This window comes from Nothobranchius furzeri, chromosome 4 (assembly GCF_043380555.1).
Source record: "Nothobranchius furzeri strain GRZ-AD chromosome 4, NfurGRZ-RIMD1, whole genome shotgun sequence".
NCBI lineage: Eukaryota > Metazoa > Chordata > Actinopteri > Cyprinodontiformes > Nothobranchiidae > Nothobranchius > Nothobranchius furzeri.
The window spans coordinates 17775964-17848052 of record NC_091744.1 but is presented as its reverse complement, the minus strand read 5'-3'; the positions used below and the strand labels follow the sequence as shown (position 1 = coordinate 17848052).

Sequence of the window (72089 nt, the reverse complement as noted above, 5' to 3'; positions counted from 1 at the left end):
GAAAATGTCGGACTTTTGAAACGCATGCAAGATAAAGTGACAGAAATCGATGCAGATCAAAAATTGGTGTTTTTACATTGTATTATACACCAACATGTGTTGTGCAAGTCAGTGCTAAAAATCAACCATGTTACTGATGTTGTTACTAAAATAATAAACTTCATCAGGGCACGGTCAATGAATCACAGACAGTTTGTAGCTCTTTTGGAGGACTCCACACAGCTGTCAGATGGCTCAGCCTTGGGAAAGTGCTGAAGAGGGTTTGGGACTTGAAAGCAGAGATTCGAGAGTTTTGCGAGAGGAAAGGCAAAGACATTCCAGAGCTCTCAGATGAGGACTGTGTTGTAATTATTGGGCAAATAATTATTTGTAAGCTTTTACTTACTATCTTGGATTCATCAATAAATTCGTAAATATGGAAATATTTACCGATTTATTAACTAATTGGGATATTAGGATATCCACGGGGCACCACCCCTTTAACAGGGGAACAATGAATCCACACCTCTTATCAATCTTGTCTAAACTTTCCGTGCAATCGTAACAAGCTGCAGTTAATTTTTATATCAACACAAACAAATCACCTGAGACAAAATCTTAATTGGCAATGACCTTTATTAACTAATATATTCACTTCAGCTCCTTCTAAAGTGTTAAGCCAATCAACATCAACCAACTTATTTTATCAAATGAATAACAAGTAATTAAACAATGGAACGATAATGTGAAATACTAATCTGATAGGTGGGGTGACCAAAATGGAGGTAGTTGAAACAAAATGGCTGACTCCCTTTTGTCTGAGGGAGCAAGGGCCCGACAAGTTATGTGGGATGTGTGTGTCCTCCCAACCACTGAAAACCAAAATGTGTGTGTGTGTGTGTCCCCCTAAACACGGAAAACCAAAATGTGTGTGTGCGTGCGTGGGCAACTTTCACTTTAAACTTCCGAAGCACATTCAATCACAGTAAAACTTAACAAACTTCAAAACCGCTTCAGTTTAAAGTCAATAAACAAAACAAAAATCAATCATAAATGAAACATCTAATAGGTTGTCAGCCTGGCCACAGCATAAAACTTAAGATATTACAATGAAAGAAACAAACGGCTTACTCTTAAGATGATCCGATGGCGTTTTTGTTACAGAAGACAGAGAAAGCCGTTGGTACTTTAAAGCAAATCGCGCAGTTTGATTGCTTATTCGGAACTTATTAGAGAGAAACGGAAGGAAGAGAAAGAGGAGAGAAAAACTCTTGTTTATCGAACCCGAAGCGTCCCCTGGAGTTCAAACGAACCAGATGACGGTTCCGTTGCTTTTCAGCGACTCGTTGTTCCGTCCACTTCAGTAGCCAGGCCCGTGCACGTGCCGTCCGGAGCGGCAGCAAACGAGCGCGTCCTCACGCCAGTTGAACTGGAACAAAAGACGAGTTAAGTTTCGTTTTGCTGGCTTTTCATAGCTTTCCAGCAGGCGGGCTGGACTCTGCGTGGGCCAGCACATGCGCAGAACCCGTGCTCCCGGTTTTGGCTCCGCTTTGGTGACGTCATCACGCTGCTTCCGGGTGCAAAGGCTTATGGGACATGAAGTTGTAGCTGGCGCTGATGTTTAATACGCCTTATTTCTTTACACTTCAGGGCATTTTTGGCACAGTCTTTTGGAGAAAATACTGAGTAGCAATTTCTCATGAGGGCAGACCCTCAACAACTGGATGGCAGATTTTGCATTTGCTGTTGATGTGACTGCACTGATGAATGAACTGAACACCAAACTGCAAGGCAAGGGCCTTTTTGTTCATGAAATGCACAGCCTCGTGAAGGCCTTCATTAGAAAGCTGCAGTTTCTTTCAAGTCAACTGGAGAGCAACACTCTCACTCACATGCAAACCCTGAACAAAGTCACACCATCAGCTGATCACCTCAGCAGGTACCCATCCATGTTAGGAGCATTACATGGTGAGTTTTCAAGGCGTTTTGAAGATCTCAGAACAATGGAGGATGAAATGCACATGATTTCCTCTCCCTTTACCTGCAGTGTGGATAATGCAGCTGGAACTCACTGACCTGCAGTCTGATGCAGCACTGGCAGAGCACTTTAAGTCAGGATCTCTGCTGGATTTCTACTCTTCTCTTAAGGAGAACTTTCCAAACCTGAGGAGACATGCTCAGAAGATGTTGGTTCTCTTCGGCTCTACCTACATTTGTGAATAAACATTTTCAATGATGAAGTTTACAAAATCCAGGTATAGATCCTCTCTCACTGATGATCATTTGTCAGCTGTGCTTCGCATCTCCACTTCAGACATTCAACCTGACTTTGATGCACTCGTTAAAGCCCAGCAGAGACTAGATTTCTCTCACTGACTAAGAAAAAAAATCGCTTAAAAACACGAAATAAGGTGTTTGGACCACAAATGTAGGCAACTAGCAGTGAACTGGGACACTTTTTTTTAAACCTCTTTCTCAAGATCACAGTTCAGTGATTTTATTTTACAGACAACACTGTGTGTCTGTAGAATGCCAAGAACCTCTTTCCAACAAAATTTGAAACTCAAAATGTGTTTTGGAGTGAATGTGACTGAAACTGTTAACTAATATAAGTCACAAATTGTAAGGTTTTGGCCCAGACAGAGCCTCTGCCTTGTCACTCACTCAGGATGTTACCAGCGGTTTGTCCACAGAAGAAAAAACAAGAGTCCAGGATGTTGCAGAGCTCTGACTTTTTATCCTTTTTTTGATTGCAAACAATCCATGACATTGGGGCATGGATTCCCCTTAACAAGCAATCAACCACCCCAACAGTACTGAATCCACCCTTTTTAAAGCTAACTTGGGACCAGCCATTATGACATGGGCAGGGGAAACAATTAGCTTGAAATCCTGCAATCAATAAAGTACATCTCAACATCAACATCAACAAAATATGTCAAACAATCTATTTACATATTTACCACCTTAACTCAAAATAACAAAACCAAGAACAACTACACTTAAACAAACACAAGATAACCTCCTCTCCCCCCTTTTCTTCAGTCAGTTAGTTTCTCCCTCAGTAGAGCTGATTAAGCACACCAGGAACTGATCATGGCTGCCTATGGGCGCGCTTCCATGGCAACACTTAAACAAATGACCTCAGAAAGAAGGGAGTGATGAACACCAGTAGATCAACTTAACTTAAAGTAATTTATAGATTACCAAGTGTATTTGACCTAAAACACACAAAAATACAGGAGTAAACAGAAACAAGACATAACTATTAGTGAGGAGATAAATCCCTCACACAAATGTTCAACAAAAACCAAATGCGCACACTTTGTTTACCATTGCCTTGGGAAATTTGAATAAATCACATTTTTGTAAGCCAACCTCACTTTTTCCTTTTTGCTCATTTATAACATAGTCTACTCTTACCAGCTTGAAAAAACAATGGTATTTACTGCTTTTTATAAAGAAATACCATTAATATTATGCATAATTGACTTCAGCCTTTTGGCCTGGCCTTCCACAATATTTTCTGTTTCTCATGTGGCCCCATGGAAAAAATAATTGCCCACCCCTGAATTAGAGAATAGGGAAAATAATGCAGGCAAATGCACAAATGCAGTAGGCTGTTGTTGTAACTTTCAGCAAAAAAATGAATAAAAATAGAAAATTGAGTTTCCAAGAAGAAACGGCATAAAGGGCACAGACAGTTATCTTATTGCAGTGAAGGACCTACGGTAGCATTCTGTTCTACATCTGGGATGTCTCAGTCTGCCACTGAAGGAGCTGTCCATGGCCTCCACAGTGGAGAATAGAGTGGGTGGGAGGGCTTTACCAAGATGGAGGTTTGCTTCACCAACATCGTCCTTTCACATGTCTCCTCAACAGAATCCAGTGGGCAGCACTGAACCAACCTAGCAATCTTAACTAGCTCGTCCAATCTATTCCTGTCATGGTCAGAGCTGCCTGAACCCTAACAGACCACAGCAGAGTGGATAACAGAGCCAACCACAGAGTGATAAAAGGAATTTATCAGTTGGGAATTTACTCCGAAGGACCTCAGCCTCCTCAGGAGGTGGAGGTGGCTTAGGCCCTTCTTTTAAAGAGCATCTGTGTTGTTGGAACAGTTCAGTTTACTGCTGAGGTGAACACCCAGGTACTTAAATGTATTCACCACCTCAATGTCTGCTCCCTGAATGTTTAGTGAGTGGGGAGGAGTTTTTCTCTGGAAGTCAATCACCATTTCCTTTGTCTTACTGGTGTTCAAGGGATGATGGTTATGCTGACACCAGTCCACAAAGTCCATGATGACTGGCTGTTACAGTCCTGGGCCTTTTATTTTCTGTATTTTAAATTTCTCCTCTGTTTCCCTGTTGTGTGAGTGAGAGGAGGGGAGATGCAACACCTAGCTCACTCTCACTGATTTACCTCCTTTTGGACTCTGCCAGCTGTCCCAAATCACAATCAGCCACATACTGCATAAAAGTAAGCCAGCCCTCAGTTTCGAGGAGCGGCAGGACAGACTTTTTCTCTGTTCTGTTATCTCATCTTATCATTCCCTCAGACACACAGCCGACAATGGCTGAGTCATCTGAGAAATTTTGGAGGTGACACCTGCTGGTGTAGGTGAACTCTGAGGTGTAAAAGGTGAAGAGAAAGGGTGAGAGCACCGTACCCTGCGGATCTCCAGTATTGCACACAACCACCTCAGAAGTGTAATGGTGCAACCTCACATATTGTGGCCTGTTGGTGAGGTAGTTGAAGGTCAATGCAGTCAGATGTCCATCCACTCCAGCACCTTCATCGTCTGCTGCAGTAAAAATGGTTGGATGGGGTTGAAAGCACTTGAGAAATAAAAAACATGACTCTCACTCTGCTTTTTTGTGTCTTGGGGTGAGTCAGCGCCCGGTGCAGCAGGTAGGTGCTGGCATCGTGCCCCCCCCCCCCCGTGTTTGTTTTATATGCAAACTGCAGTGGGTTCATCTCTGGGCTCACCATAGAGCGTAGGTGGATGAGGATGAGTCTCTCCATGGTATTCGACAGGTGGAAGTCAAGGCAGCTGGTCTGTAGATGTTTGGTTCTCTGGGATATGATGTTTTGGGAACTGGAACCACACAGGATGTCTTCCACATAATGGGGACCTAAAGTGCTGAAATCTGTCAAAAGAGCTAGTATATTTTCCACAGCGTACTAGTCATACATAGTAAAGTCAATATTGTTCTATTTATGTTTTCATAAATCTCACTTTTGTTGTTAACTTTGCATTGTGCAACAATGGAAAACTGGAACTGTAAAATTGATCAATGCTAACAATATACATGCAGAAAACGACAAGACAGTAAAATAAACACTACAGTGGAAAAAAGACAAAGTCAGCAACATGCCGCCTTGGTATACAGTACCAAGGCATTAAGTGGCGGTGAGGACAGAAGAATGTGCAGTCCCTTTTACAATGTGAGAGTAACACTAACTGTCATGTCCTGATATGTAATGAAAGATTGTATGGAGAAGTACAGAAATGCACTTTGACTCTGTTTTTTTTTTTTTTTTTTTTTTTTACATTAACCAGGACTGTGCAGCACTTACTGCCCCAATGGGCTCTGGAAGCAGAAACAGAAGGTTTTGGGATTACGGAAAGAGTGGTCCAGCAGGTGAATTCCATCTATCGTAGAAACTGACATGTCAAGGAAAAAAATTAACTGGCAGGACTCAGGAAGAATAAAGATCACTGCACACAGCTTGAGTGCAGCTTTACCAAGTCTTCCTAAATCAATGTCTGCTGACATCTCATAATACTCTTCAGGGTGATCTCTGCTGACAGATATCAGTGAAATGAGGCTCATAAAATAATGACAGCACTTTTGTACTTTTTCAGAGGTTCATAAACAGTTATAAAATAAACCTTTACATTGTCAGTAATGTTGTATTACATGATCATTTACATATATTAAATGTTTAATTACAGGCATAAATGTCACTATAGCAGCAGGACAATAAAGCAGTGCCACTGCATCCAGGGGCCAAGTCTGATTAGAATGCTCTAATGATGTATCAACCAAAATAACATTGTAGGTTTAAAAATAACATTTTAAAGACCTATATGATTTTGGAGATCTGAAAGTGAGGTTATAGAAGTCCATTACATCCTCCTCCGCCGCCATGTTTGTTTACATTAAAGTCATGTTTTTTTCTTGCAAGATTTTCCTTCAGTGAGTGAAGCGGTTTGTGTGAGTCAAAGCCCCCTTCAGACAGGCCATGAAAAACGGAAATGTTCCGGAATCTGTCCGTAAGACCTTTCTGTCTGAATGCAAACATCCGGATAACGTGTTCCGGAATTTATTCGGACGAAGCCCCTAGTAACAGGTCCGGACTTGTTACGGACAGGGTGGCTGCTTCAGACTGGTGAGGTAAAGTTACGGACAAGAGGGAGGGGGAGGAGGAGGGGACCGGGGGACGCTGTGCGCACCTATATAGCCCGCTGCTGTAGCATGCGGCGAACCACGGCAGCTCGCCTCCTACGGTACCGTCTAGACGCACAACGGAGCGCTTCACACCGCTTCAGTGATTCCTTTAACCATTGAGGTTCATCATCCAGGTCTCTTATGCGTCTTCGTGTGCGCAGAATTATGCTTAAGCGCCTCGTGATTTTTATCTTGAGAGGCGCTATAGAAATGATATTTTCTTCTTCTTCTTCTTAACATAAGTCCGATCCCCCCCCACCCCACCCCCCGCCGCCGTCAGACATCTGGAACTTTTCCCTGCTGTGTGAACGCAGCCGAAAGGACAAGTTCCGGTACAAAAGTGGTGTGTCTGAAAACACAGTTCCGGTTAAAAACCGGATTGAATTGTCCGCAAATGTTCCAGAATGTCTGTCTGAAAAGGGCTACATTTTGGAGGGGGTCTGGTGCCTATCTCCAGCTGTCATTGGGCAAATAAGCAGAGTACACCCTGGGCAAGTCACCAGTCCGTCGCAGGGCAGCACAAAGACACAGGACAAAATCCAACATGACTGCGCTTATGAATAAAAAGTTTAGTATTTTGCTTCTTGCATCTTACCCCTACTTTACAGTGGAAGCATCAGTGGCATGGAACGGCAGCCGAACGTGGCTGCTTCAAATATAATCCATTATATTATATTGCAATGTTCAGGCACGTTCTAGAGGTGGCACACAGTGCAAATAAAGATAGGGTTCTATTTTTGCTGCAAGCAGCTTCTGGGACACATCAATTTCTGCAGTTAACATAGAGCTAGACAGGAAATCACACATGGTTTCAGCGTAAAATGTCAGGTAATTTTCTAAATAAAAGTCTATTGCAGCAACATGATATAGCTATGAAGATTACATCTATACATGTGAGCTCACGACTCCTTTACTCGCTGTGTCGTTCAAGAAGTGCAGCGGTGCGTTTTTCATGGATTTAACCCTGGCAGTGGAGAAGAACATTACATTTATATAGGGATGGGTACCTTTGACATTTGAATCGATTCGGTACTAATTCCCGGTACCTACGAATCGATACTGGTACTTAACGGTACCAATTTTCGATACTTTTGAGTGTTTAATATTTTTAATTCTCTTTTATAATTAAATATATATTTTTCTCAATATATAACAATATTTGATAAATATCACGATAAATAACATACAACTGTTTGTATTTTAACATTGTCCTTGTAGTTTTATAAGCTGATAATTAAACTGAAGCAAACATCTTTACTGTGAACTAAATTTACCGTGCATCTTCATTCCTTTTACCATCCTTTTTCAATTGATTTTTCCTACTGGGAAGTTAGAATTTCCGAGGGGAAAACGAACGCACCATTAGATGATAACAATGGTGGCATAGGAAGCTAACATATCAAGCTACGTTATCTTAAACAGTTTATTTAGCTGCTGGAGCAAATTAAAACGATGATGCCTCACACTTAGATCGTTGTCACTGGTTTCATCTTCACCCAATCACCCGTCGCATTTAGTAAAGTGAAGCCAAACTTTAGAGCGCGTTCATGTTCTTCTAGTCGGAATTTCGGAGTTCCGAGGAGAAAGCGAACGCACCATTAGTGAAACGGAAGCTAACAAATCAAGCTAACGTTATCTTAAACATTTTATTTACCTACCGGAGCAGATTAAGATGAGGATGTCTCACTTAGATCGTTGTCGTGTTTCATCATCACCCAGTTACCCATCACATTTAGTGAGGTGGACCCAAGCTTTAGCTTTCGTTCTTTCTACCCAGGCTGCTCTGTTTACAACTGGCTCGCAGCGACCGATGACATAACGCTCTTGCACATGCGCAGCTGTCTAGGCAAGTTCTCGTTGTGAAGGACGGGTACCGAAACGAGGCACCGTTTCAAATGAAGTGAATCTGTGCTCGGTTGGTACTATGGAATTCGGTCGGTACCTTAAAAAGTACAGAATTCGGTACCCATCCCTACATATATATATATGACATCACGCAACAATATCAAACGTGATTGACTTCTTTTTGGTTTAATGACAGATGGCATAAAGAAATGGTGACCTTTGAAGTCTCGAGAGATCTTATGGTCTCACAAGTCAAGAGATGAGTAAGGCGGAAGTCTTGAGGGATTTTGTGATCTTGCGAGTCCAGCGAGGAGCCTGGCAGAGAAGCTGCTTTGTGGCTCAGACTCTCTTGGTGTGTACTAGCACGCAGTAAAACTTGCAAGCAGAGCCGGATTAAATAAATGGACTACACTAGGCAGGCTGCATGTTTTGCATGGGGTGTTCTAAAACTTTTGACCAGTAGTGTATAATTAAGTTGCTCTTCTGAAAAATTGTAGGCACACTGTAGAAAAATTAGAAACTATTAAACTGACAGTATCAAGTCAGTTGAGGCAATGTATTTTCTTCATAATTGTAACAAATCATTCAAATTGAAGAAGCCTTCAAAAAAAGGGAAAAAATGTCTACTTGCCTATCCATTTCTTAAAAGATGAAAGAATCCGTTTTAAATGAGTGCTTTTGAGCCTAAATTGTGCACCCTGTGCATAACAAATTACAGCGAGTAATTGTGAGGTCTTTTCACACATTTCCAGCCCGAGCCTAATCCACCTTCATCACACATCAACATCATGTGTGAAAACATGGAGCAGATACACCTCTGTGCCAGCAGCAGAGGTATTCAGAGAGGAATTGTCTCTTGTATGTGCTAAGTGGGAGGTGGGGTGACAGAACTCCACTGAGCTGATTCTGTAAAACCAGCAGACTAACACAATGTCAAACTGCTTGTGTTTGTCCTGTGTGGATTATCAAAGTGGGAAATGCTTAATTTTGTGCCAATGAAGCACACTGTGTGAAAAGGAATATATAGTTACAGTGGTGTTGTATGTAGGTAGTTTGTGATTAGAAGTTAGGTGATTTCCTTAGTTTACATTCAAACGGCATGACACTAAATGTGCAAGCCCGCAGGGATATAAGGGCGAATGGGAAGTGGAAAGATGGGGACTTATTCTCTTTGTAAACAACATACGGTGTCATCCTGTAGATGCAACGGTGAAATAAAGTATTGTTCGCCCGGATATTGAATGCTTGTTTGTCTTTCTTAGACTGTATTATGCTGCAAGGAAGATCTCTTATGTTGTTTACGCCCCACCATGGGCTTGAGCAGATGCAATGTCATTCACAAGACTGTTGTGAGGCTCCAGTCTCAACATCCTGGTGTATGTATCTTGATAATTAGACTTTTTTTTTCTTTTTTCTTCTTTTTTAATGCTTGGTAATTCCGACCAGACACGGAGACAGAGGTGAAAGAGAAAGGAAAAGAAAAGGTGGGGGGGGGGGGGGGTCCACAAAAATAAACAATGAACAAGAGTCTGCTTCTAGACCTGCAAAAAAAGACAAAAAAAGCAAAAGGACAAAAAAAGGGACACAACAACAATACAACAAGATCTAGCTATCACTGCGTCAACTTGACAACATTGCTTAACTGAAAAATGACGATAATAAATCACAGTGCATTAAGTGCCCACCATAGTCTTAAGACCTGTGTTTAACGTGCCCAAGCCCATACTTTTGAGAGCACCATGTGAGCACCTGAGTGTGTACAGTACACGCGCTTGTTTATTTAAGGTTTCTCTATAGGAGCGTCCAACAGAGAGTGTGAGGGACCACAGATCCGCCACCCAAAGATGCGCAGGAGACGGGGGGAGCTCCAAGTCCCAGAGATCCAGGCGCTACCCCAGAACACAGGAACCCCAAGGAGACTGCAACCAGAAAGGCCCCCGCCCCCCTCGAGAGGCACAGAGGATCGCCCCGGGGGGCCACAACCCGCAGCCGGCAGAGTCCCGGGAGATATCAGCGGCAAGCCCACAGGCCCGCCCGCAGCCTCCCACCCCCTAGCCGGCCGAGCCCGGGACCCAGCGACCCGGGACCCAGGGGCGACCACCCCCGCCGGGGACCCAGCAGAGCCCAGCAAGGGCGTCAGTTTGTTTTCAGAATTGCTGGGGACAATAACCATACACTTGAGTGGGGTTTAAAAATTGCTGGGGACAATAGCTGGGGCTAGCACAGGGGTTGGCGGCTCTGTAGCCGCGTGCGGCTCTTCCATCCATCTGATGCGGCTCTGTGCTTGTAAAATAATGAATGGATATTTAAATAAAATGCTTTATATTTTACTGCATTAATTTTACATCTGTATGCCAATTCTAAATGTAAAGCTTGTCTGCGTAAACCTGAACAGGTCCAACCCGGTACTGTGAGACCGGGTTGACGCGTCACGCTTGTGCGTAATCATAGGCGCTTCCTGAGCTGGAGGATGTCAGATTCTGGGATTCTCCTCAGCTCCTGGATGTGTCGCCACATTGGAGACAGGAACAAGCGCTATTCAGCCAAAGTTTCATAATCAGGGAACATTTTCTAAGTGACAAGTCTCTGAGGGACAGGGTTTGGAAAACACTCGCTTCAGTGGGAGGAACCTTCTCACATGCGCTCTGGTTCTGAGAGCCTGGATTTGTATTCTGAACAGTCTAAACATGTTTTTAAAAGAAACGTATGACAAAAGTGGCACCTGCTCAGTAAAACCACCAACAGGGTGAAAAATATCAAAATATTGTAGGCAGAGACGGGCTACAACTTCTGGATCATCTTTATATAAATCGTTTTATTGATTATCTTCTTATGAAAGATAACTTTGATGTACACGAGCGACCAGGCGCGTTGCAAGATTTTCAAAAGTGTGGGAGATGTTGTCTGTGCCTAAAATAATTTCATGCTATTCATCTTGTTAGTTTAATTTCCATAATAGCGGAGCAGGTGCGAATTTTAGACGCGTCACGCATGTCTCCGTTTTAAACATGTTTAAACTGTTCAGAATACAAATCCAGGCTCTGTCTAGTTAGATTGGTGTAACTAAAGTTTGTACTGAATGAAACTTTACATTAAACCATGTTGAAAAGAAAAGGATCCGATTAAATCATTTCCCCTCCTTTACAGTCACGACGTCTAGCACAGTGCGCATGGCTCTGGGGTTAATCAAGTTTAGTTTTTTCTCTTTGCAACAATCTTCACAAGAAGGCAAAACAGTTAAATGGCAGGTTACAGATATTTACATTTGACTGTATTTTGATGGATAAACTCAAGGATGTTGGTTGTTTTGAAAGAATTACCCCGGCGCACACTGATGCGCATGGATGAGCTGACATTTTAATACGCACATCGCAGAGGTAACTTGATTCCCATCAGAACATCAGAGCTTTATACTGGACATGTGTTCAGCATGGCTCGGAGCGCCCACGGTGGACAGTGGGCTGAAGATCTGAGGGGTTCGCAGCGCAGCGCAGAACCACGGTGCATACGATAAGATTTCCTCCCACTGAAGCGGTCTGGAAACCCGGTCTCTCTGAGGGACGTGTCACTTGGAAAAATGTTCTTTTTATGAAATTATGAAACTTTGGCTGAACAGCGCTTGTTCCCGTCTCTAATATGGACATGCATGACGCAACCAGTCTGAGGCAGAATAGCAGCTCAGAAAGCACATGTAGAGACATTTGATTACGCACAAAGTTCATATAGAGCAGAAGCGGTCGGGCCACGGCAGGTGAAATGTTCCTAGCCTACATGAAGTGAAACTGTTTAATTGTAACATTAATATGTTACTGGACACACTGGTCTGGTTGGTTAGACCAGTGTTGGAAGTGGAAAACACACACACACACACACACACACACACACACACACACACACACACACACACCAATTAAAATAATGCTGATAGCATGGACTAGAAGCCATGTGATGGTTTACGTATTTAAATGATGATCAGGCTGCTGTAAAATGTAATCTCCATCCACATCCAGACACAATTATCCTCTGTTCTTTCTCTATTTGCTCTGCTCTTGTCTGGGCTGATCAGCTGATGGTGCGCGCGGCGCGCCTAACGGCTGTGGTGCACATTTTACGCATTTGGAGAGATGGGCTGGAAGCTTTGCTTTCACTGGAATATGGTCCACTTAACTCACGGGTGTAGACTACATATTAATGACAAATGAATGAAAATTAAATTGGGAGTTTTTACCTCATATTTTAGAAATAAAAATGACGGGGGAAAATATTTATGACGTCTTTTTAAACAAAATTTTCTAGCGCGTCCTGCCTGCTTCACTTAAGTCACTGCTTATTAAGGTCCGTCCAGAATTACCGTGGCCCACCCAAAAATGAAAACCTGGCACCGCGCCTGTTATAAACCTCTGCAAATTGTTGTTCTTCACTTTATCAAACTCAGACTTTGTACAGCTAATGTCAAGATGTAAAATTATGAATTCAGTCGAGCTCTTCCGTCCCTCCCTCTCCTGCTCTCCTGGAAACCCGACATCGGCTGTCAGAAGAGGGAGGTGAAGAAGGAGATGAGGCAAACAGAGTGAGTGCGACATAAAGAAACCAGATTGGTGTGGAGGTGAGCAAAACAGCTGGAAAAGTGTGGGTGTTGAATCCCCCACGGGCACGACGCCCATGCGAGCGACCGGTACTGGCTGCTGTCACCTGGTTGTGAGCAGCTCTCTGCTGTCTGAGGGTAGGCCCCGCCCACAACGCCGCGGCTGCTGCGGTGTTTTCTTTACTGTGGGAAACGGGTAATAATGGCTCTTTGATGGGAACAGGTTGCCGACCCCTGGTATAAGATCTGAGCTAGTAAAACAAAAATCCTCATCAGCAGGCTTTTTTGAAAGTGGGGGGGGACACAGCTGCCAATCACAAATTTTGCCGGGGACATGTCCCCGGCGTCCCCGGTTAAAATGACGCCTATGGAGCCCAGGGACCCAGACCCCACCAGGCAGCCACCGGGATCTATCAGGCAGATGCCAAAATCTTAAACCTCCAGACCCGGTTGCCACGAACACTCAGGCAGACCATGGCACAACCCCTCACACCAGGTGTGGCAGGGGGAAGGGGGAGTAAGATCTATATCATCAAGAGAAGTTCCAGGAGAGGGGAGGAGTCAAAGGCCCCACCTGACATATACAGTCATACACAAACACAGTCACACACTCCCTCCCTCATGCTCACACATGCACATACAACCCAAGACTTACAAAAATGCACGCCGGATACCCACTCATGCTCCCCATACACACCCTATTCACTCTGGTCCCGGTACTGCTGCACATTGGGTACAACCATCACCAGTAACCAGAGTTTGACCCTTTCTGCTGGGGTGCTGATGAGCAGGCTCCCCCGCCCAACGCTGAGCACAGCAACCCACCACCCCAGACCCCAACCAGACGGCCAGATCTCCCTCCTAGCCTCCAGCCCCAGGAAGCCTAGCAACAACAGAGGTGGCAAAGACCCCTAGTCTCCCTCCGCCTGCTCCAATATAGTGTTGTGTGATCATGAGGTGTATTCCATGGCTGTGGTGAGTGGGCAGTGCGGACATCATCCGGCCTATGCCAGCTGATGCCACCGCACCACCCCACTCACACCTTCAGCCATCAGTGTCTAAGTGCGGGTTAAAATTGGAAGTGGGCACCGGCACCCGGGAGGAGGCTGAAATATCCCCCTGCCAAATGCCGTTGAATGTGCTCACTCCCAAGGCCCTAAGAGTGTGTTTGTGTGGAATGTCATCAGTGGAAGCGTATAAGGTGCAAATAAAATTGGGGGGCAGGTTGCCACAGGAATGCGGAAATGGGGTCCATACCCGCACTCCCTGACTTGCCCACCCCCCAAGGTCCTATGTGTATGTTTGTGTGATGATGTGAGGGAGAAGGAGGAGAGAAATATGCGGGGATGGGGAGGAATGGCTGGTTGGGCTTAGCCCTCCAGGGAGCCAGCTCCCCTACTGGCCCCAATAGGCACCTCTGTTGTCAAACTGCCACCCAGGGCATGGAGACCCCAGCCCATCCTGCCAGGGCCCAAAGCAGCAGCATTACAGAGCCTCACGGAGTCCGAGGGCACCAACCCAGCCCCACCCCAGCAGAATATCTATGCCCATCCCTGCATTTGCACAACTTCCAGAATATATAAGACATGGGACATCCAGGTAAGGTTGGGTCCTCCCCCTCCTGGACCTCCCCCTCCCATGTGATGGAACGGCAGAGGAGCCAAGGTCTACCTGAGGCCCCCGAACCCGGGCCAGGCACTGCTGCGTGTTCCTGCCTTCTTCCTGGCAGCATACATGTCAGGACCCGACCCCCAAGGCCCCGCCCAGATCCCCACACAGGGCCGGCCACCCCCAAACCCCGAGCCCCCAGGCCCACACCCAGACCCGCCCAGGGGCATTGCAGCCACCAGGCAGTGACCCATGGCCGCCGCCAAGATCCCCAAGGGGCCCCACTCACAACTGCCAGTAGTCCACCCCCCGAGGCAACCCAAGCACCTCCAGAGGGGGGCAACGGCCCCCCAGTCCCAGAAACCCCCAGTGAACCCACCCCCAGGGAACATCCGGATACTCCAAACTCAGACCCCCCACCCCCCCACCCACACCATCCCGCAGGACAACATCAACGGCCCCCCACCCTCGCTATGTGATGGAACCGATCAAAGGAGCCCAGAGAGATTCATCTGAAGTGGAAGCAGAGGCTATATCAACTGCAATATGATCTAACAAAAGATTTCTATACTGGTTAATGCAGAGAGTTTCTCTATTTTCCCAATTCAAGAGGATAGTTTTCTTAGTGATGCATATGGCAGTCAGAACCACGTGAACCAAAGATGTTTCAATTGGGACATCGTCCAGGTTTCCCAGTAAACAAAGAGAGGGGGAAGTTGGGATTTGACATTTCAGACATTTTGACAGATCCTCACATACTCTACCCCAAAATTCCTGGACAGGTGGGCAGGACCAAAGTGCATGAATGTAATTGTCAGGAATGTTGTTTGTGCAGTGTGTACAGGTGTCAGACGACACAAACCCCATCTTGAACATGCGATGAACTGTATAGTGTACTCTGTGTAGAATTTTGTACTGAATTAATTGTAAATTGGGGTGTCTGATCATTTTAAAAGTTTTTAAACAAGTTTGGGACCAGAAGTCCTGGTCAAAGCTAACTGATAGATCCACCTCCCATTTTTCAATAGGGATTGCAATTTTATTGTCTATTTTGGACAGTGTCTTATATACTTTATACAGTAGTTTGGGGGGTTTGAGATTATAAAAGTCTAATACCCTTGGTGGTGTTTGTAATTCAATTTTATTGAGCTTAAATTTTTGTTTGACTACAGATTTAATTTGGTGATATTCTAAAAAGCTATTCTTATCCATTCCAAATTGGGAGACTATTTGATTAAATGGGATGAAGTCCAATCCTTCATATATGTGTTCCAGGTATAGGATTTCTTTATTTTTCGAGTCCGGAAGGTTCATCATTTTGTTGTTTTGCAAAATGTCAGGATTATTCCAGATAGGTGTGCGTCTGCATGGTACTAGTGAAGACTCGTTCATTTTAAGATACTCCCACCATGCTGTCAGAGAGGTGCTGATACTAATACTTTTGAAGCTTTCATGTTTTCTTATGCTAGAGCTAATAAATGGTAAGTCTGAAGTCTCTATCGTATTGCAAAGTGTCTGTTCCATATCTAACCAGGCCTCATCTAGTGGGTTATCTTGCAACCATCTTGGTATATATTGCAGCCTGTTGGCTAAGAAATAATAATAAAAGTTGGGTAAATCCAGTCCTCCTCTGTCTTTGGTCTTCTGAAGCGTTTTTAAGCTAATTCGTGGAGGTTTATCCTGCCAAAGGAATTTAGTAATTGAGGAGTCCAGAGATTTAAACCAGTCAGCTGGTGGTTTGTTTGGGATCATCGAGAATAAGTAATTTATTCTGGGTAAGACCATCATTTTAATTGTAGCAACTCTCCCCATGAGTGATATTGGTAAGGATTTCCATCTTGCAAGATCATCTTCCACTTTCCTTAAAAGTGGGATGTAGTTTAGTTTGGTTAGATCTGCTAACTTGGGAGAGATATTAATTCCCAGGTATGTGATATTCCCTGACTCCAATTGTGTATTAAGCAATTTGACAAATGAGAAATTAATTGGTAGAACTGTGGATTTTAACCAGTTTATAGAGTAATCTGAAACTCTTGAAAAAGAGTTTATCAGTTCTGTTGCTTGGGAGAGAGAGGATTGAGAATTCTGGAGAAAGAGTAAAACATCATCTGCATAAAGACTGATCTTATGTTCTATTTTCTTACACTTTATCCCTTTAATATCTGTTGTTTGCCTAATTGCTGCTGCTAGTGGTTCGATAAAGATAGCAAATAGTGAGGGGGAGAGTGGGCATCCCTGCCTGGTCCCCCTCTGAAGACAGAAGCTAGCTGATATTTGGTCGTTCGTCCTGACACGTGCTGTTGGTGAACTGTATAATGTTTTTAGCCAGTTTATGAAGAAGTTCCCAAGACCAAATTTATGTAAAAATGCAAATAAGAACTTCCAGTTAACTCTATCAAAAGCTTTTTCTGCATCTAGAGATAATATACTAGTTTCTATGTTTCTACTGTAAGAGAAATCTATCAAATTAAGTAATCTACGTGAGTTTGTGGATGACTGTCTACCCTTAATGAAACCAGTTTGGTCAGGGTGTATTATGAAGGGGGTTACCTTCTCTAATCTTTTGGCCAGGGCTTTACAAATTATTTTGAGAGATTAATAAGAGAAATTGGGCGATAGCTGGTTGGAAATGCTGGGCCTTTGCCTGGTTTTAACAAGAGACTAATATTGGCTGAATTCATGTTTGGCTGTAATTTGCCGCTCTCTTCGATTTCCCTCACCATTCTGAAAAATGTTGGAGCCAGAATGATCCAGAATTCTTTGTAGAATTCTACTGGGAACCCCTCTGGACCTGGAGATTTCCTATTAGTCATGGATTTAAGGGCTTCCTGGAGCTCCGCTGATGTTAGTGGCGAGTCCAGGACTGTAACTTGGCTGTCTGATAATTTAGGAAGTGTTATCCTGTCAAGGAACTCATTGATCTCATTATCTGATGGGTTTATCTGTGGTGAGTACAAAGTTTGGTAAAAGTCTCTGAAGATGTTGTTTATTCTTTCAGGGTGATTAACTATATTCCCGGTTGAGTCTTTAACAGCAGATATGTTAGTTTTCTGTTTATTTATTTTTAATTGGCTAGCTAAAAATTTACCTGATCTATTACTATGTTCGAAGTTTTCTATTCATAGTCTTTGTGCTAAAAATTGTGTCTTTTTGTCAATAATTCCATGAAGTTCTAATTTAGTTTTACGTAATTTGCTCATTGACTCTTCTTCTGTGGATGCCTCTAAAGACTTGATGATTTCCTCTAACTCCTGAATACGTTTGTTTTCTGTTTTTTTCCTATGTGATGAGAAAGAGATTATTTTACCTCTCATCACTGCCTTTCCTGCCTCCCAAAGAATAGGTGCTGATGTTCCAGGCAGGTCATTATATTCTAAATATAAAGCCCACTCCTTTTTAAAAAAATCAATAAAACCTTCGTCTTTAGGCAGTGATGTATTAAACCTCCAGTTTTTGCTTGGTGGGATTGTCTTCTTATTTACCAGAGTTAAAGAAACCGGAGCATGGTCGCTGACAACTATGGGGTGTATCTCAGTGTCTGAAATGTCAGCCAACAATGAGCTGCTGACTAGAAAATAATCCAAACGTGAGTGAGAGTGATGGACGTGCGAAAAAAAAGTATACTCTCTACGGTTAGGATGAAGAGATCGCCATGCATCACAAAGCCCATAATCACTCATGTACTGTTTAACTATGTTAGAGGATTGCCAATTGCACTGAGTCCCAGCTGTACTGAGTCTGTCTGTTAAGGAATTCATCCAAAAATTAAAATCACCTCCAAGTATAAGCGGACAGTCCAAGTGTTTGGAGAGTACAGAGAAAAAATTATGAAAGAATGGAGGGTCATCAATATTTGGACAGTATATGCTGACGATACATAAGCGTTGGTTCTGTACAGATATTTTTAACATTATAAATCTACCCTCTGGATGACAGACTGTGTCCAATACTGTGAAATTGATATTTTTGTGTATTAAAATAGCTACACCTCTTTGCCTAGAGTTATAGCAGGCAGAGAACATGCTGGGAAACTCAGGTGTCTTAAGTTCATCTGCGGATGTGGCAGATCTATGAGTTTCTTGTAACAATATTACGTCTGCTTGCACTCTCTTTAACTGATCAAAAAAAATTTTAATCTCTTCTCTCTAGAGCCAGCCCCATATATGTTCCATGAGACAAACCTTAGTGCACCCATAGATGTGTGTGTGAGTAGCTATAATATGACGCCTTCATGTGTATGAGATAAGTAATTAAACGCATAGATTGATCTTATAGTAAATAATAATAACAAGGGTATTGTTATAATCATTATTATCATTTGCAACATTAAATATAATAATAATAATAGTAAAAAAAAATTAAAAAAAAATCCCCCACATCATTAACATAAAAATATTAATGCTGATAATGATAAAGTAAAAATAAATAACAAAAAACCAATAATAATAATAATAATAATAATAATAATAATAATAATAATAATAACAATAACAAGACAAGCCCAACAGTGTTTTGATTGTGCAATGAAACGCCTTAGGCTACTTATCTGTGTGACTGCGTATGGAGTTATGTGTGTGTGTGTGTGTGTGTGTGTGTGTGTGTGTGTGTGTGTGTGTGGATGTGACTGCGTATGGAGTCTGTGTGTGTGTGTGTGTGTGTGTGAGACTGCATATGGAGTCTGTGTGTGTGTGTGTGTGTGTGTGTGTGCGCGCGCAAGTTGTGTGCTGCAGTGTGGAAAGGGAAAAAAATTGTGCCATGTAGATGTAAAAATCCAGAAGCAGATAAAAAAGGGAAAGAAAGGAATTATAAAGGTTAAAAAGAGTAAAAAAGAAGAAAGAAAAGAAAAAGTGTTGTGGTTGTGAGGTGGTGAGGGAATAGGTGAACATTTCTAAACGGATCTAGCAGCTATAAATCCTGACATGTTCAAACCCAGTGAGTGCTTTTAGTAATAATCAAGTTGTACCTTGTCAGGTTCGTTGGCAGATCTGAAGCGTGACTGAGAGTTCTGTTGCCCAGACGCGGAGAGACGGAGATAGCCGGCGTGGTTATCTCCTGTAGGTGTTGTTTGAGTGTTTTGAGGGCTGGTAAGCCTGGAGACTCGATACAAAGTCTGGTGAGAAACGATGACTGAGCAATGAATGAAACGCCGGCACTTCCTTAAGTAGTGCCGGCGTGATGACGTCAGTCGCCACGTTGGTGGCAGGAATGAATGGAATGCAGTCAGCTGGAGGAGTTCGTGACAGGACCCCCCCCTCGAGGGACGGCTCCCGAAGTCCCAGGACGGCGGGCCCAGAAGTCAGTCAGCAGGGTAGGGTCGACAAACGAGCTCGTGGGCTCCCAAGAGCGTTCCTCAGGCCCGTACCCCTCCCAATCCACGAGGTACTGCCAACCTCGTCCCCGGCGGCGAGCGTCCAGAATCCTGCGGACCGTGTAGGTGCGATCCGCCTCAACACCGCGGGGCGGAGGCACCCGGACCGGTGGAGGGTGGAGAGGAGAGGAGATCACCGGCTTAAGCTGGGAGACGTGAAAGACCGGGTGGATCCGGAGAGTAGCCGGGAGGCGCAGACGGCAGGTGACAGGATTGATGACCTTAAGGACGGGGAACGGACCCAGGAAGCGAGGAGTTAGCTTCCGGGAGCCAGCCGGCATCCTCAGGTTAGCGGAGGAGAGCCACACCTGGTCGCCAGACCGGAAGACGGGGCCAGGCCGGTGGCGGCGGCGATGCTGACGGGCATACTCCGTGTTGGCCCGGGTGATGGCCGCACGGGCCCGGATCCAGGCGAGCCGACAGCGGCGGACCAGCGTCTGGGCAGCAGGGACCTCCACCTCGGGCACCTGATGATCAAACAGAGGTGGCTGATAACCGTAACAGGTCTCGAAGGGAGACAGACTCGTGGCTGAGGAGGTCTGGAGGTTGTGTGACAGCTCCGCCCACAGGAGAAAGCGGGGCCAGGTGGTCGGCTGGGACGAAGCGAAGCAGCGCAGGTAGCGTCCAAGCTGCTGGTTAGCTCTCTCTGTTTGACCGTTTGTCTGCGGATGGTATCCAGAGGACAGACTGGTGGAAGCACCGACCAGGCGACAGAACGCTTTCCAGAAGCGTGAGACGAACTGGGGTCCTCGGTCGGAAACCACGTCCTGAGGGAAACCATGGAGCCGCACCACCTGTTCCAGGAGCAGTTCGGCCGTCCTCTTGGCCGTGGGGAGGCCGGCCAGGGCCACTAAGTGCACGGCCTTGGAGAAACGGTCCGTGATAGTCAATATAGTGTCCAGGTGGTCGACCGCCGGCAGTCCCGTGACAAAGTCCAGCCCGATGTGTGACCACGGCCGCTTGGGCACAGGGAGAGGCTGTAACTCTCCAGCGCCGGGTCGGTTGGAGGACTTGGATCGAGCACACACATCACATGCAGATGTGAACTCGCGGACGTCCCTCCTCATGGACGGCCACCAGAGAGCCCGACGGAGGAACTGGAGGGTACGGGCTTGCCCTTGATGTCCCGCGAGCCGTGAACAGTGCCCCCACGTGAGCGCCTCTTGCCGGCAGGAGGCGGGAACGTAGAGGCGGTTCGGTGGGGTCTCCGGCGGCGCTGGATCGCCAGGAAGTGCCGCCTGTATGGACTGCTCCAACGGCCATTGGAGGGAGGCCAGGAAGCGTTGAGCCGGTAGAATGGTCCGAGGCTCCGGGGGGCCGGCATCTGGTGCGAAACGCCGAGAGAGAGCGTCCGCCTTGAGGTTCTTGGAGCCGGGCCGGTAGGCGATATGGAAGTGGTACGGCTCGAAAAAGAGGGCCCACCGAGCCTGACGAGGGTTGAGCTGGCGGGCAGTCTGTAGATGAATGAGATTCTGGTGGTCGGTCCAGATCAGAAAGGGATCGGTGGTCCCCAGGAGCCACTGCCTCCATTCCTCCAGCGCCCACTTTATTGCCAGCAGCTCTCTGTCGCCGACCCCGTAGTTCTGCTGTGTGGGGGAAAACTTCCGGGAGAAGTAGGCACATGGGTGGAGCTTAGAGTCTGGACCCCGTTGCGAGAGAACGGCCCCCGCTCCCACATCCGAGGCGTCCACCTCCACGACGAAGGGCCGGGTCTGGTCCGGGTGGAGGAGGATGGGTTCCTTAGTGAAACGTCCGACCAGCTCATGGAAAGCACTGACAGCCTCTGGAGTAAGGCGAAAAGGGCGAGGCTGATTGGTGGTTTTGGTGAGTGAGGTCAGAGGTGCTGCGAGGGAACTGAAGTTGCGTATAAACCTCCGGTAAAAGTTCGAGAAACCCAGGAAGCTTTGCAGCTGCTTCAGGGTCGTGGGTAGAGGCCACTGAGCTACGGCCTGGACCTTCTGGGGGTCCATCTTCAGGCCCTGGGAGGAGATGGTAAAACCCAGGAAGGAGGTGGACTCCTGGTGAAACGCACACTTCTCCAGTTTGCAGTACAGTCCATGATCCAGGAGGCGGGACAGAACAGCTCGAACATGACGGATGTGCTCTTCGGCCGTGCGGGAGTAGATGAGGATGTCATCTAGATACACAAAGACCCAGCGACCCAACATGTCTCTCAGCACATCTGTAATGAACCGCTGGAAGACGGCGGGGCTGTTGCAGAGTCCAAAAGGCATCACCAAATATTCATAGTGGCCAGTGGGCGTGATAAAAGCGGTCTTCCACTCCTCACCTTCCTTAATACGGATGAGGTTATAGGCGCTGCGCAGATCCAGTTTAGTAAACACTGCGGCTTGTGTGATGGCGTCCAGAGCGGTGCCCATGAGAGGGAGAGGGTGGCGGCCCCGGATCGTTATTTTATTTAACCCTCGATAGTCTATGCAGGGCCGGAGATCCCCCTCCTTCTTTTTAACAAAGAAAAACCCCGCGGCCCCGGGGGACGTTGAGGGACGGATGAATCCCTTCTGCAGGGCATCAGTTATGTAATTGTCCATAGCCCGGGTTTCCGCCGGAGAGAGGGAGAACAGGCGACCCCGAGGGGGGGTGGTGCCGGGCTGGAGCCTGATCTCCAGGTCGTAGGGTCGGTGAGGAGGTAACCTGGTAGTGGGTTCTTTAGCGAAGACCTGAGCGAGGTCGTGGTATTGAGGAGGGACGAGCGTCAGGTCTACGTCTTTGGGAGGAGCTGCTGCTGCCCGAGGTGCAGGGGAGTCCCGGTGGTTATGGCAACCCGTGCCCCAGGCCAGGACTTTACTGGTGGACCAGGAGATGTGAGGCTCATGGCGGCAGAACCAGGAATGACCTAGGATGAGAGGCGTAGCCGGAGCCTGGATGACCAGGAAGTGGAGGGTCTCCCGGTGTTGGTCAATAGTCATGTGGAGACCCTGGGTTCGGTGGGTGAGAGGGTACGGCATGATGGGCCGGCCGTCCACAGAGGTCACGGGAATGGGTCGGTCGAGGGCGGTGAGGGGTATCTTGAGCCGAGTAACCAGTCCGTGGTCGATAAAACACTCCGCAGCCCCAGTGTCTAAAAGTGCCTCCAGTCTGGTCGGGCCTTGGTCCAGGTGGAGGGAGACCGGGAGAGTGGTTCGGTGTGGAGCCGGAAAAGTGGAGACTCCGGGCGGGACAGCTCCTACTCCGACCCAGAGGGACCTTTTCCCGGTCGTTTTGGGCACGTGCCACGGTGGTGACCCAAATCCCCACAGTAAGCGCATCTTCCCTCCTGGTAGCGCCGTGCCCGTTCCTCAGGGGGAAGATGTCCCAGCTGCATCGGCTCCTCCGTCGGTTGGTGAGCCGGCCGGCGGGGTGACGTCCTGGTGTGTACGGGGGCTGACATGGTGCTCGGCCGGTTCAGGATGCAGCGGTCCAGTTGGAGAGCCAGATCCACTGCCAGGTCCAGGGAGGTTGGGACCTCGTGCCCGATCATGCCCTCCCGGATTCTCGGTGACAGTCCCTCCAGGTAAACGGCCTTTAGGGCGGCGTCATCCCACCTCAACCGAGCTGCTGTCGTCCGGAAGCGAGAGGTGTACTGAGCCGCCGTCTGGGAGCCCTGGCGAAGCTGAAGCAGCCGCGTCTCGTCCGAGACCTCGCTGCTGGGGTGCACAAAAGTCTTTTTCATCTCCTTTACAAAAGTCTCATAGTCATTGCAGGCAGGAGATTTTTGATTGTAAAGAGCCGCCGCCCATTCACCGGCTCGACCTGTCAGCAGTGAGGTCAGCAGAGCGACACGAGAGCAGGATGTGGGGTAGCGTGCCGGCTGGCACTCGAAAGTCATGGCCAGGGTCGCCAACATGCCCTCCGGGGATCCCCTGGTTCCGTCCCACTTCTCTGGAAGGCTGAGGCGTGGTTCCATCCTGTCAGGAACAGCTGCGGTCTGACGTTGCAGAGCGGTGGTCAGCTGGAGTACTAGCTCGGTGAGTGACTCAATCTTTGTGGCTTGGCGATCAGCTATGGCACGGAGCTGGTTCATGTCTGCCGTCTGCTGATCCAAGATTGCGCGCTGTTGAGCCACTTCGGCACGCAAACGCGCGAACTCCGCTGGGTCAACTTGGGGCTCAGTCATCCTGTCAGGTTCGTTGGCAGATCTGAAGCGTGACTGAGAGTTCTGTTGCCCAGACGCGGAGAGACGGAGATAGCCGGCGTGGTTATCTCCTGTAGGTGTTGTTTGAGTGTTTTGAGGGCTGGTAAGCCTGGAGACTCGATACAAAGTCTGGTGAGAAACGATGACTGAGCAATGAATGAAACGCCGGCACTTCCTTAAGTAGTGCCGGCGTGATGACGTCAGTCGCCACGTTGGTGGCAGGAATGAATGGAATGCAGTCAGCTGGAGGAGTTCGTGACATACCTGAAGTTTGTCTAATAAAGCCAGTCTGTTACTCCTCGTTCTTTGTAGATCTTGTCGTCAACAAACAGTTTATCCATGGAGATCACAGCCCGCTTCCCATCCTGGATAAACTTCTTGAACTCGGCGATCCAGAATTTGAGCACTTTAAGCAGAAAGATCTTGTTAAAAGCCGCGGGAGAGAGCTTAAAGGTAAAGATTACAGCGTTAACGGTCAGTTTCCTAAAGAAATTCTGGATCGCTGATAATGAGACATTTCTAACAAAGGGACACACACTTCCAGCATGATGGGTTTTGTCTATTATGGACATTGTCCCACAAGAGATGGTAAGACATTAGTTGTTCTTTTCTAAGGAATAAGTATGAACCTTTTTGTTTATCTCTGGGCAGATCTTATCACAATTTGGTCTCCCTTCAACCTACTTACACTTCTAAAATAAAATTTAAAAAATTACCTGTAACCACATGTAGGAAACAGATGACAGAGGCAGGGCTCTTCTGATCACAGCACTGATGAGGACTTGGATGGTGTGGTACTGGCTAGGGAATTTCACTGTTACACAACAATCCTTGGATCACTTTTGATATTAAAGTGCTCCTTTATCAGAAGAAGCAAACTTTCAAGGAAATGGATGAAGACAAGCTGCTTAGACAGGCTCAACATGAACTTAAGTGGTGAGGGTGAGGCAAGCATGGTTAGATTACAAAAAGAAGTTGGAGAGTAAACTGAAGCAGAATGACACCAGAGAAGTCTGGAGGGGAGTGAAGGCCATCACATTTTACTACAGGAAGAATGACTTGAGTGGTGGCACGGCTGGTTCAGCCCCTCTAAAGGCAATGTGAGTCTCTCTTCTGGCAGGGTCCAGAAGCAGTGCAAGACATTCTGCACCATTCCTGTGGCAATGATACAGCATCTGACTGGGATGAATGTTTTTTCTTTTTTTGACCAGTTGCTCTGATATACCACACCATACCTTTATAGCTCATTTAAACAAAGCATGTGAGCTGGCCAAAGCACTGCACAGAGACCAATCATAAAAGGATACTTTAAAACAGTTAATAACAGTCAATAAATACAGATAAAAACAACCTAAAAGCTGTTTAAAAGAAAAGAAAAAACAAACATAAAATGGGTCTTCAATCATGACTTGAAAACAGCGACAGATGATGACTGTCTAATTGCAATGTGTAGAGCATTCCAGAGGACAGGGGCAGTGTACACAAAAGCACACTCCCCCTTTCTTTAAAGTTTTAAAGTCCACTGCTGGAAGTGCGGGGAGGGGGGGTTTACAGAGCCATTGCCAGAATATTTCCGAGGGATTATTCTGGATGATTTTAACATTCATGTCTGTTTTCCTGTGAAGCCTCTGCATTTCTTGGATATTTTGGACTCTTGGTTTTGAACAATTGGTAAAGGAATCTTCCCGCCAGCGTTAGCATATCTTGGACTTTGCCTTACCTTTTGGTATTTCTGGTTCTGATCTTTTGGTGGATTCTGTATGTTTCTCTGATCATTTTCTAATTATTTTTGACATCTGTGGTCAGGCACCTACCCCTGTAAGACACCAAGCACACAGTTACTGTAGGTGCATATCCTCATCTACTACCATGCTGTTCTCTAGCTTGGTTGAACCACGATTACCCCCTTCTTTCTCTGCCATCATCTCTGTCTCTGTGGTGGAGGATATGTTTATGTTTATTTATTTGGCAGACGCTTTTATCCAAAGTGACTTACAGTTTATAACCTATAGGGCACGTTGTGCTTTGTGGGGGAAACCGGAGTACCCAGAGGAAACCCATGCATGGGGAGAACACGCAACTCCACGCAGAAAGGCCACAGCCGAGTTTTGAACCTGCAATCTTCGTGCTGCGAGGCAACAGTGCTAACCACTGCGCCACCATGCAGCTTGATATGATAAGGACCATGAAGCCCTTTGGGTCTCCAGAGGACTGCCTTCCCTCAAAGCCATTAGTTGGGGTCCTCTCAGTGTTGGCCCCTTTTTTCTGAACATTGTCAACAGTAATTTAACCTCATGAGTATTTCCGGTGGCATTTAATAATGCAGTTGTCCAGCCACTTTTCAAAAGATCCAACCTGGATCATAGTAATCATGCCCACTGCCATCTCATATCTAAACTCCCATTTTTTTATTGAAAGTTACTGAGAAAGTCATTCATACCCAATTGTGGAGGATCCTTGCCTTTTGGACTTCCTACAATTTGGTTTAAGGCACCAACATAGCACAGAACTTGCCCACATCCATGTGCTAAATGACATTTTGGTGGCAACTGATGGAGGGTCCAATGTTTTGCTGCTGCTCCTTGACCTCTCTCAGCGGTTTTTACTACGATTGATCACAGTATTCTACTGGGCCGGCTTGAATCGTGGGTGGGTGCGACAGGGGTCACACTTTAATGGTTCTGATCTTACCTGACTGGCAGGCAGTTTAGTGTTCACTTCAAGGACTGCTCCTCTCCCTCTGACCAATCCCTTGGGGTGTGCCCCAAGGTTGTACCCTGGGGCTACTCTTTTTCTCAATTGACATACTATCTTTTGGGAAGATATTGGTTAAACACAGGATGAAGTACCATATTTATGTTGATAACTGTCAGATTTATCTAGCTTTTAACCAACCACATTCCTCTCACCCACTACTAGACTGCCTTGGGGGTGTTAGAGGATGGCTTTGAGCTAACTTCCTGCGGCTCAGTGAGGATAAGACTGAAGCCATTCTTTTTAACCCATTCTTTTAACCCTTAAAGTAGTGATCTCACTGCCTTTTCCCAAACTGCTCTTATTCTAAAGCTGTGTGTAACCAGCTTGGTGGTCTGACATGTCCATGACTTCACAAGTCAATGCCACAGTGAAGGCGTGTTTCTTTCACCTCTGCCTCATTGCTTGTGAGAGACCCCACTTGGAATCTGTAATACATGCCGTCATCACTTCTAGATTGGACTATGTCAATGCTGTGCCCTTTGGTACCACCACATCCTCAAATGACCATCTTTAGAAGGTGCAAAATGCAGCGGCTTGTCTCCTCACGAACACTTCCCATCCTCATTGAATTGCATTGGCTTCCTTTCCATTTTCGGGTTCAATTCAAGCTTTTAACTTTTGCTTTCAAGGCTCTGAGTGGTGCAGCTTTTCCTTAAATAATGGAGTTGATCCAGCTTTATGACCCTTCAAGATTTTTGAGGTCTGCAAATCACCCCTTCCTGTCTATCCCTAAAACTGCACTATAAATCCCATGGGGAAAGGGTTTTGTCGTTTGCCGCTCCCAAGCTCTGGAACTAACATCTGTTACACGTACTGCAGGCCCCTTCCATAGCCCGTCTTAGTTTCTACTCGAGGCTCACTTTTATCAGTTATGCATTAAGCTGTAATTTTGTTTTTATTTCTCACGATTCATATGTTTGTTTTCCATTGTTTGTTTGCCTTTTAACCTATTTCCTCTTTTAGTTTTCTTGGAAATGTGACAATCTAGTTTTTTAGTCATTGTTTTAGATACATTTACCTTGTTGCATTTATTTTATCTTAATATTGTTGTGCTGCTATTTATTGTTGTTCATCCTTCATTTACAGAGAATTCATTGTGAAGCACTTTTCTCAAGTGTCATGCTGTTTTTAAATGTGCTATACAAATAATCAAGGTTTGGTATCACATATTATGAACATCCTGCAGTGGCTGGTACTTCAGGTAATAAGGGTTGGACTTAAGTCGAGCATTCACTGTGCAACTTTTTCACCCGTTGCATTCAGCCCCAGCTCAAACTGTATGACTTCCTCGCAGAGCAAAGCTCACGAGTCATGTTCTCTCACTGTACAACCCAGTTCTCAGTTGAGACCTGACAGCAACACATCGGATCTTCTATTCCAAAAACCCAGAAGACCCGGAAGCTATTGTGTTGTTATTGATGTCTGTATTCCTTCGGGGCAAGCCGTTGGAGGACATGCAGGGATTTATGAGGGTGGAAGGAGAAAGGTGAAAGAAAGTAAAACTGTAATGAACTCAAGCTGGCAGACCCGTAAAAACACCCAACACAGAATGACACGTTTTAGAATGTTTATTAAAGAGGGAAAAGGGGCGATGACTGGAGAGGCAGAGGCTAGGTCAGAAGACAGGCGGTCGTTACCAGAAGATCCGAGAGGTTGAATATCCGACAGGGGAATCCGGAGACGTGGTCGAGGACTGAGCAGGGTCTGGGCCAGGAGGTCAGAGGGGCAGTAACTCCAATAGGGGAAATCCAAAGACGTGGTCGGGAGCAAAGCGGTAATCACAGGAGGGCACGAGGAGCAGGCAGGTCAGAGGACGAGGCAAGGTTCGGATCCGTGGAGTCAAGGTGGGTGAAAGGCTGGAGAATTTACTAACAGAAACGTGTTCAATAATCTGGCACCGGTTGGAGAGCAGGCTGGGAGTTATATAGCAGGAGGAGCAGGTGCATGTGATGAGCTGATGAGGAGCTAATGAGAGACAGGTGGTAGGATGATGAGGATGGTGAGTTGACTGTGGTTGCTGGGGAAACAGCTTGGCTGGAGCTTGATGAGGTGCGGGCTGTGGCTGCTGTGGCAACAGGTCTTAGGCAGGAACAGGATCATGACAAAAACAAGGTTTTGGTATCAGTTTAATTGAACATAAACACGCTTTCTTGACGGTCCTTGCCATTATGTGTGCAAAAAAGTAAAAAAAAAAAAAGAAACATGCATTAATACAAAAATAGCTGGTGAGCCATGTTGATGCATGCACATTCTGGTAGTTTTGAATTGGAGCCCTGCTTCAAAAGTGCGATAGCCTTGTGAAGGAAACATCCTTGGGGACAAGCTGGTGAGGATGGGAGTGGACTCTTCTCTGATCACATGTATTATGGACTACGCATCTGAAAGGCCTCGACACATTAGGCTGCACCTAACAGTCTCACAAACACCAGTCTGACAGCACAGGTACTCCTAAGGGGACAGTCCTTACTCTTTTCCTTTTTACACTCTGCACAGCAGAAAACCAGTACAACTCCAAGGCCTGTCACATTCAGAAATATTCTGATGAAACTGCTATTGTGGTGTGCATCAGAAATAAGGATGAGTGGGAGTACAGAGGCCTGCATGAGACATTCAGGCAATGGAGTAGTTGGAATAGCCTGCCCTTTAATAGCAGCAAAGACAAAGAATGTGGTTGTGGACTTCAGGAAATCGGCACGTTGTCTCACATTGAGTAGTCTCTTTCACACAATGGGATCGTTGGGATCTGGTCACCCTAATTGGTCCCCCAGTATGGATACCATTTACAAAAATGAATAAAGTCGTCTTCATTTTCTCAGGAGGCTACAGTCCTTCAAATTCTGTCCGGATGTGCTGCACATGTTTTACCTTGCTGTTGACAACCTCTGAGCAGGCCAGTTCAGCAGCCAGACAACAGGGGAATGTCCCAATGCTGCTGATGGCCAGTCTACTACTGCTGAGTAGTGAACCAAATGACCAAGTATTTCATCAAAATGACCAAAAGTCAACTTTTTAACTTACAGGCCATACTTGTGTGGTCAGGCCATTCTGACTCGCGGTACGGATATGAGTATCTATGAACATGACCCAATATTCTTAACTTATCCTGTGGTATGTCACAAGACTCAAGACGCTGCAGAAGATGCAAGACTCCTTATCTATCTTCGTTGAATAAAGTTTATTTTTCCCAGCTCATAAAAGTACTTTATAATTTCACAGGTTTATATAATCATATTTTGTTGAATTGACTATGTTTAAATCCAAAGTGTTTAATAATGTGTCCAATACTCTATAGTAATAAGTGAGAGGTTATCATGAATGTTTTATTGCTGTAATGATTTATTTCAGATCTTAAAATATAACAGATTATTAATTGTTGAATTTAATGTTAATCTATCAGTATATTCACACATTAATGATGTTATTATTATTAATAATAATGCATAACATAATAACAATAATAATATTATTCATGTTTAAAATATTTACTTCACAATAATGTTTAATAGGATTTTACTTCCCATTAAGAAATAACCTTTCCAGGTGTTTAGAGAAGGGAGTGGTGATTGGGGTATTTTGGTAACACCCACTCTAACTTGTCAAATTCTGATTTGTCCAAATTGACAAACAATGGTTAATAAAAGCTAGTTCACTTCCTGAACAAGCCAGTTCTAGCCAGATTCCCAGTTTGGTATGGTGTCAGGTTTCCGCCAAAACCCGTGCACGCGTATTGTGCACATCGCGCGTGCGAACGGGACTCGCGCGTGGAGGTTAGAACCTCATGAGTGAAAATATACATGGCGAGGAGGTCATTTGTACACTGAGAGGGAGCAAACTGTGTCTGTGAGCGCACAAGGATGTGCACAAGTGACAAACCTGCGTGCGCTCGTTGGCCAACGAGCACACGGCAGAGGAAAACATGCGCGCGGCAGCCTCACTGCGCGCTCGGTGCGGCAGCCTCACTGCACGTGTGGCAGCCTTTCTGCGCGCTCGGTTTCTGATTCTGCTCGCTCGGCTGTTGGGAGTTTTGGCACTCTGGAGGCGTGGAAGAATTAAAGTGCCAGAAACTGAGCAGTTGAACTTTCAATTTGAGAGCAGAATTTCATATCAAGAGACCATCTTTTTAATTTCAGAATACTATTTTATATTATTGCTCTCAAAACTTGTAATGCTTGCGCTCAAAATGTCTGCTCTCTTTCAAATTCACTCTGTTCTCCTTCAAATCTTTGTTTTTGCGCTCAGATTTAACCTTCTTACACTGGTATTGTCTTCTCATGTGACAACTTTTTCTCTACACGGATCAAAACTCCTCCCACAAGTCTGTCCCCTGCTCTCACGGATCTTGTCTGCTCTCGCTCAAAACTTAGAAGTACAATCTCCTAGCAACCGCTCAGCCAATAGAAAGACTTGTGGGACTGGGCGGGAACAAACCTCTTTGGGGTGCGCTCGTTTTGCACTCTGTGGATTTTCCTGTGTGGCTGCCGCATCTGCGCACTAACAGCCTGGCTAATACCCGCTCTGATCTGGAGCGAGAGTTTCACCTGCACCAGCAAAATGGACCAGAACCAACAAGACGCTCAAGTAAGTTATTTTTCAAGGCTACTAGCTGCAGTTTATTCCATAAAATTGTTTTGTTATGCTACTTTTTACGACTCCTCACATTTAATATTGCAACAGGGGCACATAGCTAGGTGGATTAGGGTCCTACATGGAATAAAATGTCCGGTGTTTTATCCAGGAACTGGGGATCGAGTTATGAGGGGCTAGATATGTGTCAGGGAAAGATCCAAAAATGTTTTCTAGTGCCGTATTCCCCAGAGTTGGATAAGTGAATGAAAAAGGATTGTTTTAACCAGCGCAGTAATTCTTATCTGCCAGCAGTCTGTCTGCTTTAGATGAGAATAAACCATGTAACTTAATGGGAGGTAGTAGCATTTTGTGTGCAAAACTGTAAAATTACTAAATTATGATACCAGTTATTCCTGTTGAGCTCAATAATCATGTTGACTGCAAATGAAAAGTAAGAAGTAACACATTTGCAGGAGCCAATTTAGACAGTAGACAAATTTTCACTTAGGGTGGAATATCCCTTTAAATCAAACTTCAAACATGCACGTTAGCAATATACAGAATATTTTAATTACATTTCATGTTAATCATTATTGTTTCCTTAACAATGATTGTTGGTCACTGATTTTAAAAAAAATGTCTTTAATAGGTTTCCTGTCCATTGTGTGATAAGAATTTACTCAGGAGTCTATACAACTGCATGCCAGCTTTTGTGGTGAAGGAGGAAGAGGACAGGTGCATGTTTTTACCCATGCACGTTGTACACAATATGTTATGAGAGTTTAATCTTTTTTTTTTGTTTGTTTCCACATCTGAACAGCATCATACTGGATGTGGATGACTCTTCCAAGCACTTAATCTGGTTTGAATTTTTACAAACATTTGTGTTAATGTGTAGGTTTTAAAATAAATAATAATAAACACAATGTTGTTGTCAATAGCTTATCAGACATCCTGAAGTTCCTACAAGAAAGAGTTGACAACACTAAAACCTTTAACATTAATGTGACAAGGGACGACCTTTACCAGAGAGGTCTGAAACAGCGGGCCAGACAGAAACAGGCTTTCCCCAAAAACCAGCTAATTGTTTCCTTTATTGAAGAACACGACACTGATGAAGGAGCACTACGCCGAGAGTTCCTAACTGGTATGTATTCCTTGCTAATGTCAACATACCAACTTTGAATATAGTTGAAAATGGCAAACTGTCATTTCTTTTTTCCCAATAGAAATGATGAGAGGCCTTGAGTTGAACTTATTTGAAGGAGTTTCATGCAAAGGCAAAACCCCAAATATAGTATCTCTTACTACCAGGAAAACAGATACAGGTATGTACAGTATGATGCTGCTCTGCAGTGTAACTTGGCTTGTTTTGTGTTCAGGATCTGTGGGGAGATCATTGCCACCAGCTTGGTTCAAGCAGGACCAGCACCGAATTTCTTTTCTACTTGGTCTTACCATTTCTTGCGTCATGGACAAATAACAAATGAAGATGTGCCAGAGGTGACTGATACGGCAATCCAGAACCTGATTCAGGAGGTAAATTAAACAGAATAATTTATTTTCTGTAAATTGTACTAACAAGTGTTTCTGATTGAAGGTCGAACGTGCCGAAGAAGACGCAATGACAGACTTTTCTGATGCCATTGTAGCATGTGGCTACACTGGTCAATTCACAGCAATTGCAAAAGGGCCATCATTGAGTAGGCTATGTTAATGTAGCATTAAACAAGTCATGCAATTTTTGAAAATTGAGTTATTACAAGTTCATTATTCTTTTTACTAGGGCCATCAGTTTGCATTCGGTGATGAGACTCATACCGATGCTAAGTCAGCTTAGAGAAGGACTGGCCATCTAGGGTTTGGATGAGCTGTTGCCACAACACCACCAGGCACTTCAGCCCCTCTTTCTTCCTGGGAACCTTAAACAGGTAAGTACAAATTCTTTAGGCCTCTGCAAAAAAAAATATGTCCATTACAAAAACATATAGGAAATGCAGAGAAGCTGAAGCTGTTTTTGTTCCATCAACAGTTCTAATCGATTCTTATAAAAATACTAAGAATCAAATCGATTCACAAGTACAAGAATCTGTTTGTTTAACATTGTTTGCCCCAATTTATTTTTTACAGCTATCATTTTTTTTACAGACAGCAATTTCAAGTTTTCTTTAAGGAAGCTATCAGATGTATTTTTTATTCTAATATCATGGCAATGAAGTTTTACATATTTTTTAGTGGTATACATCTTCATTTTCTTATATTAATTTAGCTCTGCAGGATAAGCAGAAGCAGCCCTAACAGTTTTATCTTTTTAATTCACAGTATTTTTAAAAACATCTTTTGTAGGTGGATGCAGACTTCGTTGTGGAGGCACTGGCTCCTCAGTACAGTGACAATGGATCAGTAAGACACAAAGGAAGTGGACATGATCAACTTTTTGCAGGACCTCTTGCAAAACCTGGAAGAAGGAGGTAGCCACAGAACCATGCAGGATTATTCCACTTTTACTGCTCATAATGCTTAGCTCTTTTTAAAATTGTTATGTTCAGTGCCTTGGGCTCCTGTAAAGGCAGTGGAAGGTGTTACATAAATAAAAATTGATTGATTGAGAAAAATTTGAAGTGTCAGAGAGACCATTGTGTTTCACCCAATCCCCCATCAAATAAAAAAAAATTAAAAATAAATTATAAATATATTTGTTTTGAAACTGATTTAGCCATTACACCTTAATTACAGAGAGGTAATCAGTACCTCAATCATGTTAGTGACACACTGATTTTTTTTTCACCCTTCAGGAACAGATGACCAAGATGGGAGCCCATCAGATGGCTGTGGAGCAAAGCAGTTGTCAGTGCAAGGATTTTTTTCAGTGGGTTTCAGGCCAGGCACATGTGCCACTAACAGACACAGAAAGAGAATTTTACAAGATAACTAAATATTGATCACGACAGTACCACCCGGTATGGACCACACTTAATCACCTTACCTACATGGCACGTTACTACATACACTGACTTTGAAAGTCAGCTTACTCAGGCAGTCTGTGATAGATTTGATTTTAGCAGACATTAAGTGAAAACAAGATGGCCACTGTTCTGGGTTCAGGTTACTGTATAATGGTTCAAATTTAACTTTGAATCCAAAAAGACAAATGGTTTTGTTAAATAATGTAATGTTTTGGAGCTAGAAAGCGACATTGTTACATGAATCCATAAAGTTAGGCTTATTGCCATTTCAAATACATGTTATGTATTTCTTTTGTAACATTAATAAAAGCACTGGAACTGATCTCTTGATTTTTTTATTTCAAGTACACATTAATCTGACAAAGCAGCATTAACATATTCTCTGCACAATAGATAAAGTTCCTTAGTGTTTGAACGCTCCCAATTTTGTGCCAGTAGCAACTGCAGTTCAGCATCTTACACTCTTAAAAATGCTGGGTTATTTTCCTAACCCAACTGCTGGGTTAAGGCTGAATTTTTAGAGGTTGGGTCAATTTAACACATCATTGGGTTAAAAATTCTGACCCACCGTATTGGGTTAAAAAAAGCGGGAAATAGTAAGATCCTCCCCCTTGTCTGTGAGCCTGCTTCACCATTTTAAACCAGAGGATGACACGGACATTAATGGAGCTTCACACCAGCAAGGATTTAAAATAAGGTAAGACGTTACTAATAAAGAGTTTAAAGATTAATTTCATTAAAACTGGACATGCAGTTGATAAAGTAACAGATTTTTAGCCTGTCTGTTCAAGACAACCGACTCATAGTTTAGATTAGGTAGCTGGCTACTTAGCTTCCTAGCATCGATAAATGTATGTTTTAGATAGAATGTAACACAGAATCCGCAGCACAAGTGCTCTGGAAAATGTTGTGATCTTCTGTCCACACTCCCTGACATAGTGAGGCTCTACTGGGGGATGTTAGGCCTTCTGGCTATTTTATACCAGTGGTAGCATCCCCGCTAACAGCAGAGGGCCTTTATGCTACAGTCATGTGAATAATGTTACACATTTCAATTTTACAGACAAATGGGTGGATGTGGCTTTGTTGTTGCTGCCAGTGCTTCTCCAAACTGCACCATACAAGTTGAAGGAGAGTGTTCCGACCAAGCAGAGGTTCAGCAGGCCTTCACTGACTTCCAACCTGTAAGTTCTGTTGTTTTTTTCTTCAGTTATCATTCACAGCCCACTCCAAATATGTTTCAACAGCTGTTTGTGAAATCATAACCTTTATGCCTAAATCTGTTCTTTTTTTCCTCTATCCCCCTCAACTTAGACTGGAACCAGTCTGGTGAAGAACCTGAATGGGACCACAGCGGAGCATCACATGTCCTTATGGCTGCAGAAGACCATCGATGTTCCCAAGAATTTTTTATCATCAATGGAACTGGAATACCCATCTGTTCTTAGACATTTTTTTGTGTTGATGTCAACTATCCAAAACCACGTGCACAGATTTGGGGGTTTATTCAGACATGTATCTTTGCATCATGAATCAGGTGCTGTGAAGCTTTGAGGGCTCATGTTGCTGTGATGTAAGGTTGATGTTCTGCTGACTAAAGCATTAAGGTGAGTGTTGGAAGCTGATGGACATTTACTTCACTACAGTTCTTCCATTAAAGTTGTTTAACATGTTTAAGACATTACAAGTTACGAAATGTTAAATATTTGTCATTAAAAAATGCAATTAGTAGTCATTTACAAAACAAGTTTGAATATGAACGCATGTTTAGAGAAAGTAGAAAATGCGACTATTTGTTATCTATGTATTTTGAAAATTAACATAATTTTTGTGATAAAGATTTGACTGAGACATGTTCATTTTGTTTTATTGAATTATTTAATTTGTATTTTATTTATTGTATTGTATTTACTATAGAATTGGGTCATTTTAATCCAAGCTTTAGTAATTTAATAACCCAGAAGTTGGGTTTTATTTTTAACCCAGTTTTGGGTAGTCCTAACTATACAGTTGGGTCATTTTAAACCATTGATTGGGTAGAAAGCATAACCCAATAAGCTGGGTCAAAATCATAACCCAACCCTACTTGGTTAAAATAACCCAGCACTGGGTCGGTCCCTTTTTGACCCAGCACCTGGGTTACAAAACAACCCAAATTGGGTTATTTTTTACCCAGCAGTTTTAAGTGTGTAGGTGTGTTCTTGCTGTGTCTTTCTAAATCCATGCTTTCGTTCTTTTTTAAACACAGAAACAGTTTTGTTTACCTGTTAGTAGCTACAGTTTCGCCGACGGCTGCCGGCTTCTTCAGGCTGACGCTGTTGGTGGCGCGTCACTTCCTTCTCCGTTTATCTGCGGGCAGCAGAGACAACTGCCCGCAGATAAACGGAGAAGGAAGTGACGCGCCACCAACAGCGTCAGCCTGAAGAAGCCGGCAGCCGTCGGCGAAACTGTAGCTACTAACAGGTAAACAAAACTGTTTCTGTGTTTAAAAAAGAACAAAAGCATGGATGCAGTTCAGCATGCTGCTCTTCAGTGAGGGGACTGTCGAACTCCGGGACCACAGCAGCACCGTCCACATCTGGGCTGTACTCTGCAGCAACATCCCAGTCGATGTCTGGCTCTTGGAAATCCTGACATTACAACAAGAGAACAATGATGATGTTTCTATATTGAGCTGCAATTTGTCAACAAATAAGCAAAATTTCCTAAATTTTAATAGAAACCAAATTATCACATTGTTGTGCAGGATTACTATATGTCAAAATTAGATTTAAAAAAAATTACAAATAGCAGGGACAAGAATAACAAAAATTCAAAATGGTTTTGATTTAGAACTTTTACTATTTTGCAGGGGTGTAATTGTCATTTACTTGCATCACCGTAATTAAGTACAGTTTGCAATTTAAAATGTTTAACCTTTAGTAGGTTTTAGGGCTGGTTGATGAATAAAAGCATATTAATTTAAAAAAATCTAATCGATCGATAGATAATTATTTCAAAATTTTAAAACCGTAGAAGAGAATATATATTGAATTGCATCCCTGGCCATTTTATGCTATTTCTTTAAGCGACAGTCTGTAGTTTTCTGCCACTAGGGGGCAGTACGTACCTAAATCATAACAAACAAGCTACATTTTTGTGTTCCGTGATGAGCCTACCAATGAATAGCCGTAAAGGCCACAAAAAAAGCACTGGGAGTGTTGCAGCACAATTTTTTTACGGGCTAACTACCTTGTCAGATCGTTCAACCTCCTGCAAAATGACAACAGGCACATCGGACTCCCTTTCATCAGTCAGCAGTAGAGAAATGCCATATTTCACATTCAGTATCTTTTAAAGCGGCGTTCAGTATGTTCATAGAGCTCCTCATTTAGCTTCATGTTTGTGTTTCAATCTTTATTGAAATAATTTTTTAAACTTCCTGTAGAAAGCAAGGAGATCGTGACGTAACAGTTTTTTTTATTTTTATATAACTTTATTAACAAACAAAGCTTACAGGCAGATGTAACTGCTGGTTGTTGGAACTGTGAGCTGCACAAAAACAGGCATAGTTGCTCCAATGACTGGATTCAAATTGGGTTTTGGAGTTAGAAACCTACTCAATATGGCGGTGAAGCAGTTACTCTCCAGCAGCCAATGATGTCTATGGTACGGCTTATGTACAGAGAAACATGCTGTCTAAAGCCTGGTTCATGCTTCTCCGTCAGCTCCGCAAGGGACAGACACGCACGGATTGACGGAAGTGTTTTGCTCTCATACTTCTCCGTCTCCTGGAGAGTGTTGCAAAGCAATTCCTCGGCAGGACAACAGAGGGCGTAGCGCTGTTCTGTGGTATCCTGTCATGTATTGGTCCAAGATCGTGTGTTTATATTGTATTTTTTGTGTATATAAGAGACTTTTAACACGGACATATTTGTCTCTCATTCTCCTCCACCTCTTCATGCGCTCGCCACCTCTAAACCCACGTTTCCTGTCATTTCCGTCCACAAATAAAACGCTTGCTGCGCATCTTCTCTCTCCTCCAGTCACGGGGGAACTAAAAGTTCATGTTTTTAGAGTTTTTTCGCGAGGTATTCTTCAAGCTGCTCCGTGTCTGCTGCTTGTTATTCTCGGCTCTCTTTATGTTTTTGAGGGTGCAATGGCGGCGCTGTAAACAACAGCGGCATCCTGACCAATCACAAGCTTGCGTTGTCTGTCTCGACTGACGGCTGTTTAGAAAAGAGAGCTTTACTCCGTCCGTCCTTGCGGAGCTCTCCGGCAGGCACGCAAGGACGTCGCGTGTCTCCGCACTGACGCAGACGGAGAAGCATGAATCAGGCTTAAGGCTACGTTCACATGGCAGGTCTTAAAAATCCATTCAGAATTTTTGAGTAAATTTAATGTTTTGTGTGGTTGTTCACATTATAACTGAAATACAACAGCAAACACTCTCCTGCGTTAACGTTAAAAGTACAGAAGAGAACAAGAACTCACACACTAGGAGCTCTGTGGAGTCTGAACTGAGAGGTGGAGCTGTGATCCCAAGAGCTTCACTGACAGACTTCATCCACAATTCCAGGATCACACCTGTCAAGTCTCCTGTTTTGAGCTGGAAACTATTTTTAAAACTAAACTATTTTACTCCTTATTCTCACAGTCGTCCCATGTTAGTATTTTCCCTCACTTAAGCCGCTTTCACATCTGGGTCGGCATGGATGCGTTCGGAACCAAATGTTTTGTTCGCATATGGCTCACATGTGTGTATTTCGTTCTAAGGAGACTTTTTTTTCCAGACTACTTCCCTCGGAGGTCCGACTGGTGCCGAGCAGACACTATGGACTGATTGGCAGCTGAAACTCACACCTACCGCCTCCTATTGGGGAGTTGGATCAAACACCGGGGGGTTTCCGCATATGCGATTACTTTTCATCCTGGTTGCTGTTTAGCCCACATGAAGCACTGAGCTGCTGTCACCCGCTCCGCAGCAGAGGAGGACAGCAGTGTGTGTGTGTGTAGCAGCGGTTATAAGGACACGTCTGCAGCGGAGGACACTACAGCGCTGAAGTAGGAAGGATTAGAGGAGAGCAGATTATTAGAGAAGCGCAGTGTGTGTTGGTGCAGTGGTTTGATGAGGAATTATTGTTTAGCATAGGCGGACACCGCAGACTTCTTCCGCGCGTCTTTACCGCCGCCCACATGCTCGGGGATTTCCGCATTCCTGAGAAGCCCTGGGAATCACATGTGAACAAGAAACCACCCGTTCTATTCCGAACTCACGCGGCTGAGCCCCGACCATAGCAAAGCATCAAAAAACGGAACCAGAAAAACTTTTAGCGCTGAACTCACCTTCAAAATTAAATGTTAACCCTAACGTTTACAGTTGAAGCCATTACAACATGTTTGAGGTAATTTGGCCACTCCGGCTCTCTGTAGTGGTTTCCCAATTACACGAGGGAGGGAGGGGTAAACAGAACTCCGTTGGTAACCACGGTGAACAGGCTTGATGAAACATGAACGAATATCCCCAAATAATTAAAAACCATGAAGCCAAATGCAAAGTTTAGGGCAGAACATTGACCCAGAGGTTTTCTGATTGAGCAGATTTGTGAGAATACATGAAATGACCGCTTACAGACGGAGCAAGCTAGTTGCTAGCTTATGTGGCTTGACTAGTTATAACAATACAAAGTCATCTTGTTTCTCGTTTAAAATTATATTTATAATTTTAAAATATCTATATATTGCCCAGCCCTAGCTGTAGCCTATACTACACTGCTTACATCATTTCAGAATTTAATTTCACTATGTAAAAAAAAAATACAGTCAATTGCAGAAAGCCTCTTTCTAAGATGAATAATAAAGCATCATTGGAATAATTTAATTTCAAACCACTGAATAGACCAATGCAGATGTCAAATATTTACATTTCTACACTTAACTTACCTTGACATTTCTTGATGAACTGTAGACCGAGGGATAGTCTGTTAAGGTGTTGTCGCTGGTGTTGTGCGCTGTGGCACAGTTGGTGTTTGTTGCGGGCCCTCTGCTTGTAGATGAGCATTCAGTAAATCCATAAGGTTTCTCGTAACTTCTCGGATGGAACCAGTCTAAAGAAATACAACAAAAAACACAGAAAAAGTTGTATTTGGTTATACAGCAAATGGGAAACACCTACAAATTGAAAAAAATTGTAATTGGCTTGCACATTTATTGAAATTTATCAAGTCCAAGGCCTACAAAGCACTTTACACAACAACCACACCCTTTTCACATGCTTACGGTGGTGATAAGCCAGATAGTAGCTACAGCTGCCCTGGGGCACACTGACAGAGGCGGGCCTGCTGAACACTGGCACCACCGGTCCCTCCGACCACCAACAGCAGGCAAAGTTGGTTAAGTGTCTTGCCCAAGGACACAACAGCAGCACTCTCTGGTTGGAGCTGGGATGGAACCTGCTGTTTATCTGGCCCTGACCCACGCCTGTTCCCTGACCATGCACCAACCTGCTTCCCTGGATTACCATGAGAATTTCAGGACTAAACTTTTAATAAAGCTTTTACACATTTTCTTATTTTCTGGTGTCATTACAGGTCCTCCACCTCAGCCATTACATTCATTTTCCTCTACATCTTCTGTGGTTTAACATGCAACAGTGAATTGTGCTGCATCATGGTACCACAGACTGTGTAATACAACATTTCGCGCATTTCACAGAAAACAAATGTTAGTTCGCTTACACCAGAAATACAACCTTACTCATTGCTGAGACTTAGAAACAGAAACTGTTTTTGTTTTGTTACTGCTTATGTAACCCCAGACTCAGTATTAGTAAGTTAGGCTCATTATGTTTAAAGACCAGCGGCTAGGTTTGACAGGATTACAAAAAGAAATAATGCAAGTGCAAAATGAAATGGAAGGAGGCAGGAATTGAGCAAAAATAGAAATTGTTATTTTGTTGGGGAAATTACTACTGGATTACACTCACTTAACATAGCATTAATATTTTCAGAAACCTACCAACAGATTGAAAGCTAGCTGACGCGCCAGTCAGGGCAGGTGTTGTGTCAAAATGTGTTTCCCTATCAAAAACGGTTTTCTCCTACGGCTTTGGTCAAAATTTTCCATCGTTCAATTATAACGAGTTCCACTTTTTAATAACATTCTCTTACTTTGATGACCCATCTTGTTCATTACAGCGCGAGAAAAACATTGGGATACATTTATGTCGATGGATGAAACACATTTTGATAGTTAGCAGTTAGATGAGGAAACAATGTTCATGGAGTAAACGCTAACGAATAACTACTGTAATGTCCAAAGAGCTAACTATTAAAAACAAAGGTGGGAATACTAAACAAAAAACATCTACACTAGGTCCAGAGCTAGCATTGGGGACGAGTGATATGTTAGGGTAAAACTCAAATCTGCTGAGGCCATTTTATGAAAGTTGTAGCTATAGTGAATAACCTAATCCACCTAGCTATGTGCCCCTGTTGCAATATTAAATGCGAGGAGTCGTAAAAAGTAGCATAACAAAACAATTTTATGGAATAAACTGCAGCTAGTAGCCTTGAAAAATAACTTACTTGAGCGTCTTGTTGGTTCTGGTCCATTTTGCTGGTGCAGGTGAAACTCTCGCTCCAGATCAGAGCGGGTATTAGCCAGGCTGTTAGTGCGCAGATGCGGCAGCCACACAGGAAAGTCCACAGAGCGCAAAACGAGCGCACCCCAAAGAGGTTTGTTCCCGCCCAGTCCCACAAGTCTTTCTATTGGCTGAGCGGTTGCTAGGAGATTGTACTTCTAAGTTTTGAGCGAGAGCAGACAAGATCCGTGAGAGCAGGGGACAGACTTGTGGGAGGAGTTTTGATCCGTGTAGAGAAAAAGTTGTCACATGAGAAGACAATACCAGTGTAAGAAGGTTAAATCTGAGCGCAAAAACAAAGATTTGAAGGAGAACAGAGTGAATTTGAAAGAGAGCAGACATTTTGAGCGCAAGCATTACAAGTTTTGAGAGCAATAATATAAAATAGTATTCTGAAATTAAAAAGATGGTCTCTTGATATGAAATTCTGCTCTCAAATTGAAAGTTCAACTGCTCAGTTTCTGGCACTTTAATTCTTCCACGCCTCCAGAGTGCCAAAACTCCCAACAGCCGAGCGAGCAGAATCAGAAACCGAGCGCGCAGAAAGGCTGCCACACGTGCAGTGAGGCTGCCGCACCGAGCGCGCAGTGAGGCTGCCGCGTGCATGTTTTCCTCTGCCGTGTGCTCGTTGGCCAATGAGCGCACGCAGGTTTGTCACTTGTGCACATCCTTGTGCGCTCACAGACACAGTTTGCTCCCTCTCAGTGTACAAATGACCTCCTCGCCATGTATATTTTCACTCATGAGGTTCTACCCTCCACACGCGAGTCCCGTTCGCACGCGCGATGTGCACAATACGCGTGCATGGGTTTTGGCTACGCTTGCACGGGTTTTGGCGGAAACCTGACACCATAGTTTGGCCACCGGGGTAAGCAAAGCACAAGGAACCATTCTCTCTCGATGCAAGCTCATCAGATGCAACAACTCACCAGACATGAAACATCTTGCTAGCAGGCCCTGGTAGAATCTTATGGCCAGTGATAATTTAATTCAAAGGGAGCTACAACCTTTGAGATTTCAGGAGCCAATCTATCTGTCACGACGTGCGCGGAGTGAAGCGGAGCAAAGGCGTGGATCCAGACCGGGGAGGAAACAGGCAGGCAGGTAGGAACGATTAACCAGGATTTATTAAGCACGCTGGACAATGAAACAATGACACCACAAGGAACACAGAACAGCAGGGGTTTAAATACATGAGGAACGGGAGCTATGGTGATTGGGAAACAAGAGGCAGGTGGGAGCAATTAACGGAGACACAGACTACAACCTAGGAGAAGACAGGACAGGGCGTGACAGTACCCCCCCCTCAAAGGGCGGATCCCAGACGCCCACAGGAACCAGGAGCAGGGTGGGGGGAGGGGAACCCGGAGGGAGGGCCCAGAGGACGATGGAGAGGCGGCAGGGAACAGCAGAGTCCGGGTGCCGGCGCCTGCGGCAGATGAGGCGACGGGCCCGTGGAGGCCGGCGCCTGCGGCAGACGAGGAGGCGACGGGCCCTTGGAGGCCGGCGCCTGCGGCAGAAGAGGAGGCGGCGAGCCCTTGGAGGCCGGCGCCTGCGGCAGATAAGGAGGCGACGGGCCTCTGGAGGCCAGCGCCTGCGGCAGAGGAGGAGACGAGGACAGACTCTTGAGGACCTGCCTCTATGATAGAGGAGCTCTGCAGGCTGGGCCGGTGACAAAGACTCTGCAGGCTGGGTCGGAGTGGCCCTCAAAACCACCATCGGAACCGGAGACCGTGGAGACGCCGGGCTGGACGGAGTGTCGACCTCTTGAGTGCAGAGAGTGACGTCAGACGAGGCGACGTCAGACGAGCCGACTTCGGACAAGCCGACTTCAGAGGAGGAGGAGGCGACGTCATCAGACGAGCCGACTTCAGAGGAGGAGGAGGCGACGTCATCAGACGAGCTGACTTCAGAGGAGGAGGAGGCGACGTCATCAGATGAGCCGACTTCAGAGGAGGAGGAGGCGACGTCATCAGACGAGCCGACTTCAGAGGAGGAGGCGACGTCATCAGACGAGCCGACTTCAGAGGAGGAGGCGACGTCATCTGACGAGCCGACTTCAGAGGAGGCGGCGACGTCATCAGACGAGCCGACTTCAGAGGGGGAGGCAGCGACGTCATCAGACGAGCCGACTTCAGAGGAAGAGGCGGCGACGTCATCAGACGAGCCGACTTGGGAGGCTACGTCATCAGACGAGCCGACTTCAGAGGAAGAGGCGGCGACGTCATCAGACGAGCCGACTTGGGAGGCGACGTCATCAGACGAGCCGACTTCAGAGGAAGAGGCGGCGACGTCATCAGACGACTTGGGCGGCGACGTCATCAGACGAGCCGACTTGGGAGGCGACATCATCAGACGAGCCGACTTCAGAGGAACAGGCGGCGACGTCATCAGACGAGCCGACTTGGGAGGCGACATCATCAGACGAGCCGACTTCAGAGGAACAGGCGGCGACGTCATCAGACGAGCCGACTTGGGAGGCGTCATCAGACGAGCCGACTTCAGAGGAAGAGGCGGCGATGTCATCAGACGAGCCGACTTCAGAGGAAGAGGCGGCAACGTCATCGGACGAGCCGACTTCAGAGGAGGAGGCGGCGACGTCATTGGGCGAGCCGACTTCAGAGGAGGAGGCGGCGACGTCATCGGGCGAGCCGACTTCAGAGGAGGAGGCGGCGACGTCCTCAGACGAGCCGACGTCGGGGACGTCATCAGAGGAGGCGGCGACGTCATCAGACGTTTCACTTTCTGTTCTGACTGAATGGCTGCCGCAGCATGGAGGTGTAGTTCTTTTTAGCTGAAAACAGCTGGACGTTTCTGGATATGTTGGAGACATTTAGCCTCTCATACCAGATGATTCTTCCAGACCAAGCCCCCATAATACTGGTATGAAATTGAAGCCAACATGGAAGTGACAAAAATTGCAGTACCACCTTCATCCACTGGGGCTGGTGTCAGAAGCGAGCAAATCCTCATTGACTCCCATGTTAAAAATACCAATTTCACTGCAGAAATAAACATGTTTACAGCCTGGTACCAAAGCATGTTTTTGGTTTAATAGATCTAGTTTACACTCATGACAACTCTGGGGGGGGGGGGTTGTCACTCTTCTGTTTAAGTGTATTAAAAGCCTAAAGATCTGAATAATTAATGAGCCTCAGACCCATGTGACCACAGAGCTAGCTCCGGGGAGAGGCCTCAGTCTGAGCCTCGGCCTCGCCTGAAAACCTTTCTGCGATTTTCAGTCTCTCAACTCAATTCATTAGTTGTAGCATTTGTGTATTCTTTTTGGATATTATTTGTGCAACTGTTGGACAAAATGACTTGCTGTGGTATTAATTGCACTAATAGAGCATCCAAGGAGGCACCACTTCATTTTTTTCGGTAAGTAAAATTACATTGATGTATTTTAGGTCACTGCCGCTCTTGCAGTAGCTGAGTTTAGATTTTAACATTTACTGTTTAACCATGAATTTAGGGTAAAACTCAGTGCATTTACAGCTCAGCGCATCTCTGATCACCGCGACTGCCGGCTTGTGGAGCTCTCGGGAGACCTCTGTGTTCCACCCGGTTCTCCCCTCCCCGCAGCTCGGCACATCTCTGATCGCCTGTCTGCGGCGCGGGCTGCCGGCTTGCGGAGCTCTCGGATGGAAACCGATGTTTTCCACCCGGTTTTACCCAGCGGTCAGCCCGGCGTATCTGTGACTCAGAAGCTCTGGTGTTGTGCAGTTAACTCTGGTTGTAGCTAGGTTGCTACCTCCGTTAACTTAGCTCCCACCTCCGCGTTAGCTTCGGGTTAGCTTGTAGCTACATCGCTTCAGTTCGACGGGTGTCATCATTTGATCCCAGCCTTACAGCCCCACCCTCAGCTCCACCTCTCTTCCCTTTTTTGGAATTGTCTGGGCTTGGCGGAACCTGTGACACGGTCAAAATGGCGGTAGTGGCCACCTCCCGTTTTGGCTTAAAAACGTATTATTGGAGCCTATGTTCACGCATTGTCCAGTATATATGTTGATGTTCCAGACGTTGGTTGTGGTCAGAAACAAACACACTGGTTGTGCTGCAAATCTTTTTCTTTTTTATCTCCAAAACATGTTTTTGTCTAAATGAAGGTGATGTTTTGTTCATAGAATTAAAATTCATGTTGAAGTTAAGATTATTTCATCAAGTAGGACCTGTGGTTAGCTGGCATGTCTTGAAAGAATCGGGATCGGGAATTGATAGGAACTAGAATCGAAATTCAAAATCAAACGATGCCCAACCTGAATGAGCGCATCAGTTCCGAGTCCACCGTCTTTTCTTCCTCATGTGGGTGAGCCGCCGATTCCATTGACAACATGGCGGAAAATATTCGACAACTACATGCTAGTAATTATTACTACGGGATATGTATGGCCTGACGTGAGGAAACGTGCTGTTCTGCTACACTGTTTGGGCCCGGAAGGCCAACGGGTAGAGCTGAGGAAAATAATCAAATAATCGATGCATCGGGATGCGGACATAAACGATTCTGCATCGTAGAAGAGTACGCCATAATCGATTATAGTGGAATGTAGTTTTGTTGTTTTAATGGCGGCACCAGCGCACCATCCGAATCTGTCAGAGTGAGCGTCCTCCACATTTACCAAGTGGTTCCACCTTAATGTGGTACTGCAGGGCTGAGCGCTAGAGTTGTAACCTGGGACCGAAACGGAACCAAATCAGCCCGACCGGTTCTGTTGGATTTGGGCCGTGAATTATGTTAATTGAGCGGATTGTCATGCGGTGCGCTCCGCTCGCTCGATCAGCGACAGAGATAGAGAGACACTGCTCACAAGAGAGAGGATTGGAGGAGGCTCCTCCAAACCGATGCTCCAAACACGCGTTATTATTTTCATAATTTAATTATTGTTTATCCTGGAAGCGCTCAGTCAGACCGAGTGTTGTGATGCTGGGAGATTCGGTCTTGGGGAGGGGGCGGGGTCAATGACGGCGGCTGCAGCGTGATCGTCTGTCTCTTTGATTTAGGGACACAGAGATGTTAAAAGTTGAGAGAAATAGAAGATAGAAGTTCTTGTTCCACGATGATAAACTGATGTTAAATTCAGCTTAAAGAGAAACTGGGAGGAAGCTTTGGTTCATTTTAAGTTACAGGAGGTCTTGTCTCCTATCTGCTCCTCCAGAGACAGCATGGACATGAGGGTCACATGGTGAGGGTCACATGGACATGAGGGTCACATGGCGAGGGTCACACAGGACAGGTTAGTGGAAAGGTTTGTAGTTAGCTGGTTAGTGAAGGAGATCCATCAGCTGGGTAATTTAATCCTAATCCAGCCCACAGCCTTCTGCTGGTGTTATTATCAGGAAGAATAAAACACACATTTTAAATATTATTGGACGTGTAGAATTTGTTTTGTGTTTTATTATTTTCTGCATCAAACAGAACTTGATTCATTCTCCAACATTTCAGAAACGAACCACTGGGTTCAAATAAAATAAACTAAGTCAAACATTTCATTTGGTGTTATTTCTGACACCCTTGAACTGTGGCATAAATATTTGACTCTAAAGTTGCTCAGAGATATTAAACACTCATATATGAACCCATTAAGTATTTTATTATTACATTATGTGCCTTGTAGGTTTTCAGTACTTTTTTAGATTTTGTGAGTTTTTGCAAAGCGTGTTTTTCTCAGCCTGAGGCGTGGTGTTGAACGAGGAAACAGATTGTTTTACTTTGTTAAATCTTTTTAAATGTTTAAAATGTTTTGTCCTAACCTGTTGTGAATGGAGAGCTTTTGAGGGATGGCAGGTTGTGTCACTTATGTTTTTGATAAAAAAAATAAAAAGCAATTATCTGACATCTTCTATTTATCGATGAAAACAAATCAATATGAAATAATTGTGATGCATCGTGATGCATCGGGATATCGAATCGAATTGAATCGTTGACCCAATAATCGTAATCGAATCGAATCGGGAGACAAGTGAAGATTCACACCTCTACCAACGGGTATTCTACACGTTACCCGGTCAAGGGGATACATATGCTCATGCTATGGAGGCACTTGAGAAGCACTTTGTGCCTAAGGTGAACATCGTGGCATGCTGCCACACGTTCTGATAGCGTGTTCAACGGGCGGATGAAACAGTGTCTCAATATGTGGTGGCGCTGAGAGTGTTGGCTTCCACTTGCAACTTTGGACAAATGGAGAGTGAAATGATAATAGACCAGTTAATCTCCAATGCTCTACTCAGCGCTGTGAAGGATAGACTGCTTCTGGAGGAGGACCTCACACTGGACAAGGCACTAATAATTGCAGGTCAGGTGGAGGCCGCAGTTAAAAATTCTACTCTGCTTTCTACACCCAGCCCGTTTCAGTCTGCTCCAGTTCAAGCTGTTGGAGCGGAAAGATTTCACTCTCGCCAGAAGAGGGGACCTCACCCCGCTAAAGGCTCTCCTCCAGACCAGTGCAAACAGGCGAGTACAAAGCAACAGCCACAGCAATGAAAATGCTTCAAGTGTGGCTCCAGCAGGCACTTAGCAAATGATACAACCTGTCCAGCTGCATCCTCAAAATGCAACAACTGTGGTAAAAAAGAACATTTTGCCAAGGTGTGTAAGTCATCAGTCAGTGAAGTAAGAGAAATAGTGGTTCCAGAATTGGCTGTTTTGTGCGTGCAGGAATCTAAAGCGATGGCAGCTATTCAGGACAAAATCACTTGCACTGTCGACATTTAATCCTCACAAGGACATTACCAGACTATAGAGATGATCATAGATACTGGAGCTTCAGTGTCGATGTTGATAGAAACTGTTTACAGACAATACTTTGCAGACTGTGCACTTGAACAGCCTAAAGTCAAGCTAGTCACATATGCTAAGGACGAGCTGGCTGTGATCGGTTGCCTGGCAGCATCAGTTGCGCTGCATGCACTGAAAGGAAAAGTTCCAGCTTCTTTCTACATTGTCAGGGCTGGCTCACCACTGCTAGGCCTGGACCTCAATAAAGCACTGAACGTCAGCATCATTAGAGGACAAGTGGACCGCAACAGAGATGCAACTACAGATGATTCTGCTAACCTGAGCTCTAAGGTCAATAAGGTGGATCCTGCTCAATCTACTCAGCTTGGATGTGTGAAAGAATTCACAAGTGTAACGTGATGAAGGAGCTGTTTCCTCAAGGTTATTTAACCTCTTCCCACAGTTGCTTCTGACACAGCGCTAGAGTGCATGAGACAGCCACAAGGTCATGCATTTGCTTCTAAACTGTTTACTTTCCAGCAAAAGAAGAAAGAAGACAAAGAGACTCTTTTCTTTTATTAAATCAAACAACTCTATTTTAATAAAGCTAATCAAAACAACTGTTAGTCAATAATACAATGTGACCGATCTGTGAAATCACAGTTATGATTAATATGTTTTTAATAAGTAATATGACTTAATCTAGTTCACTTGAGACACTGACACATGTAAGGTAAACAACCGCATGACACATTGCTGTTGTTGAGCCAATCAGGACCTTCCTAGTCTAAAGTGTGGCAGAGTCTCTGTGGTGTTTATAAATCTGCCAGCTTATATTCGACCAGAATTCAAAACATCCAGATTAATAAAACTAGTTCCAACGCCATCTTAAGTTCAGCTCTCAAGATCTCACTGAGTTCACAGCATGCTAAGCGAAGTATTGGACCGACCATCTGTACTTCTCTTTTTAAGCTGAGAACCACCAAGCTGGGAAAATTCTGTTGTTTTTACCAACCAAGCAACGGTTCCTTTCAGAATAAAAGCTGAACTCGCTGACCCAAGGAGGGTCCCCTTTTGACGCTGTGAACCACCTGTCGATTTTACCTGGAGACTATCCAAAGACTGGTTTGTCGTATGTCAACGCTGTTTCATCAGCTCCAGTACCAGAGGAGGGTCTGTGGACCTGGCATCTGCATCTGTACGGAGGTCTCATTCTAAAGGTATGTGGATGCGACAAAATGGCATCTCATGTGTTTATGACTACCCTGGTCAAACTCTGATCAGATAGGAGCAAAACATCATCTCCCACTCAGACTCGTCTCTCCAGATACGAGAGTTCTGAATAACACTCATTCACATACACCAACAATCTCACACCTCACTCAAACAGAACATCCATCATTAAACATCCATCATTATTAGAGTTAGTCTTGTTTAAATTGTTTAAAATTATTTAGAAATAAATCATCTTAAACGTTTGAAGGTCTCTCTCTCTTCTCTTGTCTCTCAGTTAATACAAAGTGTTATCTAAATCCCTGCATTAAAAAGTTCCAATCTTCTGATTAAATAAACAAGTGGTCCGTAGGATGGATTTCATACTCGATATGAAATTTTAATTTCTTACGGTCTTTAATTAAATGTAAATTACTAATGTTACACAAGTCAATGACACTGTGCAACATGTACGGCAAAAGCTGTGATGCCTGCCATTAAGTGTATGTGCGGAGGTGTCTGCAGAACTTGCACGCTTGCTCGAAGCAGGTGTCCTTGAAAGAATCGATGCAGCAGAATGGGTGAGTCCCCTGGTCGTGGCACAGAAGCGCAAAGGTGGGTTGAGACTGTGTGTTGACCTTCGTTAACCTAATAAGAGTATCGTCACAGACTGCTACCCTCTTCCTCATATGGAGGATCTGTTTTCTGCATGAGCAGGTGCCACTCACTACAGCCAGATTGACCTGAGCTCAGCTTACCATCAGTTACCTTTGCATCCAGAGAGTCGCAAGCTGACTGCTTTCACCACACATGATGGGTTGTTCCTCTTCACACGTGTTCCATTTGGCCTGGCATCTGCACCATCGGCTTTCCAGAAAATGATACAAACAGTACTGAAAGATTTGCCTGGTGTTCAAAACTACTTGGATGACATCATTGTCTATGGAACCTCAAACGAGACACATGACACACACCTGCAAGCTGTTCTTCAATGTCTCAGAGATGCTGGCTTGCAGATCAACAGTGAGATGTATTCTTTCTGCCAGTCCCACATTAGATTCCCTGGACATGTCATCTCGAAGGATGGTCTGCAGCCGAGCCATGATCACCTTATAGCTATTGCTGATGCTTCTGTTCCTACAGACATGGTTGCGCTATGTTCATTTCTGGGATTGACATCCTGGTTCAGTAAATTGATTCCAGATTATGCTACACTGGTGGAGCCCCTGCGACAGTTGCTGAAAACAGACACCAAAGTTGAACTCGAGTGGAACGAGGCTGCACAGGAGAGGTTCATTACACTGAAGAAGCTCCTTCTAAAAAGTCCTGCACTTTCTGTTTATGATCCAAACTTTCCTGCTTTTAATACTACGGATGCATCGGACTACGGGCTGGGAGCTGTTTTGACACAATTGCACCCAGATCAGGTGGAAAGAGTAGTGGCATTTTCTTCTTGGACACTATCTTCCACAGAGAGAAAGTACTCCACTACAGAAAAGGAAGCATTGGCCTGTATCTGGGCCGTAGAGAGATGGCGCACGTATGTGTGGGGCCGCAGATTCAAGCATCGTTCTCACCAACAAGCTCTGACTACTCTCCTCAGCACCAAAGGAATGAACAGAGCAGGCATGAGAATCGCACATTGGTCAGCGAGGTTACTGTGCTTTCAGTGACGTGGAGTACCATCCTGGTGCTCAGAATGTCATGGCAGACTGCCTCTCATGTGTGTTCCTGAAGGACTCAAACGGGGAAATGGATGCAGGACTGGGCCTTCTGCTGGAGATTGCTGAAGTTTCTCCTCCCCTGATGGCAATGCCGCTAGTGGATTTTAAAGCGGAGTGTGAGGACTGCCCTACTTTGTCTGTTCTGAGACAGGTGGTTCATTCGGGCTGGCCTAAGGTGAAAAAGTCTCTGCCCGAGGAACTACAAATCTATTTCCCTGTGTGACAGGAACTCGCTGTGGAATCTCCATTGGTTTTTCATGGTACACGCCTGGTGTTCCCACAGTCTCTGCAAGACAGGATGGTACATCTTGCACATGAAGGCCACCAGGGCATGGTTCACACAAAACAGCGCCTCAGAGAGCATTACTGGTGGCCATATATGGATACACATGTTCAGGCAGTTCTGTCATCATGCTCATCTGTCAAGCCTGTGATAAAACAGCTAAAACTGCTCCTGCTCCCTTGCAGCCAGTTCAGTTTCCTGATGGGCCCTTTCAGCATGTGGCTGTTGACATTGTGGGGCCTTTCAAACGTGGACCGCAGGACAGCAGATTTGCCATCACCATGGTGGATTATTTCAGCAAGTGGCCAGAAGTAAACCTCGATTCATCGGCTACCACGGACACTGTTATCAAATTCTTGTCTTCCTTCTTTGCACATGAGGGAAATCCCTGTGAGCCCACGACAGATAATGGACCACAATTTACTTAATCTGCCTTCACCGATTTCCTGAAGGAGAGGGACATTAACCCTCTGGGGTCCATGGACGCGTTTCCGCGTCTTTTGGACAGGTCTGGTTTGGGACGCTGTAGCAGCAAGACTCCGCCTCCCTGAGTTTCGGTTTCAATTCAACTTTAATTATTATTAAACTACACCCCAGTTTTTAAATTTTGTTAATAGGCAACGTAAAAGCAGAGTTCTACAAAACTAAAAAACGACCTATTTTAAGACAATCTGATAACTTGTCAAAACAGCAGTTTAGTAATCCGTGAGAGGTAATGTGCTTGTGAACATAAAAATTCCACAAAAACATGAGATCCTTTTGCTGTTGGTGGAAGTCTCACATATTCAGTTGATAAAAAGTATCATTATGTAGCTGAGAGAGAGAGGAAGGCAGCACGAGTAACGAGATGTGTGCAAAAAGGAGCCGCTTCGTGGGGAAAGGAGTGGCGCGAACGGAGTAACAGCAAACAACAAACTCCATATTTTGGAGCGATCCTGACAGATACATTGGCTCTGGAGTTTAGTAGGCTTTTATTACTCTTATATAAAGGATGATGAGAAGGATAAATGTCCACCAGGCATTTCAGATAGTAAGCTACGGCTGTTTTTTGAACTGGAAGCAGAGGAAGTGGACGGAGACTCACAGCCGGAGTCTGAGGCAGATGGCGAGGATGTTGATGACGATGTGGCAGATCCATCCTTCCTCATAGAAGAGTTGGGTCATGATGAGGTAGAGGATGAAGGTAGAGATGCAGCTCCTCGGAGATCCAACAAGAGGAGTGGGCGGCGCCGCGCAGCTGTCAGATCTCGATCTCCACGGTGTGAGACCGAGCCACTCCCCACTCCAAAATGCATGTAGATTATTGCAAAATTAATAAAATAAGTATAAATTCAGATAGTCCAGGTTGTCCTGAAAAAAATGATACCCCATAAGGCAATATTTATTGTTTTTTTTTTAGAAAATACAAAAGAAAAACCAAAATGAGTCAAAAACAGTGATTTACACCCTGGACCCCAAAGGGCTAATAATTTTTTTTAATGTGTTATTTGCTATATTTATTCATATTTTTTTTATAAACGTACAGTCTAGATTACCATTCTAAATTATAAAAAAAAAACATTTGTCTTAAATGTTTGTTGGTTTCACAGTAAAATAAACAACTTTTTTCCAATTCGGATTTTATGTTTTTGAGTGATTTAAGGTCTAATATGCAACCCCTTTATGTCCAAATATAAAAAATAAGTATAAATTCATAAAGTCCAGGTAACGGCAAATTACACCCTGGACCCCAGAGGGTTAAGCACATTAAGACAAGTGTGTACCACCCTCAAGCTAACGGCTGTGTTGAAAGATTTACCAGAGTGCTGAAGGACTGTGTTCAAGTCGCGCAGGTGGCTCAGAGGCCATGGAAGGTTGTGCTGACTGAGATATTACATAGTTGCCGTGCTACAGCTCATGCCACAACTGGAATATCTCCGTTCCAGCGTCTCAGAGGGAGGCCTATGAGAACGAAGCTAATTGTCTTGCCACGGTCTGAGGGCCTGGTACAGCATGAGGATGTCTTGGCCAGAGTCGCTTGCCAGCAAACCAGGAGTAAACGCTACACTGACATTAAGAGGGGTGCAAAACTGCCCCGGCATTCAGTGGGTGACAGCGTGCGGGTACGTAAACCCTTCCATGTGGGGAAGGGAGAGAGAGACGGTCGCAACTGGGACTCCAAGTATGCATTCCATTTCTAATAGACAGAGGCAGTTACTTGCTTGGACCAAAGACTAATGACATAAGTTGACATAAGCTTAAAAGGTCCATAACAATGCTAATCAAGTTCAGTACTAGTTTCAGTGTTTGTCATGATGTGTGCCTAACAGGCCACCGTACGGGGCACGTGCCACAGAGACAGACTGAGAGAGAGAAGCCATTGTTTTTTGTATGGAGGATTATTACACATTAAACACGGTTAACTTCTGAGGTGTTTCATTCTTCATTATTGCCGAACACGACATGGTGTCAGAAGTGGGCGAATCCATACCTGCATGAAGAGACATGGCTAAGTTCGGACCACCAGAACAATTTGATTTTTCACGGCCAGCGGAATGGACAATATGGCGCCGCCGCTTCGACCGCTACAGAATAGCTTCAAAGCTCGACAAGGACAGCGGCGAGGTTCAAGTAAATACCCTTCTCTACGCCATGGGTAAGGACGCAGAAGCCATATATGATTCATTCGTATTTACTGACAGCGAGGAGGAAAGAGACGACGAGGATGAAGAGGGAGGAGCCGGAATTAACTCGAAGCTGGATTACTCCAAAGTAATGCAAAAGTTCAGTGACCATTTTGTACCGAAACGAAATGTGATTCATGACCGGGCGTGTTTTTACAAGCGAGTCCAGAAGCCGGACGAATCAGTAGAGGCGTTCATGAGAAGTTTATACGAACTGGCTCAGTACTGTGAATTTGGAGGCATGAAAGACGAACAAATCAGAGACAGAATAGTGATCGGCATATCAGACAGTGAGGTATCTCAGAAACTACAGCTAGAAGCTAACCTCACACTAGAAAAAGCGATCCAAATAGCTAGACAGAATGAACAGATAAAACAGCAAGACAATAGCATGCGAGCTGACTGTGCGTTGGATGCAGTTAACCGAGGCGGACGGCAGCCTCATGACAGGAAGGCAGCTGCATACAGCCAGCGAGGGAGAGCTGAGGACTGGGAGCGGAGCACTACGAGCTGCACGCGATGTAAAAAGCAACATGGAAAAAAGCAGCCATGTCCTGCTAGAAACAAAAGATGCAGAAGGTGCAACAGAGTCGGACATTTTGAAGTGGCATGTTTTACAAAAACACTGAAAGAAGTGTCAACCGTGCCCAGAGAAATGGACACGGATGACCAGTTTTTCCTGGGAGCCATAGGTAAAGACGTCATTGAGCAGTTTAGCAGAGATGAAGAGTGGCTGATAAACTTACCTGTGAACGGCAGCACCGTAGAGTTCAAAATAGACACCGGAGCCGACATCACGGTTATGTCACAGAGTGAATTTCACAAGCTACAACACTGCCCCCGTCTGGTCACACAGAGAAAATCACCTTACATCACAAGCCCAGGAGGAAAGGTGCATTGTACAGGGAAGTTCTTGGCCTCAAGCCAGCATAAAGGGCAGAAATACAAATTTTGGATTACAGTTATCACTGGACCCTATGCACACAATCTTTTAAGTGGGAGCGTAGCAAGGAAGATGGGTCTAGTCAAACGTGTCAACGGCTTAAACACAGAACTGTTGGAGGATGTTTTTGGGGATGTTGGTCTGCTCAAATGTGACCCAGTGAAAATTGAACTGAAAGCTAATGCTGATCCCTATTCTCTAACAACACCAAGAAGAGTACCCTTTCCCCTTTTGCCTAAAGTTGAGGCTGAGATAAAGCGCATGCTTGAAAGTGGAATAATTGAGGAGGTCACAGAACCCACTGATTGGTGTGCCCCGATGGTACCTGTTGAAAAGAAGAACAGGGAAAGAGTCAGGATATGTGTCGACCTAAAACGTTTAAACAGTGCAGTCAAACGTGAAAGGTACATGCTACCTACTCTGGAGGATATAGCCCCCAAGCTCGCAGGAGCCAAAATATTCTCAACATTGGACGCGTCGTGTGGGTTTTGGCAGATCCCTTTGGAAGAGAGTAGCAGAAAACTTACTACTTTCATCACGCCATTGGGAAGGTTCTGCTTCAAGCGTCTACCCTTTGGGATTACGTCCGCACCCGAAATTTTTCAGAGACTGATGTCAGAACTACTGAGCGGCCATGATGGAGTAGTGGTAGTGATGGATGATATACTGGTTTTTGGAGCATCAAAAGAAGAACACAATGAACGTCTGAGCAGAGTCCTGAAAACAATCAAAGCAAGTGGGCTTAAACTGAACAAGCAAAAGTGCCATTTTGCCAAGCCAGAAATACGATACTTTGGACACATCATCAGTGCTGAGGGAATGAGACCAGACCCAGACAAAGTCAAGGCCATCACCAACATGCCAAGCCCTACAAATGTGGAAGAACTTCGCCAGGTGCTGGGCCTCATCAATTATGTGGGCCGGTTTATTCCAGATCTCTCATCCAAGCTGCATGCGATCACTGAGCTGCTCAAGAAAGACAACAGATGGATTTGGGACCATGCACAAGAACAAGCTTTCAGAGAGGTAAAGGCCATGCTTGTGTCAGCACCAGCACTTGTGTACTACGACCCAAACCGTGAGACTGTTGTCAGTGCAGATGCCAGCAGTTTTGGCTTAGGAGCGACATTACTGCAGGTTCATGAGGACAAGTTAAAGCCTGTAGCTTTCTGTTCCCGCACACTAACAGACACAGAGAAGAGATACTCACAAATAGAAAAAGAGTGTTTAGCTGGGGTGTGGGCCTGTGAGAGGTTTGCACGTTATGTTCAAGGCATGGACAGTTTTCGGCTGCAAACAGATCACAAACCATTAGTTCCTTTGATAAACACATACGACTTGGACAAGGCTCCACCCAGAGTGCAAAGACTACTAATGCGTCTTCTGAGGTTTCAGGTGGTGGCAGAGCACGTGCCGGGCAAACAAATGGTCATCGCGGATGCCCTCTCTAGGAACCCGCTGAACAACTCGGATGACAGCATCGACAGCACGTGCAAAGAGGTACAAGTTTATCTACAATCTATTCTGTCAAATGCGCCGGCGTCGCCACAAAGGCTGGAAGAAATCAGATCAGCAACACAACAGGATGAGGAGTTAACAAGAGTCATCAGCCTCATACACAAGGGTTGGCCACCAAAACACTCACTACATCTTGCATTGCATGGCTATTTTCCAGCACGATCACAACTCTCAGAGGTTGATGGACTAGTATTGTATCAGGACAGACTAGTCATCCCTGCAGCTCTGAGGCCCGACGTTTTGAACCGCATTCACGAGGGACATCAAGAGTTAACAAAGTGCAGAGCCAGAGCAAAAATGTCGGTGTGGTGGCCTCGCATCAGCAAAGATATCGCACAGGTTGTAAATACATGCAAGTTCTGCATTCAAAACAAGCCTTCACAAAGACATGAGCCGCTGCTCACTTCACCCCTACCAGATGGACCCTGGCAGCGGATTGCAGCTGACCTGTGTGAGTTCGAGAAGCAAAATTACCTGATTGTGACTGACTACTATTCCAGAGACATCGAAATTGGCCGCCTGCCAAGCACCACGAGCAGACAGGTCATTGGCCGATTGAAAAGTATGTTTGTACGATGGGGCATACCACTGGAGTTGGTCAGCGACAACGCAACACAATTCACTTCAGATGAGTTCAAGCAGTTCTGTGGGGAGTATGGATTCAATCACATAACCTCAAGCCCACATTTTCCCCAAGCAAATGGTGCTGCAGAACGTGCTGTTCAGACAGCAAAACACATCCTAAAGCAAGCAGACCCACATTTGGCTCTGATGAGTTACAGAGCGACCCCAAGTACTGCAACGGGAGTGAGCCCAGCAAAGATCATGACGGGAAGACACATTAGAACAACGCTACCAATGCTCAGAGACAAAATGCGGAGCAAACCTGAGAATAAACAAGACATTCTGCAGAAGGACACCCAAACTAAATCATCCTACAGGTACTTCCATGACCGACATCACTCAGCTCGACCTCTACCTGAGTTATTTCCTGGACAGAACGTCAGAGTAAAGTTGGATGGAGAAAAGGAGTGGAAAACTTCAGCAAGGGTCCTTAGCAAATGCGATCAGCCACGTTCATATATTGTGAAAATGGACAATGGGACAGTAACACGCAGAAACAGGAGACACCTACAACCTGTTCCAGATGACACCGCACCACAGGAAATGCAACCAGTGGGCACACCAGCCAAACAGCCCAGCAGCCCACCTCGAGCTGTTCCGGGTGACCAAAGTGTGCTGGATTCAGGACAAACGGTTAAAACTGAAGAACCACCACAGCATGCTACACCAAGGAAGGTAGTGCATGTGACCAGCAGGGGTAGACCGATAAGAGTCCCTCATAGGTACAGAGAGTAACACTGTATTAGTTCAAAAGAAGAAGAGAAAAAAAAGAAAAAACATGTTGTGGAATGCCATCGTTCTGACTTACTGAATGTTATTTGAATAAGTGTTAGATTCGAGTTATGTATCGTACGAAAAAAAAGAAAGAAAAGGTTTTGGTATGCTCGTTTCAAGAATAAGGTTAGTACCAGAAGAGTTGAGTGTTAAAGTGTTCTATTAATGGTGTTTTATTAATGCTAGTTTCGTGAGGGGGAGATGTCATGATGTGTGCCTAACAGGCCACCGTACGGGGCACGTGCCACAGAGACAGACTGAGAGAGAGAAGCCATTGTTTTTTGTATGGAGGATTATTACACATTAAACACGGTTAACTTCTGAGGTGTTTCATTCTTCATTATTGCCGAACACGACAGTGTTCAAGTTTCTTAAAGATGCAGTTACTTTACTTAACTGGGGCAGCAGTAGCTCAACAGGTTGAGCGGGTTGTCCAGTAATCGGAAGGTTGCAGGTTCGATCCCGGCTCCGGACAGAGAACTCTGCTGTTGTGTCCTTGGGCAAGACACTTAACCCACGTTGCCTGCTGGTGGTGGTCGGAGGGACTGGTGGTGCCTGTGCTCGGCAGCCTCGCGTCTGTCAGTGCGCCCCAGGGCAGCTGTGGCTACATTGTAGCTCATCACCATCAGTGTGTGAATGTGTGTGTGAATGGATGGCTGTGTCTCAATTCAGGGTCTGCATCCTACGTCGGCCGGATTCGTCGGCCGGTTACGTCACAGCGCCGCGACTCGGCCTGTCCCAATTCGAAGACTCCTTCAAATGCGGTTGACGAATGCGGCCTTCTTTTCGCCTGAATGAAGGATGGGTCGGGTGTATCCTTCAATAGGTAGCATTTCCCAAGATGCCTTGCGGGCCGCCGGCAGAAAAACTTAAAAACAATGGCGGACAGCGAAGCGGGAGCTGTTGGAGAGGATTTCGCATATAAATGTCAGTATAAACTTGAAAACTGTTAGGTTAAGGACTTTTTGTGATACATGAACGTTATTTTAGTTAGAAATGTTACAGTAAAAGTGCTTGTATTGCGGTCTCGGCTCGTATGTTCGGCCGCACTCGGTGTCGTACTTCTCCCGCTACGTTTTCCCCCTGATTTTAATAGGAGTTTGTATTTTAGGAACAAAAGACAAAACCAGGGAATTTATTAAGCTTAGGGCGGAGATGGACCACATGATCACTGGAGCAAAGTATTCGGCAGCTGTGGCATGGAGGTACAATAACAACTCATATTTTAAAAACTGGTTTCAGTTTATTTTTTTTCTGCGAAAACATGAAAGGAATAACCCGTTGTCCTCTTTTCTCTTCCTGTTTCTTTTCTTACATGTTTGTTAAGACTATTCTGGAGAAAATAGGCATCCAGGGGAAGGTGACAGCGATGACCAGCTTCTGGAGCTGATCAGGGAGGACATGAGGCTGCAGAGGGAGGCAGAGCAGCAGAGGGCACAGGAGAGAAGGGAGAACTTTGACAGCTTTTTACTTTGCTAGAAAAAAATGGTTAATAAAGATTAAACATGTACATATAAATGAAATATCTAAATAAAATCAGTTCTGCATTAAACTTGAATTTTATTTTTGTTTACAAATGAGAATTGTTTACTAGAGGGTATCCGCTGGGTCTTGAAAAGTCTTAAAAGGTGATAAATCGGTTTTGGTCAAATTAAGACCCTTAGAAAGTATTAAAAACTATTATCACATCTTTGCTCAGGCTCAGCTTGTCGAAAGTATTTTCTCTGAATTAGCTCTCCAACAGTCAAGGAAATGATTAAAAAGCTAAATAAAACTTTGAGCTCCATCGTTTAAAGTTCTTTCTCCCTTCTGCTCAGCGGTTCCACGGTTGCTAGGCGACGGAACGTTCGCCGAGGGAGGGGCGGGAATTCTTGAAGGCTAGGCCTGTCCAAATTCACAGCCGTTAACATCTGGTCTACCCGGCCGACGGAGGACCCAGCCCACGTCGGCCGAGTAGGCTGGGTCCTTCGAAGGATGCAGACCCTGAATTGAGACACAGCCGATGAATGATACACTGTAGTGTAAAGCGCTTTGGAGTCCTGACTCTGAGAGGCGCTATACAAGTGCGGGTCATTTATCATTTAATTGTAAAGTTGTTTACTACTTATGGTAGTTAAGTTGCTAAGGTTAAAAAAATAATAAATAAAAATAACCGTACCTTAAGTTCAAATGCACAGTTAACTATACAGGATTTTTGGTGTGAAATATGTTCAGCAAGCATAATAGAAATGTCTTTAGGCAAAGGTCCACTTCCTGATTTTGTTACGTGCAAATAAGATGATGTTGTATTGATAAGTTGTTAGTACTGAGGTAGTAGGATTCTGCGAGAAAGAGGAGAGATGTGTTTACAGATACTGCTAAATAAGTGAAGGATAACTTTAAGTGGGGACTGAGTGCGAAGAGATATCCATGACCAGTAGGGGGCTCTGTGACTAAGAGGAGAGTGGAGAAGAGAGAGTGAGAAAAAGGAAAAAAAGAAGTGTAATGTAATGGTGGACTGAATATGAATACAGTTGAGTAAACGCTGAACCTGTTTATGCCGCCCATCGAAGCACGCGAGGACTCCAGTTCTTTTTACAGATGGCGTTCTTTATTTGTGCCGTTATTGACTAGCAAAGCTAGCATCATGCAGCACCATAAACCACCGTAGAACTACAAACCGACAGAATAAACAATATGTTTACATAAATATAACACATAAATCACAAATAAAGGTTACAAAGTCTACTAACCACTTTGCCTGCTTGTAGCTCCGAATGGGAGGGGAGAAAACAAGTTTTGCTTGCTGTTAGTCTCTTATATTAATCTGAACGTATTCAGCATATATCAGCTTCCTTTCATACGTTAGAAAAAAAATGAGTGCACACGTTAAGCTAACCGGAAGTTGTTGAGAAAGGCAAGTGTGCCTTTCAAAATAAGAGCACGAGCTCCGGTTTCATCAAAAATAAAAAGAAGCATTTTACAATGATGTTTTCACAGCATTCACACTCCCACCAATCACACAAAGTGATTCATTTAAACTATATACAATAACTTGTTAAACAACAAAAAAAAACTACCAACAGTAAACAAAGGCACCTTCTTAAGATAACCCTTTACTCTGCTTCAAGTAATAGCACTGTTTTATGTATGGCTCTCTCTAAATAAAGTGGCTGGGTTGTGTGCTTGCCTCTGTTGTCCAAAAATGTGTTACTAACTAACAGCTTGACCTTTCTAACCCTGTTGTCTGCAGCTGGGAAGACTTCCACTATCCTTGCCAACTTCCACTGGTTTCTTGGCAGGTTGTCGTCCAACAGCAAGACAATGTCATTTACTTTAGCATTCCGTCTCTCAGTAGTCCATTTTCTTCTTTGTTGTAAATTGAGCAAATACTCCCTTTTCCACCTGGTCCAGAACTCATTTGATAGAAATTGAACCCTCCTCCATCTTTTCTGAAGATATAAATCTTCCTTCACAAACTCACCAGGCGGGGGCATGATGACTGAAGATTTCATTGTGAGGATATGATTGGGGGTCAGAGGTTCCGGGCCTGATGGATCATTGAGATGGACAGTGGTCAAAGGTCGACTATTCACTATAGCCATCACCTCATATAAGTATGTCCTCAGTGATGAGCTGTCAAATCGACTTGCAGATTGGTCGAGGATAGAGGTGAGGATACTCCTTACAGTGCGGATCTGCCTCTCCCAGACGCCGCCCATGTGACTGGAAGCAGGAGGATTCATCACAAAGCTGCATCCAAGTTCTTTCACACGTTCCTCTGGTAGTCCTTTCATCATGTTTTGGAACTCATTTGTCGCACCTACAAAATTGGTACCTTGATCACTTTGAAGTTGTCTCACATTGCCTCTTATTGCAATGAAACATCGCAATGCATTCAGGAAGGCATCAGAAGAAAGGTCATCCAATACTTCTAAGTGGATGGCTCTTGAGCACATACATGTAAATATGAGCCCATATTTCTTTAGCTCTTTCCTTCCTTCTCTGACGTAGAATGGACCAAAACAGTCCATTCCACTGTACGTGAACGGAGGTGTACTTTCCATTCTCTCAGGGGGAAGATCGGCCATTTTTTGTTCTTGGTTAGACCTTCTGAACTTCCTGCACTTTACGCACTTGAAGATAAAGGAAGAGACTTCACCATTACACCCAAGGATCCAGAAGCCATTCGCACGAACTTCATTGATTGTCATTCCACGACCTTGATGACACACCTTCTCATGACAGTGCTTGAGTATGAGACGAGAGACATGATGTCCTTTAGGAAGAATGGCTGGGTGTCTGACATGTGGATGAAGTGCGGCTTGGGTCAACCGTCCTCCCATCCTCAAGATACCCAGTCTGTCCAAGAATGGGCTTAGCCTTTGGAGGCAAGTTGACTTGTTCCCTTTGACTTCTTCCTCTTGGCTTAGTGCGTTGATCTGGTAGTGTCCATCCTGCTTCTGCTTTATACTTTCTTTCAGTATTGCAAGGGACCGCAAGTCTTCTTGTGATATTGGAGCTTCTCCACCCTTTCTTTCAGAGAAGTCTGACTCAAAAACCTTTTTCATGTCTGATGGGGAGATAACTTCTTTAACTTGGGTTCTAGCAGAAAAGTGGACTTCTGACTTGAGTTCAGAGGAAGGCATTGTAAGTGGTATGACTTGCTTAGCAATGATATGGTGACTTACACCTATTTCATCTTCATAATCATTGACAGTACTGTTATACCCGACAATGCTCCAACCCAGCACAGACTTGAGTGCAAAGGGTTCATTTTCACTTCCATGGATGACTTCTCTTGGAGCCAGAGCCTGAGAACAGTTATAACCAATTAGCAAACCTACCTCACAATCTAATTCTTGCGACATCTCCTCTGCAAGATGTTCTAAGTGAGGCCAGGACATTGCGGTTTCACTTGTGGGAATATGAGCTCTGTTAGCCGGTATATACTCCCTGGTGTAGCTTACTGGAAGCTTGATCTTAACTTCAGATTTCAAGCCTCTCACTTCCAGACCAGTCAACCTTTCACTGGATACAACCTTTGTTCTTGATGTTATTGTTGACACCTTGAGCTTTACTGGATCTTTCTTGGCATCCAGTGTGTCGGCTACATCCTTCAAGATGAACGTAGTGTCGCTCTGAGAATCGAGCAGAGCATACACTAGTATTTCCTTGTCTGGTTGAGTCAATGAGGACACATAGACTGGAACAATTGGTGAAGTGAGAGTTCCGCCCCTTTCTTGAATAATCCTTAGAGAAGTAGCTCCATCTGACTCAAGTGTTTGCTTTGGTTTAAAACACTTGTCTTTGTCTTGGTTGTTTACCCTCGGTTGATCTTGTTCAGACCCATCCTTGTCATTTTCAGTTGAATGAGTTTGTTTTGGATTATTTTCTTGCTTCTGTTCCCTTTTTTCACGATTTTGATGTAAGCACGTTGGGTGAGGTTTTTTACACGTGTCACATGTACTTCTAGACTTACAGACCTTGGAGTGATGTCCATTCTCAAGGCAACCAAAACAGAGTTTCTCTTCCCGTACAAACTTGACTCTTTCATCAAGTGGTTTTTCGATGAACTTGCGACATTTATGGAGAGTGTGATGTGGCCTTTTGCAGTAAAGACACTTCTTATCTATCCTTTCACTTGTGTTTGTAGTGAATGTCTTAGCACCAACTTTATCTTTTGGAGATCCTCTTATGTCTTGCTCGCTTGACCTTGATTTCTCTCCCTTTAGATTCATAGCCTGCCAAGATGTAACAGGGTGGCAAGCAATGCGAGCCTCTTTGTTGAGGAATGAGACGAAGTACTTAAAGTCAGGAAATGCACCGATTTCATCCTGGAAAGTAACGACTGCTCTGTTCCACCGTGAGCTCAACCAGTCTGGTAGTTTTTGTGCTATTTTTTGATTTTCCGTACAGTCATTCAGAACTTGTAATCCTTGTACATATGGCATGGCTGATTCCACACTGCTCAGAAAATCTGCAAACTCACGGAGCTCCACAGTTTCCTTTGGGCCAATTTTGTGCCATGAATGTATTTTATCACGATATGCCTTGCCAATCAGGAAAGGATTGCCAAACCTGTCTTCGAGCACATTCCAGGCAGCATTATAAGCTGTTTCTGAACCAACCAGAAAATGACCTTCTATAGCTCTTTTTGCTGCACCGCCAACATACTTGCGTAAGAAGAACAGTTTTTCTTGGTTTGGAAGGTTTTTCTGATTAATTAAAGTGGAAAAAGAAAGTTTCCAATCAGTGTACTTCAGGGGGTCTCCAGTGAAAACAGCAGGTTCAGGAATTGGGATTCGATTTGCAGCGATAGCTTCCGCTAATGTTTTAACCAATTCATTGGTTGTGTCATTTGGGTTGTTTGATGTAACTGTTTGAATGGGATTGGGCTGATAGTTCACAGTTGGTTTATTAAATGAAGATGCTTGTGGCACAGATACTGAGGTATAGATTGGTGAATGAGGAGTAAAGCTTTTAGTGACTGTAACCTGGTATGGTTGTTGAGCTACGGATTGGTTTGCTGGAAGGATTTGAGGATGCCTTTCTTGTGAGCTAAGAGGTTGAGAAAGTGCTGGATTTTGTGGTAGAGGAGGTGGCAACAGATGATCTTCTTCATCGTCACTATGAACAATTTCAGAATACACTTTCAGCCTTGCCTTTGCTGCGTTAAGCCTTTTAAGTTCCTCTAATCGTTCAACTTCTTTCTTCTTCTCCTCAACCTTCATCTTTCTAGCTGCACTTTCTGCAATAAACTGAGCTCTTTTCCTTGCATTCTCAGCCTCATTTTCAGCTTTCTGCCTAATTTCCTCTGCTTCTTTTTCAGCTGCCAACACTTGATCTGCCTGCTCAAGTCTCCAGATTTCTTCTTCACAGTCATGTTGAGCTTTCATTATTTTTAGGACTTCCTCTGTGGCAGCTGCTTCTGCTGCAGCTTGTCTAGCATCTTGTGACCTGTACGAATACTCCTTTGAATGTCTGGTCTTTCCTGAAGATAAAGAGACATTAGATGTTGTAGCTTCAAACACAGACTCCACATCGGGCCAGGATGATACTTCTGTACCATCATTGATGAGAAACTTCTGTGCCTTTTTATTTGCAACCTTGGTGAGCGATTGGCAGGTATCGTTGATTCTGCGGATTTCTGAATTTGGATGATCTGGATGTACAGTATCTCTTATTTTAAGATAAATATTATCTATCTCAACTTGGGTTGTATTTATTTTACTCACGATCTCCGTTAGCTCAGAATTATCATTGTACTTTATGGCCTTTTTCAGTCCATTTATTTTGTGCTTCCACCGCTCATAAGCTCTGTTGAACTGTGCCTTCAGATCCTTCAGTCGATCATCTGCTAAAGCTTGTCCTTTTTCAGTGAGCGTTCGTTTGCGTTCACTTTTCCTAATGCATGCAGAATGTGGGAGATCTTTAGTTTGAGACAGTGAGTCTAGTGCAGTTGATGTGACCGTCTCACTAGCTTGCTTATGTGACTCAACCTGAGCTTGCATTTCCTTTGTAGTTGCTTCTACTTGCTCATTAATATCAGCTTTCTCTTGTGAAGTACATATATTTTCAATATCACCCCTTTGTGACATACTGACTGTGTACTTTTAAGCCTATAAATGTACTAGAGTTGTAAACTAAAGGAATAAAATGAATTTCAGTAAACAGATAAAGGTTGAACAATTTTCTGCCGTTAACTTGAGCTTAACTTGTGTCTAAACTCTTATGTAAACAACTTAAAATAAATGTTAACAGCACATTTGGCAGAAACACAAATAAGAATCTCCTGTGATACAATTACCAGCAACCTCCACACAATCTTAATGCAAACACAATGCAATTATATGCATAACCTAGAGAATAAACCCTTAACATTATTATTTATTTATATATATTTTTTCCTAATCAAATTACTTGATGAGTGGATTTGCCTATAAAGTTACTTAGCTCTTGCAGTGTAGCCAAGTGGAAGGGAAGCTTCGCTGCTCCTTTAAGATGTACACGATGGAATGTGTGATGAAAAGTTCATGGCAGTTCTGGATCTTTATGCTACTTCTGACCCGTTTACTTTAACGTGTCCACCTTTTAAGCTTTGTCCATACTGCTTCTTTAATCTTCTCAACACAACGTTCACCAGATGACACGATGTATCTTCAACTGCAGACTGCTCCTCTACCCGACGTCCTCAACGGTTTGGCACACTTCGCTCTTCATATGGAGTCTTCACCTTTCCTTTGCGTGGTGAAGTGTTCTACTATGCCGCCCATCGAAGCACGCGAGGACTCCAGTTCTTTTTACAGATGGCGTTCTTTATTTGTGCCGTTATTGACTAGCAAAGCTAGCATCATGCAGCACCATAAACCACCGTAGAACTACAAACCGACAGAATAAACAATATGTTTACATAAATATAACACATAAATCACAAATAAAGGTTACAAAGTCTACTAACCACTTTGCCTGCTTGTAGCTCCGAATGGGAGGGGAGAAAACAAGTTTTGCTTGCTGTTAGTCTCTTATATTAATCTGAACGTATTCAGCATATATCAGCTTCCTTTCATACGTTAGAAAAAAAACGAGTGCACACGTTAAGCTAACCGGAAGTTGTTGAGAAAGGCAAGTGTGCCTTTCAAAATAAGAGCACGAGCTCCGGTTTCATCAAAAATAAAAAGAAGCATTTTACAATGATGTTTTCACAGCATTCACACTGTTTCTAGTCTTTTCTGTCGGGAACACAACACGCACCAACCTGGCTGCCTTTCATCCGGACCACAGAGAGCTTCCATCACACAGGGGTTCGTAGATCTGCACAATGGCGTTGGGTGGTTTTATGAATAATTGATAGCTTGTTAAACCATACAGTCAGACTGATTTTACAACCCAGACATCACACATTTCTCAGATACTTAATTAGGTTTTGCTACATAACATCCAAGCTTACATTCCATCATTTCATTCATTGTCTCAGTTATCCTGTCCAACCATCACCCATCATAATGTGTTCTATGTCATCATTAGTTTAGAAGTATAGTATTAATTCATTTTTATAAACTATATTCTTGACTCTTTCTGCATTATTATGAAGTGTGTGTGTTTCCCTGGCAGTCCAAAGAACCTAAGTTCATATTAAACCAAATATTCAAAGACCAGTAAGAAGAATGATAATTCATATTTATATGGAATATCAAAGTAATCACATCTATCACGTTGCAGCTGTACACAGCTCTCATCGTGGAAATGACCAATCTCAAGCTGTTTATACACACACACACACACACACACACACACACACACACACACACACACACACACACACAGTCTTGAGTAGTTATGTTGTCCTATATTGACTCTGAACTGGTCAGATTTTGAACAGAACCCAACTCATACGGCCAAAATATAGAACCAAATCCGAAATTATCTCAAAACCAAAATTGGACATTTTTTAAAACATCGCTTATTAAAACCTTTAAGAATTAAAACAGGATGTGGATGAATCTAATGGGTTGAAGAGTTTTGCAGTAAGTCGTAATATGTGGCTGTATTCTCCCAGAACAGAAATAATCCAGTTAACCATCTTTGACCAAGTTGCGGCTCATCCATGCACTGCTACAGTGACAAGGTGTGACCATAAATAGGATGAGCTGGATGCTGATGGAGGCCACACAGAAAAGTCAGTGAAGTTGTTTGATAAAATTGGAAACTAAGAGGCAAAGGACTAAAATTTAAGGATAAAGTTTAATCTGACCAGTTGCTTTAGGACCGGATCTAAATCAAGCCAGTTGGCATCAACTTGAGGGTACTTTGCTGTAACTAAAGGTGGCAAACCTCCCACACTGAGCTGATTAGACATGTCTTTCATAACTGGGCATTCCACTATGCATGAAATATTAAATCCATTGATTTGTTTGTCTTTTGTACCTTTCCTCCACACACACTAATTGTTCTTTTGATTCTATTTGCACCTGTAAATCTAATTTTATATTTAATATTCTCTTTTATTTAACTGAAAATTTAGTCTTCAGGGCTTTGGTGGCAGAGGAGTAAAACCTGCCCTGTCAGTCACAGTTGTTGTGTCCTTGGGCAAGACACTTCAACCTCTTTGCCTGCTGGTGGTGGTCGAAGGGACCACTTGGCAGCCCTGCTTCTGTCAGTGAGCATTAAGGCAGAAAACAATCCACAAAATCTGAGAGTTGTTGTTACTAATTAACATTCCACCTCCAATAAAAACGAAAAAACTAATAAAATAAAATAAAATAACAACTTTAAGATAAATAAATTAAAGGCCCAATCCTAACCTTAAGGTCAGTAACTGTGGCATTAAGGTTAGGATTGGGGTGAAGGGCAGGTTAAGTAGTTCACAAGTCGTGAACTCACCGTCTCACCACCGGCGTCGGATACCAATGCTCTGGGACGGTGCTTCATCAGTGTGTCCCTGATCATCATCTCCTGACAGGCTGGGACATCCCAAATTGTCATATATTGACACTTGGTCTTTGGGTGTAAGAATGTGTTGGTCAAACACAAAAGCAGTGTAAACCATCCGGAAACTTTCAAAATAAAAGTCACATGCAGGAAAATGTACAATGTTTCCTGTTAAAATCCCTGTAGCTGATGTAAACAGAACAGAGAATGAACCACAGACTTTTATTGAAAAATACAGCTGTCTTTCTCCATGCTTATTTTGTGTGGACTTCTGAAATGATGCATGATGTTGCAATTAGTCTTTCGCCAAGCTCCACCCCCCTTAGTTACTGTTGCTAAGCCTGACAAACACGTGGTCAAACACTGACCAGTGTGGCAGATTTCCACGATGGAAAGAATTAGACAAATGTGTGTGAGCAACATCTTTTGGAGCAATTTCTAAGCAATATCATCCAGACTGAGGCAAAAAGGGTTACGGTGTGCAGTGAAGGGATATATTCAAAATATAGAAATACGCAATGAAGTTGACACAACTACTATCGAGGCTAATACTTACCTGTCACAAGCTAACGTGTGTGTGTGTACACATGTTTTGTACATGAGCATCATAATATTTTAACTTATTTACAGTAACATATAAATGTAACATGTTTACATGCTTATCAACATTCATATTTATCTATTTGCCTATTGTTTTTTAGGCAACTTTCAACAGCCTCCAAGCTTCTCCCTAGCTGGGTCAGGACCTAGCATAGCATTTACGGAATTGGGGAACTCAGGAGCAGGTTTTCCATTGACAAAATGCTACATGAAAGATAAAAACTAAATTAGTTGTTGCTTGTTCAGGCGCTGTGTACGATTTTGTTGTAAACTGACGAGAAATAAAGTTGTGGAGCTTATGGTGCTTACACATTAGCGTTTGGTGGAGCTGGATGGCATGAGTTTGGTCTCAAACAGACTGTGTAGTGTTCACACATATATCCGAGGGACAGAGCCGATGCCATTGTATAAGCACCATTAGAGACCCAACAAACAGCAGCTAATGTAGCTAGCGTTAGCTAATATGTGAACTAATGTCTAAAGCTAAAGGGCTCGTTAAGCGTAACTTAGAGAGTAGGTTAACATTCTGGCAATGACTCCATGGTAATCATAACATTGGGCCATTTAGTTTTCTTGCCTCTAGATAGTAGATATAGTCAACACGGTAGATAGTTAGCTGTTACGCTTACCTTTGAGCAGACATATGCTTCGTGATGTCATAAACATTTAACTGGGAGTGGGGCCATCCACTCTGTTTGATCCATATCAGGCACCGCTCACGTTGTTTTCGGCTTTGGGAATGAATGGAACACAACTCCTCCAGACAATCTCTCATGGTATCGACTGTCTGACTTACAGACTCCGTGGGCACCATGCTATTCATCTTGCTAGAAGTTGTCGGACTTCCTCACACAGTAAAAGTTGCTATGATGTGTGATTGGACAATGGCCATTTTGGGGGTGGGGCCGGTGAAAGGTCAATTCTCCCATGATTTTGTGACATCATTGAATCGGCCATGTGGAATGATTTTGCTCCCGTTTCATGTCAGAATTGCTCCCGGTTTGGAATGAGCTCACAGGTAAATAGCCGCTATTTTGTTACATGGCCGCTTTCACGGCCGGTGGATAGAAAGGGTAACTACATCTGTCTGCATGTGGCTGTAGAAGGAGGGCTTAGCAAAAAATAAAATAAATTGACATATTGACATAGTCTTACCCTGTGCTGCAACAGAATATCAATTTTATGGATTTCTAAAAATAAAAAAATTAATCATACACAATTCCTGAAAGAGGGAAAAATCCAGATTGCAGATTTAATGCATTCAAGTTACTGCATGGAATATGTGGAAAAAAAAACTTTCTAAACCAGCTCTGAAGTTTCCCTTTTAGCTGTTGCCTGAGCCATAGAGCTGTGACATATCTGATTTCCAGTAAACACATTCAAAGACATACTCTTGAAAAAATAACAGAAACGTTTGAGTTGTGCATGTGCCTCCCATCTCTGTGCTTAGTGCACACTGGGGAGAATACTACCTTACAAAAGAGACATTTTCAAGGTGAAGAAAAGTGCTCTGTTTGTCATGCTACTGCCAGTCTGCAAAGGAAGAGAAAGCAAGGTTCTATAATCTCCCTGCAGGTGATGTAAAGCAGTGATGCATAATAAGCACCTCAAACCACAGCCATGTATGCATATGCTTGAATGCACATATTACTTATACAGAGCAAGTCAGTCAGCCTCTGCCTCCTTCACTCTGGGATGCTCTCCTAGTGAAAACTACTATGAAGCTGTTGCTGATTCTCTGCAGCTGTGGTGACTCAAACCTCGCAGCACACATGAGAACAATGGAACAAGCCCAAGTGTGAAAATTCACCTATTCACAAAATCTAATCTGAAGCTCATTTAACTGATGAACTCACTCACTCATTTCTGGAAATGCTTTGGAAGGACTTTCTAACCCTGGTCCTCGAGATCTCCAATCCAGCACGTTTTAGTTGTTTCCCTGCTCGGACACACCTGATTCGATTGTTTAATTTCCTGTTCAGCAGCTCATCAGGTGTGTTGATGCTGAGAGTCCCTTTGAATTTTAAAGGGTTTTTCAATTTAACACATAGTCCTGGCGGTGACTGTTCCGTTCAGTTTGGGTTGACTTCGAGGGTTGTTCGGGTGGTTGGCCGACGGCCTGTACAGGCCCGATAAGACAGTGGCCTGGCTTTGCTTCAATTCATCCATAATTGTTGCGGAGAATGGGGAGGAAAGGGGCAAGTAGGGCTGGAGCAGCTGTTCAGTCAGTGGGGGCTGCAAAGAGGGATCATGGGAGCTGCAGTGATGCATCAGTTTGTGACTGGGATGCACAGCTAAAGCAACAGAGGCTGGAGGAGGGTGACTTTGTGGTCCGTATCAGGGCGTTGGATGGTGCGCGTTTTGCTACCTCTAACCCATTGGCGGTGTCCAGAGAGCTGAGTGCCATGTTAGGGTATGTGTTAAACGCTATCGTGGCAGTTAGTGGGCTGTGTTGGTGGTGGTGTGTCAGACTAAGACTCGATGCCTCAAAGCGCTGCGGCTTGAGAAGTTTATGGGGTGGACGTGGTCGTTTCCGAGTCGAGGTCTGGTTGTATGGTTAAGGGTGTGGTGTATGGCATTTCAAACAAGATTTCTGAGTCAGAGGTGTTTTAATCCTTGAGTGGGGCAGCAGTGGTGGCTGTTCGGCATCTGGGGTTTAGTGCACGTGGGTCCACTCTGCTGCTGATTATTTTCAACGCGGTAGAGTTCTCTGCTTCTGTCCAGTTTGGTTT

General features: G+C 44.4%; 1 protein-coding gene and 1 long non-coding RNA gene across 3 annotated transcripts; both read right to left on the bottom strand.

Moving 5' to 3' along the window:
* Positions 1-36745: 36745 nt before the first annotated feature.
* Positions 36746-41932, bottom strand: LOC129164260 (uncharacterized). The gene is made up of 3 exons (XR_008563863.2): positions 41830-41932; positions 40187-40350; positions 36746-36894 (listed from the first exon to the last, which is right to left on the bottom strand). It is a non-coding gene; the product is annotated as an uncharacterized lncRNA (long non-coding RNA).
* An 18983-nt stretch (positions 41933-60915) lies between these two features.
* Positions 60916-68256, bottom strand: LOC107373139 (uncharacterized). 2 transcript variants are annotated; one of them, XR_008563862.2, is made up of 2 exons: positions 61080-68256; positions 60916-60999 (listed from the first exon to the last, which is right to left on the bottom strand). XR_008563862.2 is itself a non-coding variant. In XM_054743786.2 (2 exons), exon 2 carries the CDS (start codon positions 65925-65927, stop codon positions 61443-61445), a length of 4485 nt encoding a protein of 1494 aa, XP_054599761.1. In that variant the 5' UTR covers positions 65928-66707; positions 66788-68256; the 3' UTR covers positions 60916-61442. The 2 variants fall into 2 exon arrangements, 1 of the variants encoding a protein (XP_054599761.1); XM_054743786.2 differs by having other exon boundaries at positions 60916-66707; positions 66788-68256.
* Positions 68257-72089: the final 3833 nt, after the last annotated feature.

Excerpts from the sequence above, each read along its gene's own strand:
- LOC107373139 (XM_054743786.2), bottom strand. The coding sequence starts at position 65,927 with ATGTCACAAAGGGGTGATATTGAAAATATATGTACTTCACAAGAGAAA.